This window comes from Bradysia coprophila, unplaced genomic scaffold (assembly GCF_014529535.1).
Source record: "Bradysia coprophila strain Holo2 unplaced genomic scaffold, BU_Bcop_v1 contig_24, whole genome shotgun sequence".
Taxonomy (NCBI): Eukaryota; Metazoa; Arthropoda; class Insecta; order Diptera; family Sciaridae; genus Bradysia; species Bradysia coprophila.
Genome location: NW_023503501.1, coordinates 3,535,741 through 3,607,280, shown reverse-complemented (window position 1 = coordinate 3,607,280; position 71,540 = coordinate 3,535,741). Strand labels below are relative to the sequence as shown.

The window sequence follows — 71,540 nt, the reverse complement described above, 5'->3', positions numbered from 1 at the left end:
TGTGTAGGGTCTTCTAGGTGAAGATAGTGAGCTGGAAAGTTGTATTTGCAAATTAAGTGTGCTATTGAGCAAAAAAAAATCCAATTAGAAAATTATTTACACACAACTCATTTAGTCAATAGCACACTTAATTTGCAAATACAACTGTCCAGCTCACTGTCTTCACCTAGAAGACCATACACATTATCGATTTGAATTAAAATAAATGTGATCAAATGGTTTCTGGATGCGATAATTGCAAAAATACACAAAATTTTAAATTTTCTGTGTCTGAGGTTACGTTAAACCATTTGGTGACTTTGATAATTTTGGTGAAATTTAAAAGAAAACTGAGTTTGTCTGAGGACGAAATAAACGAAATCGCTATTTGATCCGGCTTATATGGATGTACCATACCTGGTTTGTACTTTCATTGGTGCCCAGGGCCTTTTTTAACATACAAGGTCGGAGGAAAAATGCACCCAGTCCCCTATCAGTGCACCCCACTGTTTATAAATCCGCCCAGTGAAAAACTCATTGTAATCTGTCACATAATTTATTTCTTCAAATTTAATCTAATTATTTTAGCGCTGCAATTCAAAACTAATCATCCGCTGTAATTCAAAGCTGCGCCTATATTTTTGTATTTATTTGATAATTGCTGATAATTTCATCGGCAGCGAGACATGAATTAAGAGGGGTTAAGAGGGCCGTCCTAGGACGTTGGAGTTTACATCGCGCGTAAGCGTAAGAGAAATAGAACGTTTTGAAAGCAGAATATCTGAAAATTTTCTCACTCGCTCCGCTCGCGATTTGTACCTTTATCTCGAAATCAGAGAATGTTAACTAGAAGAGACCGATTTTTTGAAGCCATGACATCTTGCAAAACTAGTGACCAGCCTTTCTTCAAAAATTTTTGCCTGCGGCGAAAAAAGCAATATCTTGAACCGACTAATGTATGGTTTATCTGCGTTCACTACTGTTAACAAAAACAGAAAATAAACATGGGCCCCTTGGCGAGAAAAATTGTCCCTTTCGAGAGAAAAAATGGGGCCCTGCGGAAAGTTGTGCACCCCAGTGAAAAATCCTTATAAAAGGCACTGATATGCATCGATGCTTTGCTGAAAAGCATACATTTTCGCATTTTTTAAATACTTTGATTTTACACTCGCCACACCATGAAAACACTGAATATCAGGCGTCAAAAATTAGTTCACTTTTTTTGGTCTCTCTCAGCAGAAGCAGATCTTGTAAACATGTCTAGGGATGGGAAGAATGTTTTGCTTAATAATGGACTTTCCTTGTGTTTGTATGTGATATTCTCAACTAGAGAAGTTTGACAAAGCGAAGATAACTACTCATATCAACGATTAGTGTGTGTGTAACACAACGAAATATCAACTCGTTCGGCTTTGTATTGCGTTTTTTCGCTACTTCCTATCTACGTAACATACATACTTATGCAAAAATTATTCTCTCGGTATACCAATTCACACACATTACTGCAATTTCGTGGTTTCAAACAAAGTGATGCAAATAACTATTAGCTTACTTTTGATGATATCTTTCCACCAGAATTCTTTTTGCAAAAATATAGTACCGCAATAACGACCACGAATGTGTTAGTTTCAACAGAAAATATATTTGGTAGAAGCAGTTTGACCAGTTCTGACTGCTGACTTTTCTCATAGTTGGTCAAACGACTACAACCAAAACTAATTTTTTAAAGCTTATATTACATTCGTGATCGTTATTGCCGAAGTACATTTTTTAAAAAGGATTCTGATGGGAGAACATCATCAAAAATGAAATATGAGACATACAAATGTAGACTACAATTTTAGCAAAGCACCCATTTCTCTTTAAATAGACAAGTTTGTGTTTCATTAATGGCAATATTGTAGCGATATTCAGCAAAAGCAAAAGTAACCCATCTTAATTGCAACATCGTAAAGGCCACTTTCTGTGAGTTGTTGTTGTTGTTGGATACATACAATTTCTGTTTCTTTTGCTAACGATAATTCATTACTCTCCGTAATGAAGTCCATTATCCAACTCATTCAACCCTCAATTATATTGTTTATTTATCTTATCATTCCACAACATCATGCGAGTTGTAATCGCAAGTCACTGACATAAATCAAGTTCATTTGAATAAATCTGAAAATCTTGTCTGAATAACTTATCGAAACGATACGGAACATCATTACTCATTCCTGGTAATCAAACCAATAATTAAAAGTCAAATTGTTCTCTACATTTCGCGTAATTAACCTAGTTCCTTGGAGTCTCCTGTACTTGATAGGGCATGTCAGGACAACTACGTAAATAAACACGATAAAGTCGTTCCTAAAATATGTTGTCTTCCAATCTCCGGAGAAATATAAAGTCAGAGTTCTTTTAAGACCACCACCACCACCACAAACATTTATTATTTTTACTCAAGGGCCAACACATTTTTACCCAAAACGATGGTTCCATATTTTCCAGAAAGGGCGCGGAGACAAAGTTATCATCGAAAATACAGTTTTTTCATTTCATTTTTACACAGTTTCTAAAGATTGTCGATATGTCAGAGTTTTTAATGTACCCAGTCAATTAAGTTCTTCCCAAATTGCGCAATATTTGAATTCGCGATAGAAATTTTAAATTTTGCGCCAAAAATTCATAATTTGGGAAGAACTTAATTGACTGGGTACATTTAAAACTCTGACATATCTAAAACTGTGTAAAAATGAAATGAACAAACTGTATATTATTTTGCGCACAAATTTAGGCTACAATTTAGCGTTGTGTTGGTTCGTCTTAAGAGCAATGAACCCTTTGTAAATTTGTGGTCCAAATTTAGGCGGAAAATATTCACAATCTGCAATGGTTTCTCCAGGAGGTATAAGTTATATCATTCACAAACCATTTTTTTTAAGTAATATACTTTTACATGCTTAATGTTTTACTTTTTCAAAAAAAGATTTCGCCTAAATGAAGGCTACAAATTTGCAAAAGGTCCATTGCTCTTAAATGTTATTTTACGTAATTGTGTTCACAACCTCGTTCAGAGCTGAACTGAGTTATTTATTGATGTTAAAAGCTTGAGTTCTACTTTACAGTGAAACATGCTGGTAAATACTTGTTAAATATGCGACTAATGCATAAACAAAAACCAATTTTAGAGTTAGCATTATTCATTCATTTGAGCCCAATAATTAAAGTACCGAATTACCTAAAACGCTCCAATTGCAGCAAGTATAAACGTGTAATTTAGAATCCTTATGATTTCATATTAAGTGTGTAATTTAGAAGAGACATTCATAAGTACAGTCGTAAATGCTTAAAACCCTAACCGAAAAAGGAAACTGGAGCTTGTGATAGGCTTGACAAAAAAGAAGTCGTAAATAATGTGAACCAGAAATATTGTGGCATTAAGAGCTCAAGTCAATGTAGAAAAGAAAAAAAATAATAATAAAAATGCTGTTTAATGGTCATAATAAATCTTCTTTTAAAAAACAGCAACAGCAAGTTAACAGAAAATTATGCACATCAACCCTATGAAAATTCCTCTTTTTTTAAAAATAATTCTTTGAGAGAAAACGAACGGTGTTAAGAAGTTGCTTTGAATGTTGAGGCATTCTATATTGAAAAACAGACTGACGAAATCGGACGTATTTCATAGTGGAATTTTTTATATGTGCCTAGAAAGGTGTTCGACCCTAGAAGCCAGATCCACTTTCAAAAAAATTTGTTGAGATGTGATAAGTTCTGGGCACAACGAGTAGCAACAGGGAAGAGTAAATAATAGATGCAAGACGAATTTACTACGAACAGTGTTTAATGATGCTGACTGTACAATGATCGATACAGAACTAAAGCTAAAGCATACATCAGTATCATGTACAATGAGTCTACAGTGTTGACATATTCGACTAGATCAATGTTGACAATTAACAATTCAACAAAATTCTTCGAAGCTTATGTAGGAGCTTCGGATCAAAAATCGAAAACATGCAATTTTCTTGTGGGGTCTCATTAAAAAGGTAATTACATGTGCTTTCAGGGCAAATCGAGCCTTATCGGTTGAAAAATCATCCACACTGAGATATGTGTAATTGAAGTTGAATAAGATTGAAAACATGCACCACTGCAGAGTGAAATAAACCAGGCAATAGCAGTTCATTTTTGAAACGTCAAATAACGGACTGTATGAAAATGATATCAAATGAAACCTGATATAACATGAATTAATTTTATTCGTATGGGAGTTTCTCGAGGTACACGAAATTTACTGGGTCGTGTGGGGTATCATTAGAAGAGCAATTTCATTGTTCTGTCAGGGCAGATAGTTTCATATGCGGGGTTGGAAGCTTCTATGATGAAATTTGAGAACTTAAACACTTCAACTTCTCACATGTTATCCTAGATGCGTCCACACCCTGTTCGTTATAATAATTTTTTCTAACGTTAAATCTATTGGTCAGTTATACATTTATGTCTGAGCGAGCCAACCCGTCAATTCTTTTAAATTTTCTCCACTCCACTGAGCCTTTGTTGCGAAAAAACATTGTGTTTCTTCGGGAAAAAGTTGTAAATTGCATTTTATCGGGTGACTTGTGGACAGAGCGTAGCACTTTCGTAATGCAATTTCCAACTTTTTTTCCCTCGTTCAACAAATAACTCGAAATAACTATTGTTTAATCAAAAAAATTTAAAAAAAATGAAAAAGAACTATTGTTTAGCAAAAACATGTTCTGCGATGATCTTTTTTAGCAAGGCAGGTCTCTAGCAACCGCATACCCATTGTTTATAAAATTTGGAGGCATTAAATCGGACAGTTTATGTTAGGAGTGTATGAATACAGTGTAATGAAATTTGCAACCGGATACTCTCCGATGAGCTGCCGTTATTTTGATGAAAATTTCGGTATTTATGTTTTCAGTTCTTAAAACGAATACACTAGTTCATGAAAGGAAGATTCAGTTGTGTACCCTCGAAATTTGTACCCTTAAGTATACTCTCCTGCTATATGGACGCAACTCGAAATAGGAAATAGGGTGAAATTATTGTACAAGCATTCAGACACTGATGGAGGTTTAAGGTTCCGTAATCGATCGTTCGAGTTTATTGCATCCGTTGCATGTTTTCCCTACAGCTACGTTTGTAATGACAGACTTAATTCCCTGCGACCCCAATGAATCTAATTTGTATTTTATTATTCTGATGGCCATCATTTTCTAGGCAGTTTTTTCCCAAAATAAAAATGAAGATTCATTTTCTGCGTTATGAATACAAAACCTTGTATCCATCTGTTAAGTATTTCACTTTTATGAATTTCAGCGATGGATACGGGAATAAAAAACGAGCGAAACAAAATTTACAGAAATGAAACCATTTTCTCGCATATGATATTAAGCTTCTTGCTGGATGGGTTCATGGGTACACGGTACATACATGTAAATGGTTACAATGTTCTTTATTCATGAGGAAATGGTTGAACAATTTTCTCGTTTTTTACGAGTTTCCACTGAACCGCATATGTATGTTGTGTTGTATTGTGTTCGCCAAGATATTCACAACAAAAGTAAGCGAAAAAAAATGAACTTCTATTAAATATTCTGCTTGGTTCTAATGTTTCTCATGAGATACATAAAATAGCCATTGCAATTCGCTACAGATATCGAATTTTGCTTTCGTATATTTATGTCCAATCGCGGTTTGATATATATATATATAATATAGTTTTGATAAAGCGGAATTAATAAATTTCACTTTATTTGAGATTAAAGAATGTCCGTTTAATTTAATTAAAGATCTCTTCAGTATCTCTTGCGAATGTAAGTATTCAATATTAAGTATGACAATATGAATCAAGGGGAATTACGATTATGACCCTTCTTGGTTTTCACTATCCAATTAAATAAAGAAATGCGTTTTAATTCTTTATTGTTTCAAACGAAGTTAACAGTTCAAATGTTAATTTTACACTGGTGTCTTAAATGTTAAAGTCTTACTTATAGTCTGATCAAAACAACTTATGATCAGAGTTTTATCAGATGTTATGATTTAAGTATTTATCTTTGAAAATAGTTTCAATGCTGAATTGCATTTTGGTATTCTTTTAATTAAATGCCAAATTGCATTATGGTGAATTTGATCTTTATTTACTTTAATCTTATCTGCTTTATTTTTGATATTCTCAATCATGAGAATATTTTATGCGTGGGTTCGCCAAATGGATGCGTTGCATTTGGTTCTTTGTTTTCTTCTTGCTTTGGTTCGGTTATCATAACTCTCCCTTTCTTTAATTCAACTACAGGTTGATAAATTTGTAGGGGAACTTTACGTTGTTTACAATAAATGATGCTAGAACCAATAATCACACATAGCAAAAGTGATATAATGATAAATGAACTATTCCTGTATTGAGTTTGTACATACTGTACATCAGTTATTTTGTCCAGGTTATTTATGTTTTGAAAATGTATTTGTTCAAGAGTCATGTTAGAGACATCCACTAACTTTTTCATTTCTTTAAGTACATTTGGTAAAATTACATGATTTACATATTTTTTATTTGAAATTATTGTTTGATTTATCTGAATCTGACAATTTTCGAATTTTAACAGATAAGTTCCGTTTAGTTGAATATTTTGGGTGTTGCAGTTTTGTATTAAGACATCTTTACTATTGACTATCAAGGCCGTATTTTCTGTTATTGTCTTTATAAATGTTTCGCGATTAATCTCGAAGTTACATTCAATCATTGGATTCTCAAAGATAGTCTGGATACATTTGTCATCTATTTTGTTTAATTGATTTGTGTATTTAGTGGGGTAGTATAAAATGTTATTTAGAGAAAGTACTCCTGTAATTTCTGGTTTCAATTGTAGATGACCATTTTTATTAGGGACGGGTTCAATGATGATATTAGCATAGAGTGTTGTTCCATAATTTGGTACACTTAAAATTAGTAGCAGAGTGCTGTTATACATGGCTATTCTTAATTGAATTTCAGAGAATTCGTCTAGGGTGATATTATCATTGATTATCTCATCATAAGTGAGTATGTCTCTACTGAGAATATTTAATCTAGACATTAAAATTATTTCTTTCAGTTTTTCAATTTCACTGATCAAATCATTCATATTTTTTCGTATAAGTATTTCAAAATGAAGTTGATACATTTCTTGCTCGAATTGTGACATAGCGTGAAAGAATTCATCAATTTTGCTCATTATTTTTTTATTAGACTGATTGATGGATGAGGATATGTTTTGTAATTGTTTTGTCATTTTGTCGTTGATAGTAATTTGTTTGTCATTATTTTTTATTAATTTAGTGTTGGTCAATTGTAAATTTACGAAATGATTTTCAATGTTCTGTCTGTCGTTATCGTCCATCGTTCCATAGAGATATTTAAATCCTGTACCAAACGCGTTTACTAGTCCTCTTTTGACACGAGAGTGAGGGATTAGGGTTAGGTACTCTTTTTGTAATCGGTCAAATTCTTGAAGTAACTCGGGGGAATGGTTATTAGTACGATCGAGGCTTGATTTTATCAGTTCAATATTTATTTCGTATTCGGTTAGATTAACCGTGTGGATAATGTATCGATATGAAGACACTAGTTGAGTGTAATTTGTTTGGATCAATGTGAAACCGTTGCCGTGTGTCATGGATTTCCAATGTTTGGGATTGTATTTGTGATAGTGTCAGGAGGATCCCTAGGAGGAAGTTCTTCATTAAATTCTTGTTCAAATTTCTTTTTTCGTTTAAATTGATCCTTATGTGAAATTATTTTTGTTGCAGTGTTTTTAATTTTTGTCTTCGAAATGATTTGTCCTTTAATTTTCTTGTATTTGTTTTTCTTATTTTTAGGTCCAGGAATAATTTTCAATAAAGTTGGATTAACGTCCTTGTCTGCTCTATTTTTATTTAATTTGTCAATAATTTTTCTCTTTCTGTTCAATGTCAATTCGTATGTGTCTTGGAAGGTTTGTGGGTTTGAAGAGAAGTGTAAATCGGAGGGTTTCGATTGCGTGGTCAAATGAAGAGTATTGTTATAATAGAAGAGGGCTTCGTATTCAAAGTCGGTATAATATGTGCGATCGTTAGCTCTTTCAGAGTTTCGAAGAACGATTATTTGCTCGTTCAGAGTTCCGTGTAGGCGTTCTATATCCGAATTTCCGGTGTGCCTATTGCTAGTAGTGGAATGATAAGCAATGTTTTTTTCTGTCAGGAATGTAAAGAATTCCAGGCTATTGAGTCCTCCTTCGTTGTCGAAAGTGACATTTTTTGGAGTACCCAAGTAATGGAAGATACGAATAGTAGCATTTAGAAGTGATTTCCATTCTCTTGTTTCTATAGGTTCGATTGCTGCAAATTTTGAAAATTTGTCAATGCAGCTGAGGAATTTTCTTTCGTTTCCTGAGAACCATATATCCATGTAGAAGCTTTGCCTTGGCTTATTAGGTGTTTGCGTTAATTCAAAAGGAAGTTTCACGGGTTGTCGATCGATTTTGGATATTGCACAAGTGTTGCAATTGTTTATCAATTTTGTAATATAAATTTTTAAATTTGGATAATAGAAATCTTTCTTTAAAGTTTGATACGTTTTTTCGATACCTGCGTGATTGCTTGTTTTAAAATGAAATAAATTTATTTTGTCCAGCAGATCTGTTTCATCGAGATTTATCAGATTTTTAGTACATACTTCTAAATTTGTTTTTATTTGGATGGATGCAGTATACGTTTGGAATTGATTATGTAATAGAGTTGGGGGGTTTCGAAAGAAGTTGTAGATATGAGTATGAAAATAGACTTTGTGTACTTTAAATGCCCCAAATGTGCGTATTTTTTTTTAAATTAAATTAATTAAATTTTAAAAACACAACTGTTGCACAAGAATCAGATATTTTTTTTCAACATAACACTACTCTTTATCGAAGGATTTGGTTGCAGTGCTGCTAGATCGTTGAGTTCGATTTAAACATTTTTTTAGTGTAGTTAAAACTAAGTTTTCCATTCATAAAATTATTTTATAAGATTCCGAAAAGTAAATTATAAATGTACGAACAATGACACTCATTACTGAAACTGATAACAGCGATATTTTCTCATTAAATATTCATTTCTTATTTTGCACGCTCATTCTATGTTTCGTTATTTTCGGTCAAATTTTTATCGCAACACTGAAAGGGAAAATTTGGGAATTGTTGACATTTCATGACATCTCATAATTTTAATATTATTTTTTCTTCAAAACATAACAACAAATTACCAAGTTATCAAATTTCTTTAATTAAATTAAACTAAACCAAAAGAATGAGCCGAAAAGAACTTAAAAAATGTGCAATCCAAGGATGCACGAATGTTGACAGTGGCCCGGATAGAAAATTTTTTTATTGTGCTCCAAAAAGCTTTGCTACCAGAGGTTTGTGGATGATGGCTTCCGGCAAAGTGTATGCTCAATCTACAAATTTTTTTGTTTGTGAGGACCATTTTGATATAAGTCTTATAAGGAATCACAACAAACAAACAAGATCTATGTCTCGAAATTCCTCTAGCAAGCGCTACAGTTTTTCCGCGACCAGTTCCTACTGCAGAGTTTGTCACATTGGATACGTCAGGCACTTCAATTGGTGTCCCTCTTCCACGTCCTCTTCCTCTAGAAAGCGCTACATCTTTTCCGCGACCTGTTCCTACTGCAAAGTTTGTCTCATTGGAGACGTCAGGCACTTTAATTTGTGTCCCTCTTCCACGTCCTCTTCCTAATACAGCGATACCAAGTTCGAAACAACAGGAACTGGTCCTCTATCAGATTTTTTCACTGAATCATTATTTTTGTCCGGTTTCACACGTTTTTTTTTATTTTTTCCGGAACTCATGTCGTTTCTTTATGTTTTTATTTTATATACACAAAACTTTTGACAGCTTAGGTTAGGATTTTTTTTTCACACATACAACACAACGACTGGGAAAAAAACTGAACGAATTTAAAAGCGGCAAAAATTTGAATTTTTTTCGCTACAGTTTTAATGTAATTAAAATTCGAAATTTAACTTTTACAACTTTCTAATATTGAACTGGGTCACTACTAAATATGCGTTATTCGATAAAAATACCATGGCCTCCATAAGCCAACTCTATTCCAGGGTGTCAAATATTATTCCAGTTTTTATATCAGGGTGAGTGGAGATGCATTCAGATAATATTCTGTCAAAGATTTCGTTAGTGTAATTTATTTCTGAGATCGTAATGACTGTGTGGTTATGTACGAATAAATTCGTTTGTTCTGACGGTCCAATAGTCATTTTTATTTGACGAGTGAAATAATTTAAGGGTTTTTCAGAAATAGGAAGGTAATATAGATCGTCTGATTCAGCGCTGTGCTGAGTATCTAGAGATGATTCGTTATCATTAATTTTTAATTGAGACGGTGGGAAAGTCAGCGTTCGTACATTTTGTTTACAAATGTATGAATGGGAATAGAGACTTTTTTTAGTTTGGTAGAAGCGTAAGCAATGGGGACACTGTACGTCTGTCGCGTTTTTTCTTTCTAGAGCATTTATTTCTTCAGTAGGAAGTCGAGATAGAGCGTCAGCTATAACGTTGTCTTTTCCTTTTATGTGTGAGATATCAAAATTGTATTCGTTCAAACGAATTTTCCATCGTTGGAGTTTAGCATTTGGTTCTTTCAAATTAGATAGCCAAATTAATGCTTTATGATCAGTTTGTAATTTAAATTTGACTCCATAGAGATAATGTCTGAATTGTTTACAAGCCCATATTATTGATAAGAGTTCTCTTTCAGTAGTATCGTAATTTTGTTGGGCTTTATCCAAGGCTTTACTTGCATAAGCAATGGGTTTGCCTTTTTGGGATAGGACTGCTCCAAGAGCGAATAAGCTTGCGTCTGTAGTTAATGTAAATATTTCATTAAAATCGGGGTAGACGAGTATAGGGTCAGAAGTTAATAAAAGTTTTAAAGTTTCGAAGGATTTCATACTTTTTTCGTTATGAACTATCTTCTCCGTTTTTCGCGTAAGGTTAGTCAACGGTTTAGCTATTTTTGCATAGTCTTTGATAAATTTGTGATAATAGCCGGTCATTCCTAAAAATGAACGAATATCCTTTAGAGTTTTGGGTAGAGGAAGATTTAGAATGGTTTTAATTTTATCCGGATTCGGCTTGATACCTTCTGGTGTAATTACATGTCCTAAGAGCATAGTTTCTTTTTTCAGGAATTCGGTTTTGTCTAACTGAACTTTAAGGTTAACTTCTCTGAGTCTTTGGAAAACTGTTTTGAGGGCATTTATATGTTCTTGTAGGGATACGCTGAATATGATTATGTCATCCATGTAGACGTAACAAAATTTTCCTATTTCATTTCGTAGAACGTTATTCATCATTCGTTGAAACGTTGCCGGTGCATTTTTTAGGCCAAATGGCATTCGAACAAATTCGTAATGTCCGTCGGAAGTTGAGAAAGCAGTTTTCTCTATGTCTGAGGGGTCGATTTCTATTTGATGAAATCCCTTCGCTAAGTCTAGGACACTGAAGTAATTGCATTTTCCCAGTTTAGATAGAATGTCATCAATGTTTGGAATGGGATATTTATCTTCCTTTGTGGCATCGTTTAATTTACGATAGTCAATTACCATACGCCATTTCTTTTTGGCAGAGGCATCCAGTTTCTTAGGTACTACCCAAATGGGTGCATTATAGGGTGAGTTAGAATGTCTAATTATTCCGTTTTCCAACATTTCTTTTATTTGCCTATCGACTTCTTCTTTCAATGCATAGGGGTATCGATAAATTTTAGTATAGATAGGTTGAGAATTGTTTGTTTGAAGAGAATGTTTTACGTCATTTGTAAATGTAAGGTCGTCGCCGTCTTTATAAAATATGTCTTTAAAATTTTGAGTTAATGTTTTGATTTCTTGGATTTCAAATGGTTTGAGGTGATCAAAACGTAGATCTTCTTCGAAATTAGTAGAACTGTATAGTTCAGGTTGCGGTTCAATTATACATGAATTGATTTCTTCTGATGGTTCTTCATCAGGGTGGAAATATAATGGGGCAATTTGTCCATTGATACGGATGCATTTTTCCGAGAAGCAGATGTCTGCATCATTGGATATCAAGAGTGTCGAGCAGTCCCATAATGGGCAATCTGATAAATTTTGAGTGGAATTGATGTATAATTGTTGTATTTTTGATGTACAAGTGTTGTACAAGAGAGGTGTTAGGTTGTATTGGAGTGGTGTCAGTGTTGTCTTACTGATGTAAAATCGAGGGAAAACTGATGTGTGGGTGGTAAAGTTGTTGCATAAATTTTAAAATATCCGACCATCGTTTTTACATCACTTATACCACTATTCTCCACCTTAATACCACACTTTTCCACTTTGTTACCACACTTGTTGGTGTATTAGTGTGTTTTAGTGTTGGGTTGGTGTAGTCTAACTGTATAAATGTTGTGTCCATGTGGTGTAAGTGATGTAAAAGCGTGGATTATTGTTGAGTTCGTGGTGTATTTGTTGTTAAAGTTAAATCGAAAGAGAAGAAGAAAAGAGAACTGACGACATTGAGGACAAGTAGATTCAGATCAGACAAACACTTTTTTACACCACGAACTCAACAATAATCCACGCTTTTACATCACTTACACCACATGGACACAACATTGATACAACATCTTGTAATGAGATTAATGTGGAAAAGTGTGATATTTTAGTGGAAAAGTGTGGTATTGAGGTGGAAAAATGTGGTATGGGGAATGTATAATGATGGACTAAAACGCAACATTTTATGCAACAACCACACCATTCTTACAACAATAATCCATCTACTTTACATCAGTTAGACAACACCAACCCAACACTAAAACACACTAATACACCAACAAGTGTGGTAACAAAGTGGAAAAGTGTGGTATTAAGGTGGAGAATAGTGGTATAAGTGATGTAAAAACGATGGTCGAATATTTTAAAATTTATGCAACAACCTTACCACCCACACATTAGTTTTCCCTCGATTTTACATCAGTAAGACAACACTAACACCACTCCAATACAACCCAACACCTCTCTTGTACAACACTTTTACATCAAAAATACAACAATTATACATCAATTCCACTCAAAATTTATCAGATTGCCCATTATGGGACTGGTCGACACTCGATATCAAAATATCATTTGCGATTAAGCCATCTAATTTTTCATGAAATGGTGTGACGTAGAAGGTAACTTCTTTTTGAGATATGGGGAAATTAAACAATTCTTTTGGGATAATGGCTTTATGATTGATTTCACGATTTCCAGTCATTGTTTTAATATGGAGAGGTTTGTCTAATTGTTGTAAAAATTTAGTTTGGCAAATGCCAGGGTTAATTACAGAAGCTGTTGCACCTGTATCTATAAGAAATCGCATGTATCCTATGCGGGATTTGATTTTTACATATGGTAATTTGTTTGTTTTTCCGAGGCTTCCAAATGAAAATTTTGGATTTCTTCGGGAAGTGAGCTCTCAATTTGTTCGGTTTGGGTTTCAACACATTCTTGATTTTGGTCTTCATAATAATCATTTTCATAATTGTCGTAATCATCATGTTCATCATTAGTGTGTTCGTTATGGTAAAGTCTTCGTACTTGTGAAGAACGTGGATCTATATCCATAGGTTCTGGTTTGTTTTGTTTAGAAAATTCCAAAGGTTTAGGAGGATAATTGTTATTTGGAGGATTGGGATTAAAAGGTCTTGATTGAAAGTTGCTATTTCGTTGAAAATTATTGTTTTGAAAGGGTGGACGTGGTTGAAAGTTTTGTCTTTGAACAAATGGTTTAGGACTAAAATTTTGTTGAACTTGTTTGGGTGGAGACGTTTGGTTTTGTGGATAATTTGATCTTGGATTAACAGTTCTTTCAGGATTAGAACGGTATTCATTCATGGGATTGAATGTATGTTTGTCTTCCACATAGCGGTATTTCGTCAAAATTTCTAACGCTTGGTCCAATGTCTGAACAGTGTTATTTGAAATAACAGTTCGCATATCATTAGGTAAACCCATAGCGAATGTTTCTAATGCTTTTTCACGATACACTTTCAGTAAATTCAATGAATTTGTTTGTTCACATTTTTGAATTAAAGAGCTAAGAATTGCTCTAACTTCGTTATAAAAATTGTATGCGTTGCCTTTAAATTTCAACTCGATCATTTTTGTGTAAAGTCTAGATTCTGAATCTAAACCACCAAAATGTTTGTATAAAATTTCTTTGATTTGATTCCACGTATCAGTTTCACCAATATAAATCTTAATCACTTCGCGAGCTTTCTTAATTAATTTTGACTTAATTTTATTCATGATGATTTTTTGACTATCATCGTCATATTTCAAAATAAAAGGTAAAATATCTTCGATTTCTTGAATGAACGTGCTTAAATCTTTTGTATCACCATTAAAACTTTCTATTTCTTTAATTGCTTTTACAGCGAATGGGTGAGTAATAACATTATAGTTACCCAGGATTCCTGGTTGGATGATGCTTCCTTGAGTCGGCATGATTGCTGTTTCCAGGTTGATTTTTCTTAAGTTTAACTGGTCTTCAAACGGCCCAAATGGTATTCTGCTAGTGCTAAGCCCCAAATTGTGTCGTACTGAAGTTATGAAGAACAATCGGCGTTTGAATAATTCTCTGGAGTTTTATTCAACTTAGGTGATGTTTCTTCACTTAATTTGTGAATCGGGATTCACGGTTTTCTGCCAGGTGCAGTGAGTCACTTTTGCAATTTGTTACGAGTGGTAAGTCCGTAATACTGGATTTACTTTATGGTAAAATTAATTTAATTTTCACTTGGTAAATCCTTCCTGCTGCGCCAGTTTTGATAAAGCGGAATTAATAAATTTCACTTTATTTGAGATTAAAGAATGTCCGTTTAATTTAATTAAAGATCTCTTCAGTATCTCTTGCGAATGTAAGTATTCAATATTAAGTATGACAATATGAATCAAGGGGAATTACGATTATGACCCTTCTTGGTTTTCACTATCCAATTAAATAAAGAAATGCGTTTTAATTCTTTATTGTTTCAAACGAAGTTAACAGTTCAAATGTTAATTTTACACTGGTGTCTTAAATGTTAAAGTCTTACTTATAGTCTGATCAAAACAACTTATGATCAGAGTTTTATCAGATGTTATGATTTAAGTATTTATCTTTGAAAATAGTTTCAATGCTGAATTGCATTTTGGTATTCTTTTAATTAAATGCCAAATTGCATTATGGTGAATTTGATCTTTATTTACTTTAATCTTATCTGCTTTATTTTTGATATTCTCAATCATGAGAATATTTTATGCGTGGGTTCGCCAAATGGATGCGTTGCATTTGGTTCTTTGTTTTCTTCTTGCTTTGGTTCGGTTATCATAACTATATATATATATATATATGAAAAGCGATGCTGAAATTAAGTGACTTTTTGTCGGAGAGTAAGCTATCTTTGCTACGGGTTGATGGTATAATTTAAGTATGACGTAATAATAGATTACAGCCAGAGGCAATGCAATTTCAGCATGAATTTGCTTTTCAGATCCACGAAAACAATCAAAATTGTTTATAGATCATCTTCAAGTTACGGTATGTCAAAAAAGAGCTACCCCATTTGAGTACTAAATTTAACATCCTATGGAAGAAAAGAACGAGCAATAAGCGGCGGTTCAAAATCTTTCGTTCAAATGACATTATTTTAAACGTGGATGGCAGTTCTTAACATTGATGGCATTTCAAATGACCTTGAAGATGATCTACACGGTTGAAGCTGCTACACAGCTACACATAACCGAAAAATCATTATTTTTTGTTTTTTATTGTGATCCAACAGGAGCAGGAAATTATTCTAAAAAATCCTATTAAAATGTCTGTCCTTGCCCATAGGTTTCTTCAACCGTCATCCACATTAGCCCTACTCACGTTAAAAAAAATTGGTTCAGATCTTTCGGAGGAATGTCGATTTCGTTTCTTTATCGAATCCTAAACAATTCTCTAGAACATCAAAATTGACAAAAAATTGTTTCCGAGTCGCGCAACGCATTTGAAATTTACATGAAAACGCATAGAAACGCATAGAAACGCATGGTAACGCAGAGAAACGCATGCATTTTCGATTGCGTTGCGCGACTCGGAAACAATTTTTTGTCAATTATGATGTTCTAGAGAATTGTTTAGGATTCGATAAAGAAACGAAATCGACATTCCTCCGAAGGATCTGAACCAATTTTTTTTAACGTGAGTAGGGCTAATCCACATAGAAGCCAACACAACCTCACTTTGAAGTTTTAACGAACAAATTTGTTAAAGTTGCGGTTATGTTTCCTTCTGTGGATGACGGTCGGTTGTTTTCGGCCTGTCAAAATTCGTTTTTACCGTATGATGGAAGAAACCTATAATTTTCCAGTTTCTGTTGTTGTAAAAATTGACGTCTCCAAACACTATCATCATATCATATGACGCTTTGTTTTACATTAGTTTTATTTAATAATTTAAGTCAAGGTCCCCACCACATCAATAAGATGTGACCAAATTTGTGTGGATCAGCTGAAAAGCACCTGAAGGAAATTCATGCTGAAATGTCAATGTGTGACGTTTGCAGCTCGCGACGAAACGAGGGATGCAACCACACAAGGTTCCAAACAATTACGTAAGTTTTACTCACCAAGCCCGCTGGAAATGAGTTTTAACTTAACGCTGATGCCATCAATGAAGAAATGACTTATTTACCGGGTGCTTAGTGAGTAAAATAGTTAATTCTGCAACGACGATGCGAAAACTGAAATTTGTGCGTCGATGCTTCATTAAGGTGACACATGAAGGGCCTTCTTTCACTGATGTTCAGGTGTTATTTTTCGTCATCATCACTAGCAAAAATTGTACCGAATTCTGGAAAGGATAGAAGGACTTGCGTCACACCTCCACTGTAAGTGGTTTTGGGTGATATCAGTTCTTTTGTAAGATTTTTTTGAGAATTTGGTATAACGCAACAAAAACAGCGACTTTTTGGAAAAATACTGAAACTCCTGTTGACTAAAATCCAAAACCCTGTAACTTTGTCTTTTAAACGAACTTTCTATCTGCCATATTTTCCTAGTTTTGGCTGACATAGCTCGCACTTAAAACGCTCATAGCTCCCAATTTGGGGATTTTTGTGGAAAAAACTGAAACACGTGTCGACTAGAATGTGAAACTATACAACTTTGTCTTTTAAATGAACTTTCTGTCTGCCATATATTCCGAGTTATAGGTCACATAGCTCAATTGCTTTAAACGTTCATAGCTCCGAAATTAAAAGCTTTTATGAAAATTCATTCAAATTAGTTTCTTAGAATTACGTCCTTGACATACCCTGAAAATTTCAGCCACCAAATAATTCAAAAGTTTCACCGTAACGAAAAGACAAAGTTTCTAATGTGGCGTGTGATAGCTCGTTGAACTCGTATAAACACCCAGATTGCAAATAAAATACTTTGGGGGTAGTAGAAGCAAATGGGTAAAAATCAAAAAGTTCGTGTATTTATGTTCTTTAGTCCTGCGGAAATTTTCTTTTCAAATTGTTCAGTGTGAACGAACTTGCGTCACGGCCCTTCACTACATTATCTACAAATGAAAATACGAAATTTTCGATCATGTCGCGTCTGCTGACTTACTTTTCGCAATTTATTGCAGAAATCACTTTTATCTACGAAAGTAGAATTTAACGACCGATGACATAATAGACCTTCTTAAAACATGCCTATCAAACACATATTTCCAATATCAAGGTGAAATCTATTTACAAGAAGAAGGACGCCCGATGGGTTCACCAATTTCAGGTACAGTGGCCGACATATTTCTCCAAAAACTTGAAAAAGATATCGTTTAAAACCATCCAAAAATACGATTTTGGAAAAGATATGTGGACGATGTTCTTGCTGTAGTAGACAAAAACAGTGTTGATGAAATTTTGTCTACACTTAACGCGTACAACAACAACAACATAGAATTCACAACGGAAACAGAGAAGGATGGCACACTTGCATTCTTAGACATTCTGTTAATTCGTCGACCAGACAACACTATCACAACACGAGTTTATAGAAAATCAACACACACAAATCGCTACTTGAATTTCAAATCGTTCCATCACATATCAAACAAAATGTCAGTTAGTAGATGCTTTAACATATAGAGCCTTTGCTATATGCATCAAAGAATTCATTGAATTCATTCACTGCAATACCTTCAAGACGTACTTCAAAAAAACAGTTATCCATTAAACTTCATAACCAGTCGAATTAACAAAATGAGAAGCAAATTTAATCCAAATCAAAATTTAACAAGTCAAACCACAAATGTAACCCAATTCGGAAATCAAGAATTAGTGAATGTAAACACCGAAGAATTACTCGCAAGAGATGACGTGATATCTAAAAAAAATGAAAGAAACAGAAGAAAGATGGGTAGCCATTCCATATGTAGGAAATCTATCAAACAAAATCGCAGGAGTGTTACGAAGAAAATTAAAATGGAAAATCACATTCACTCCAGGTATAAAGGTTTTACACTTGCTAAATTCAATAAAAGACCAAGAAGAACATCACCAATTCCATGTGAAACTTGTTCATCAATATACATTGGCGAAACGGAACGACCATTCGAAGTACGTAAAGATGAACACGAAGGATATGTACGAAGACGTGAATATAAAAAATCAGCTATTGTGAAACACATCACGAAAAAACGAAATCACAGAATAAACTGGAACAACGCAAGAATCATCGCTCATGAAAGAAACTACAAACTTCGTAAAATAAAAGAAGGCCTATTTATCCAACAAGAAACTAATCCAACCATGAACACTGTTAACGGTTTCAAACTAAGCAACGCATGGCAAGCAATCATTCCAAAATTAAAGAAATTTAAGTCTCATTCTTTAGTAAGCTCTGAAGATGACAATAACTTAGTTGTCGAAAGCTAAGCAAATAAAACTAAAAATCACTAAACCACTTATCCAAGTATCTTAATAATCCATTCTACGAAAGTAGTTATGATAGGTATTTTATCGCATCAGATGTCGACTGTCGATCCTAGGCGAAGCACTGATCGGAAATCGAGTAACACACCCTCCGCATTTACTTGATTTCATATGATTTGGTAGGTGTTTGCCAGGCCAGTTGATTAAAAGGTTAATAAAAATAAAAAAAAAAACTTTATTCGTTAATAAGAAAATATTGCAATGAACCACAAAATTCAACTTATATCCAATATTTTAAATTTAAGTATTTAAAATTTCATTCTAGGCAAGTGTTTGAAACAAAATTGCCATAATATTAGTGTAACAAATCCGTTGGAACTTCCAGCCACACAGTGATGAAATACATTAGGACTTAGAGGGATTCTTTTGAATTTCGACTCACTGAAATCGGCGCTTTTTATTCCGTGACGTTTTTATATATGCCTAGTTAGGCCTTAGTTCATAGGCCCCAAAACCAGTCTTAGATATTTTTGATCTTCCATACCTGGTTGGTTGTAAGTGCATTGCATTAGTGAGGTCACTGCACTCATAACAGTTCACCGAGGTTACATCGTTTTTGAGAAATTTTCCGGAAGTCATATTTTCGGCCGTTTTTCATCAAATTTTATGAAGTTAATATTCGCCCTAGAAGTACTCGACATCAGCTTTCCAACAAACCCATACACGTCCGTGTCCTCGACACCTTACTGAAATGAAATCCGGACTACGAAACCTAATTTTTCGACTTTTAGCCACTTACAACCAACCAGGTATGGAAGATCAAAAATATCTGATACTGGTTTTGGGGCCTAGGCACCAAGGCCTAACTAGGCATACATAAAAAAGTCCCGGAATAAATAGCGCCGATTTCGGTTAGTCGAAATTCAAGAGAATCCCTCTTAGTACTCGGTAAGCAACATTAGAAAAATATTTAAATTTTCTCAAGATAATGTTCAGAAACCGATCCAATCATTTCTATTTCTGCAAATGGAACACGATCATCCTGCGTAATTGAGACGACAACACGGTATCGACCAGATGGTAGAATCCCCGCAGTAAATGGAAATGCCTTCTCCACTGAAACATTGTCCGCCTTAACAAAGACATTGGAATATGGACACGAATGATTTAAATTGGAATATGATATAAGTCGCGGGAGAATCCAATTCAGGAGATAGGTTTTCTCTCTTTTCCCGTCAACAAAATCGCAAAAACTTTCCCACATATCAATCGGAAACTTGCTGTAAACGATTCCATTAAACTTATGGTACAATACAGTATGCATCCACACGGTTAATTGCGATCGAGCTTCAATTTTAAAATGAATTTTTAAATTACTCCTACTGATATATCTGACATCACAATCAAAGGTCGTGATTATTTGTGGATTTTTTATGGTGCATACCCATCGATCCAAGTGTATTCGGTTTTTCTGCAATGTCATAAGAACAAGTTATTCGGTAAATCTCAATTTTTTTCGTGATGCTTACGGTCTCGGGTCTGATCGAAGCGAAAAGATCAAAGTTCCAAGTCAGCAAGAACAGGAACGCTGACACTCGAACTAATACAAGATGACTTTTAGACGCCATTGATCACAGAAAATATTATGGAATGTAGCTCGTTATACCTGACACACTAGAATTTATATGCCAGACTTGTCCGTAATAATTTCCTTTTTGGAAGTCAATTACACTGCGATTAACCTGTTAGACGGCTAGTCATCCGGTCATGGTTAAAATTGCAATGGTTGCACAAACAAAATTTGTTTGTTCCTCGTTATATCCGGTCTGACATGTATAATTATAATAATCGCCTTGTCCAACCGGTTCTGGTTATCGGCGGATCATAATTTTACTAATTTCGCATTACTTTTTTGGTCCTCACTTATCTTAGCGATCCCTCGATACCGGATTGTTTTTACAGTGCTCTGCGCAGTGGTAAGCCCTGTAACAATAGTCATTTGTGTACCTGTTTTGGACGATTGATTTTAGGCAATTTCGCGGATTGTACAAGCGAAAATGCCTTAAATCAACCGTCCCAAACAGGTACACATGTGAATTTTCATGCAAAGGGCAGAAAACCCGAGAAAATTTGAAAAATTGCCCTCATTTTCGGCCCGAAGCATGAAAAAGTTATTTCCATCTATTGTATACTAGGCGCGAAATGAGTAGTAGTAGAATACCAATATCTCTCAACAACGCCTTTATCTCCTGCAAGCTGATATTTCATACATTACGCGTTTCTGCATATAAACACAAACACATGCATAACCACAGCCTATACGATTCGATAATTCACACATAACCCACCTAGGGTAAATTTACTTTCCATCTACATATTTGAAAAAAAAAAATCGCCGAACGGCGGAGGCGAACACGGGACCAGCAGCATATCAACCAAACATGCTGACCACTACGCCAACAAATCACATTACGCGAAGAAATTGGTGTCGGTAGTGGTTCGTTAGTCACTTCTACATCGATCAAATAATCAGAGTAGTCGGAATGATGTGATTTGAACGAAATGTTGAGGTGGATAGTATATGTGTGTGAGTAAGTAAATAAAGGATTCTCTGTATGATGTTTTTTTTTGTTGTGAATGCGTTTTAAAACAACATTCTTAATTAATTAATTTTAAATCCAAATTTTTGTGGTTACTTCGCTAATGTATGAAATATCAGCTTGCAGGAGATAAAACATTGTTCTACCTTGGTGTATATTTCTCGAATCACTTCTTATGTACAATTGTATATACACTCGCTGGCGCTCGTTATATACAATTGTACATACGAAGTTTTTCTCGAAATATACATCAAGGTAGAAAATGTACTATTACCAGGGTAAATATAGTGCGGAGGTATTGACATTCAACTGAAATATTTATGTCTGACATTCAACATAAAAAGTAGTGTCACCTATAGTGCAAATCGCGAATATGCCATACATTTACCTACACCTCGGACTCGCCTGAATTTCTTCAATTTGCCTTGCAACACGATGCCGAGCTACTCCACAAATGCTGCGTCGAAACGTCTTATCCATCAACGCCGTTAAAACATGTTACGTGACCATCGGACGTCATCGTTGACGGAGTTTTAATAAGTCGGTTGCGCAAATACAAATATCTTGGCCTAGTCATCGATGAAGATCTATCATTCCGTGATCACGTTGACCATGTGAAGAAGCAAATTACTCCATTCATTTCACTGATGTTTTGCAAAGAGAGACATGTCCCGGTTGATAAGAGAAAGCAGCTGTACTTCGCATACATCCAAAACCACCTTACCTATACGATGCCAATTTGCGGAGAATGCCCAAAGTATAAGCTTGCTGAACTACAAGTGATTCAAAACCGATGCATTAAAGCAATGTACCACCTGGAGAGATATACGCATACGCCTTACTTGTACAGCCCTGGTCTTCTTCCAGTGACTCTTCTCGCTAAATCGGAAAGAACACTATTTGTACACAAGCTAATCTGCAATCTCACGAAAAACAATTTCAACTTCGTTACGGATGGCGATGTTCACAACCGCACCACTAGACGAAATTCGAGCGTTCATGTCTACAATCATAATTCCACAAGGCCAACGGCTCTTAATTCGACAAACGCAGCAATTTACAACGATATTTAAGGTGAAACTGAAAGTTCTGCAAAGCAGTGACGTTTTCCATGTGATGTGATGTGGTGTGACATTCCTCCACACAACTACCGCAGACACGAACCAATTTGTAGTTTTTGTGCACGTCTGACAAATCGGTTTTTTTCTGCAGCGGACCGGTTGAGTTTCGAAGTCTCACACTGGCAACTCAATCGAGTACTGTAAAGCAAACGAGTTAACCATTACGCCATTGAGTCAGTTTATGTATTTAATTGCTAATTGTTAATAAATTTATTTGTTTCTGGACCCATGCAAGCTAAAGTTTCAAAAGCAATTGGAGTTAGCAAACAATTTTGTTGCAAATCGATATAATGGTTGTAATGGCTAAGGTATCACATGTCGGAGCCATGGTAATCTAGGGCCTAATATTAGAAAACTTTTTTGCAAATTTAGTGAAAATTGATGATAGAGTCCTTGGTGTGAAGCGGGAAAAATGTCGCTTGCAAATAGTTCGAAATTTCAAATATCAAAAATAGGTATTTTCACAAAACACCCTTTAATGGGAAGTCTACTCATCTCTAAAATTCACACCGAACGTGTTGTTGTTTTTTGCATTCTGTTTAAAATCACGATTCAAATAACCCCGGCAATATTATACACATTCTTACGAAGAATTTAACACGTGAATGGAAGGCGTAGTCAAATATGATAATATAAATAGATTTTAAAACAAAAGAACAGTCTATAGATGCTAAATACTCACCTTTGAACGAAAGGTTTTGTTTGCGTTGTATTCCCAGTTTTCATAAGTCCAACCCGTTCGTTCAACCATCTCTTCTGTATAAATTTGATAATTTATGGGAGTTATAGTACTATGCACTTCACAGCCTAAAGAGTCTCTTTGTGTTTCGATGCAATCATTTTTTTGTTCTGTTTTGTTCACAGACTTGCATAACACACTCGATGTATAACAAGTTTGTACATCATAAAATGAAAGTTTCAACGTTAAGGTTGAATTGCCCTCTGTAATTTGATTTTTGGAGTTTTCAAATATTTACCGTTATTTTTCATGATATTGAATTGGTTCTAACATTTTTTCGGAAAGGGTTTATTGCATAATGTTGTTTTTCATATTAAAGTTCAACCATTTCCACAATAGTTATTTACGACATCGAGTGCAAAGTACTTTATTACACATCGTGAGCCTAATCAAGTAATTCGCACCGAGATTCATACAACGTTTTATGCAACAGAGCGATCTAAAGTTCGAACATTATGATCTCGAGTTGCATAAAATTTATTTATATATGCGGCCTCGTGTCATAATTACACATCTAGAGCCTAATAAAGTACTTCGCACTCGATGTAGAGCACTGCGCCGTTCAGCCACGCCGAGGCCGCCGCCGAAAAAGCACATCAGCCGGAACCGCCGCCGATACCCTTCTTAGCCGCCTCAGCCGTGTGAAAAATCGGCGGCGGAAGTTGGCTTGCGAAAGTTTTGGTTTTAACACAGTTTGGGAGAATTTTGCAGCATTTTTTTTCGTTGGCTTACAAAATTGTGTACGCACCTGTCGACTGGTAGAGGGCAGTACAATAAAGTCATGAATATACTACATTTGAAATGGTAAATCGTGCGCGTGTTTTAGTTGTAGTACGAGTGAGATCAGCTTAAACAGCTAAAGCCTTTGTTGAATGTTTGATTCCTTTATTGTATGGAAGCGGTTTCGCCTAATCCATATGAAACAAATATCTCTGTAACTGACTTCTGACTTGCGTACTTCTATGAGATTTGATTCGATTGTAGCAATACAGGAGAACAAAAGTGAATATCGCCAGGTATTTTGATTTGGGACTCATTGTGGATTCCAAATGATTCCACACAAAATGTGTTTAACAAAAGAGGACCTAGATTAATTTCAGCTGGCGATCGCGTGCCTACCAAAAATTCCGAATGTGAAATATTAGTCCTTTATTGGTTAAACAAATTTTGTGTGGAATCATTTGAAATCCAAAACTAGTCCCAAATCAGTAAACCTAACGGTATTCACTTTTCTTCCACTGTATTTTAATTATGTTATTCAGCCGGCTGAGCCGGCTAGCCGCCATAAATATCATACTAGCCGGCCGCCGAAGGGTGTCGGCTACGTTTTAGCCGCCAACTGTCCATCGGCTCTAACTCGATGTCATAAATAACTATTAGATCGAGGGATGATATTACTATTTAGAACAATTCTATAGAACAATATAAAACATGTAAATAATAGTGATTTATCTACCAAGGTAGGTAATACCTGGTAGGTATGAAGTTAATTTTTCGTACTAGGTGTCGATTGTTGACCCAAGTCGAAGACGAGCTCGATAAGGCGTAGTGTGCGACAATATGCCGGCAGATATAACATTTTTCGCAATTTCGGGACATAATCACATTTCCCATGCAAAACATGTCCTACATTTTGTACCAAAAGTAACGTGTATACCTTGCGTTTTTGCAATCTTATTATAGAATCCTCATACCTTCAAAATAAAAATCTTCGAATTTTCAACGTTGTCTATTTTTTATCAATTTAGTGCTCAAATCGTTATTACTTTTTTCACATCTGACAAAAAGTACAAATACCTGCAGTAATCTTTAGAAGGGTTACTTCACTTTATCAAAAAACGGTGCATTTTCGACGCATATCGTAGAATAATTTTTTGCACAGATTTTCCTTTTACGTCAAGTTAAAATATAAAAAAAAAAACGGTTTCTCGGTCCATTCAAGTTGATAAAAAGTGACAAGAAACTTTTTCTTACCCATTCTGTCCTAGGTGATCAGAGACTTCCATTCGAAATTAATAAACTGATCTCATCATAAGAATACAATTTTGGTGGGTTTCGTTTTATAGAGTGTTTAAGTGAGAAAGATGGCGAAACGACAACCTATTGTTCCATCTCGAGGTCTGCTGTCAGATTCTTTTGTATTATCGATGACAGCAGACCTCGAGTTGATTTTCCATCTCCCTCTACTTAAACACCGTATCTCTTACACACGTATTCCACCTTATAGAAGTCGCGTTTGTCTTTGCGTTTCTTCAATTCCACACGCACGTGTGAGTGAAACGACACTCTTTACGCTTCTTTTATTGACAACATGTAGAACCAATGACATAATAGGTCATTATTAAGTCATTGTGTAGAATGATGTGGAAAAAACTGTAGAATGCTAACCAATTGCAAACTTAAATTGAGTTGAGTTTAGGAAGTGTAAAAGATATTTAAATAAATCACACAAGACAATTCCCGCTACTACAAATTTCAGTACATCTCATCCAATAGTGCCTTGTCAATTTCAATAAAATAACGAACGTGTTATGTTCAAGATATAGCAATAAAATACAATTATTTTGTAGCTTCTCTACCCGTTTCGTCGGTAACAAGCCAATAGAAAATTGCATATCGTGTCTATTCATACATTCTAGACTATCGTGTGACATAGTGACAGGGAAGTAATAAGAAAGACTCAGGACACAATTTTCTGAATTTTCTTCCACGTAAAAAAATCGTATTTCGTGGATTCGTAAAATAATTCAAAACAATGTGAACTTTATGGTGTGGATGAACGAAGTTTATATACTGTAATGTCAACATATTCATAATTGGTACCACTGCTGCATATCAGTATCTAATCTAAATCATATGAAGGAATGATATATGCGACAAAGTTGAGTATAGATTATTGTCATGTGCATTCGATATTATGCATTTAACTGTCTTTTTTCACAAAGCTAACCTCTAAAAAAACACAACTTCATATACATTTTTCAAAGTTTGAGGTTAGCTTTGCGAAAATGACAATTAATTTAACATTTCAAATGCACATGACAATGATCTATTCGTAGGACAAAAGAACCTGTTTTGGATGGAAACATTGATTTTGAGCTAGTTAGACATGTCAAAATTATATGTGGCGATGGTGCATTGTGCTGTAGGCATTACACCGTTTCTTACAATTTTGACATTCAACTAACTCAAAATCAGTGTTACCAACACAGTATCTTTTAGCCTACGTTTTTGTCGTACATGCCGTGTCGTATAGAGTGTTTAAGTGAGAGAGATGGCGAAACGACAACCTATTGTTCCATCTTGGGGTCTGTTGTCAGATTCTTTCGTATTATCGATGACAGCCGACCCCGAGTGGATTTTTTATCTCGCTCTACTTAAACACCGTATATGATACAAATGGAATACACATATTGTGGTCAGTGCGAAAATTGGCATTTCCGTACGCAAATCTAATATTAACGCACGGATTCAACTGGTATTGCTTCATGTATGGGCTAGGTGGCTGATGAGTTTTTGTATGAAAATAATGAATCTTTTAGAATTGTATTAATTTTGTGGTGATTTTGACATTACAGTAGACAGTGTGCAAAACAACCCGATTTACTGACTAGTTAGCAAAATAGCTATTATTGAACATGCAAAGTCATATTTTTGGATAGTCTTAACCAGCTCGGAGCTCTCAACATGGTTCCACAAAAAAATTGTATTTTCAACCGTGACTAAAGTTCCTCATTGTGCCCTGTTGAAGTTCCTCATTGAAGTTTTAAAATGACGATTTTCGGATGGCCGTAGAGGCGTGGATGCTCGAGTCACAAAGGTGGTAAAGGGTTTTAAAATTTGTGAGGTACATAAGAAGTACCATTTCGATCATTCGTCCTTCCCCATCCCATTGGAAAAAATGAAAATATTGACCACTGTAAATCCAATTTTAAACGATAATTCTTTCTCAAGTAAGTTATCTAGTGGAGATAAAAAACAACATTTTTCGCCGTGTATTACATGGATTAGTGTCAAGCATCAAAAAGATACAATTTGCCCTCGTAGTCATGCTGGAAGAAATATTACATTATTACGGTTTCGTTAAACAACATTAAGTAATTTATTTTCGCATAGAGTTCTGAAATTCTTTCCAATTCACCGAATAAACAGAAATAAAAACGTTTCAGATTTTTTTCTTCATTTACTTCCCATTCGTAAAAATAGGAAAAGAAAATCTCATTAAATTTATAAATATTTACATTTCTTCTACGGTTTTCTTTGATGTAACACAACGGAAAAGTCGAGGTTGTCTTAAATCTGTGCAATATGGAGTCACTTTGAGAGTGTTGGACGTAAAAGTTTATGAGACAATTTAAGTTATTCCAAATTAAAATAGTCATGTTCTCCTTCCTATCATCTTCTATCATCTCTTTCACCATCATCTTGGATTCTCTTGATTCTCATTTTCCATTGGCCACGTTTATCGGATTTTCACTGAACCCAGACAATTGACTGACATTGATTTCGCTTGTTTCACTTTGGGTGTGATTAGGTGATTGTACGTAAATGTTTATCGGTAAATGATCAACAAGACTTTGTGAATCTTCTTCGGTTCGATGAATTTCCAAATTCGCTCCTATACAACATTTCTTGGACGTGCAATCTTGGACCGATTATTTTTGCCAATTGATCCTTTTGCAATAATTGTACTGTCCTCGCAAATTTAACCACTTGTCATCTTTCAAATAAACCTTGAAACCAAGTTTCGTCCATTTTTGACACTGACCAATACCCTCTCTAGCAATCAAACTACTTCTTTTAAGGTGGTGAAAGTGTCAAGTAGCCTTTGAAATTTACATGTAAATTACAACGTGGTCAGTCAACATGTAGAATAGTGTTTGTTGAGAATACAAAGAAATAAGGTGGTAATTTGACACAGAGAGCTGATCGTTTGCTTGCTAGAGAGAGTATTGCACTGACAGTAAATCCATATCCAATAGACCGTGTGAGGTATAAATAAATTATTTTTAATTGATCTAAATTATTATTTTGTAGAACAAAAGTGTGAACAGAATATCTGAAAAATGTGTGCTTGATTTTATATCTCACTTTGAAAGCTGTAATTTGAATGAGACTAAAAGCATATCCCGATCCATTCTAATTCAATCTAATTAGAATAATTCTTACTAAGATTCTAATAAGTAGGATGGCATCGTGATGGCAAGAATATTTGTCAATAATTTCTATTAAAAAAATTAAATACTTTTTTCAACGGTTTTTATGGCAAATCTTCTTTTTATTGAAATATGAAACTTTTTTCTCAAAATCGCACATGGTCTATTCTGGGACGTATAGCCAAGCAAACGCTCACCGGATCACAAACTTTGCGGAATCCAAGTTTCAGATGAATATTTCGCATTCAGAAACCTCAGTTGACTATGACGATAAACAGATGGCCCAAGTTTCTTTGCCATCTGTGCTTAAAATTGATGTTTTCCTAACAAGTGCTTTAATGTTCTAATGAACAAGACGACAGATTTTTGTGTGTGTTTTCAAACAATGTTTCTTCACAATACAAGTTTTTGCTTTTCCTCTCTGAATTGTGAAAATAATTAATCTGTGTAATTGCAGCCCTTGACTATAAGTAAGGTTGGCAAGATGTAACTTATAACTTTTATTTGTTTATTCAAAGAAAAGTTATTTTACATTCTTCGGAACTGGTGATTATGATTTCGACCATCCTTTTAATCATCATAATTCAAAACTATAAAAATCCACCCACAACAGTCTCCAACAGTCATAACGGTAGGTATTCAAAACCAAAATCTACAATAAAGCCAAAATTTTAAACAAACACCAGCCAACAAATTAACATGAAAAAAGATGACAAGCATAAAACCGGTTGCAAAAGGAAAACAAAATTTATGGCGGCCGGCGTACAAAGGAAAGGGTACTGTACTTTTGTTTAGTTTGTAACGAGGGGTAACTCATCTGGGTCATTGGTGTCATTAGCTGGGATCAAATGCTAAATTGTTACGGCAAATAAATACTATTATATGAAGAAAGTGCAAGGAATTGCGAGGAAACGAAAGGAAGTACTAGAAAATATTACACAAAAACGAAGAAATACAACATGAAGATCAAATTTTGGTTCAAGGCCTTCTTTCAACGAGTATGCTGCAAAATGAGAACTTAACTTTGAACAAGACTTTAAGTTTCACGTAATTTCTTCAATTCTTCATTAGGTTTAACTTAACCAAAAAATGAATTGTCAATTTTTACGTCCTTTTTGTACTAAGAGATATTGCTGATGCTGAAGTTTACGATAAAATGGTTTCGAACTTCATGAATTTTAGTGATGTATTTTTGGCCAATGAAGAAATGACCTTACCCCTATAGCAACTCGGTATTTCGTTTTACACAAGGTCTTAATTGAGAAGATTACGTCAATGTATCGAAGAAAATCTTAGTATGAACAATAGAATTGTACTAGAAGACAATAAAGTACCGTAGTGTCTTGCTATGATTTCTTTTCGACGCGTAGGATCGATTCCTCGCCTTCGGCTCGAAATAAAACCATCACACACGCCTCAACAAAAAATGCCTCAGCCAGAAAGTAATATACCATTACTTGCTTATCGTTCTGCAGTTTTAGTCGTGCCACATCGTTTTGTAAGCTCCCAGTAGGAGAAACGTAAAGAAAGTTGTTGAACTCACTGGTACGTGTGGAAGGGAAGAAATGAAAAGAGAGAGACTACCATTATGTGATGTAATGTGTGTGGATCACCCAATTTTGACCAGTGAGCAACCCCTCGGTTTGTAAAGGTAAACCACTTTGAGATTAACAAAAAAAGGTTAATGTTAATTACTCTCGATGCCGAGGGAATTGTACATACAAAGATAATTAAGTGAAGGGTGGACGATAAATATGTTGACTTAAAACATTTTTTTTTCCATCGTGGAAGGTAACATCCGGCTGGGGCACTGCTAAACTTTTAAAGATGGAGATTGTAGTAGCAAATTGTAAAAAACAAAATTATTACTCGCTCATCCACCTCAAAAGTAATAATGTATTACAATATAGCCATTCCCATTCCCATTCGATATTTCACTGTTGATATAATGTAACTAACTGCTCGAAACAAGGATCACAATATAACACGGCAAATGAATGTCTTTTATAATGCTTATGGCCTTGGCCGTGATTGGGGGTGTGCTCTGGTACGCAAAATATACATAACACATAGTGCGTTCACAGACACAACCACCCTTAAGGCTTTAAGCATATGGTAAAATATTTTATTTATTTTCATTTCTGGCAATCCTCAATGTGATGTTTGTTTATTCGAACACAAAGATCTCTCTGGGTACACACGCCTGATGAATATATACATGTAAACACATGCCTTTAGTATCCTTTTGAGTGTTCAAATGTACACCATCCGGTGTATACAAGGTATAATAAATTACAACACAACTTGAATATTTTCCTAGTAAAAAAAAGGTTTTATAACAAGTTATTTATACCAGCCATTCGGTTGTTGAGGGAGAAAGCACAATAACAAAATTCCCTTTATAAATTTTACCTAACACAGAATAGCCTGGAACCGAACGATATTTTGTATTTCACGTCCTTTGTGTGGTTACTAATTTCAATATTCGGACGTTATTCGAAAGAAAAGCGAAAAAAATAATAATTCAAAAATCGGGAAAATTGTGCATTTATAAAATGAAAAATACGTAAATGCGTATTCAAATGAGGTGAATGTTTGAACAAAATCTGTGCTGGGGATTAGATTTTGATTTAAGGGTTACCTAATCGTTTGTACATTAAAAGGTGCACATGAGTACTGTGTTCGGGCTGTGTAAACCTTTATGTGGTAATGTAATGAATTACATTAAGCTCTGTTAATGTTAAAATTATTTGGACGGATTAACACGAAATCGTGTTGATTGAATTAATAATTCAATTAATTAATTCATAAATACCTGACCCTCATGAATCAGATTTTTGTTTGCGTATTATGTTGCTTCTTGATGTAAAAAAAAATAAATTTTCAACGAAAATATGTTTTATTTACCTCGATAACCTCACAGGTTTATGTTGCGTTGATATGGAGAAATTTTTGAGGTGAACAAACTTGCCCAACGAAATGGGCCCTACCTCATCATTCTGTAGGTTTGAAGCTGTGAAGCTTACACAAATTTTAGTATTCCAGGATTTTTTTTGCAGGAAATGCATTCTTGTGGTTAAACGAGGTAGATCTGCAAAAAAAAGTTTCGTGGACATTTTCTTGTTTTTTTTCCTTTCTAAACTTTTGGGAGTATTGAGGTTGGTTCGTACAATTTCATCAATCTGAATGCTACACCATCTTCCTGGTTCTAATATTCTGGATTATGAGTGATTTTTCAGGTTTATTTTTGGGTTTATTGAGAAGGCAAGAGGCTGGTTCCGTCGCACCACATGGTTCAACATCTTCCCAGAACTTCAGGATTTTGCAGAGTTTTTGGCGTTTTTTTTGGGCTTACTTCTATATCTGTGGAATTGTTGTTCAGTTCATCACCACCATTTTCCACTCTAGAACTTCATGATATTGGGGGATTTTCAGGTTTTTTAAATGTTTCTTTCGGAAATTCTATGATTATTGAGGTTATATTAGATTTATTCTTACAGCTTCATCGCTCCGGATGGTGCTTCACTTCGCCAGCTCTAACACTAGGATTTTGAGTGATTTTTCAGATTTTTTTGGTTCCTATCTGTACTTTTCCCACATGACCCACTCTTGTGAGCAGTTTTAATTTTTATCAGTATTTCCGAACCATTTTTGTAAATACTTCAGAAAATTTAAATTTAAAAAACGCAATACGCCTGCTAACAAATCTATTGTTGATTAGATGCAACGTCTATATTAGATGATAGTAATGACTTAGTGTATATGGTTTGTCACCAATCCCTCTTGAAACATTACGCACGAAAACCAGAACAAGACGAATGTTATTAAGTTGGAACGATTTCTTGATACCATTAAATTTATAGACTTTTTTCGAGTGCTAAGATTGCGACACGCGCAGTACAGTATATAGTTCATTCTTTTAACCTATGCTACCCACAGTACAACCGTTTTTTTGAGCATAACAATTTCTCCATATTCTTGGAACGTGGAGAAAATGAACGAAATTGAATGCATCCTTGTGAACTGCCGTTGAACTGTAATGTTGAGATTTGTTTTTGTTTAATAGCGTATTCGCATAGTCAATGTGATCGGAACACATGAGAAAGTTTTGTTGTTATTGGTCACTGACCTAGAAAAAGGACGAGGAAACTGAAAAGACACGGGTAAAATACATCCAGTGGTTTTGTGAAACGTCCGGAAGCAGCGGGTTTTTGGCTTTTTCGCGTATTGTAGCTCGAACGAAGTGCAAGTGGCCGAAAACCCCCGTTTTCGGCCACACGGTAAAATCGGTAAAATCATCGCTGGCTGTAATAGTTATTATACACCAAAATAGCAGGCATAAAATCGAGAATTGTTAATCATTTTCAATTCTCGAATTGTAATAATAATAATGAAATGCGTTTGTGTGCTGTGCACGTATGCGCCAATTATCATTTTACAAGGCCTTTGATTTTAAATCCAGCACAACACACACACACACCAAATTGCACTATAGATTTTAACCTACCTACAATAAGCCAATAATAGATTACATGATTTCATCCCAGCAATTATCTACAATTTAGGTCCTACATCACACCATATATGGAATGGCAAGGTTATGCATCTAAAATGTTTGAAAACTAGGTCAAACATTTTTATAATCAAAAAGTACACGCAACGCATAGCCTAGACACAAAGGCTGAATCCAATTTATTTTAGACTACTGACGGTATAGCCCATGACAGAGACCGAAAATGTTTTCGAAAAAAAATTTAATTATTTTAGTTTGGTATTTATATTGTAGCATAATGTAAATTGGTGTTGGCGAACTGGCTCATATATGCTTCGTAATTGTAGTTGAAATTTTCGTGCACTCGTTAAGTAAGATGTTTAAAGATGATCTATCCTGTACTTTCGTTGCGAATTTTGACCGGGGAAGGTGCGGAAAACGAGGTCGATTATTTTACTTTTATCACATACGCGCGGTGTTCGGATGTCAAAATTACTTCACTAGAAGTTTAATTCAAACATTACACTTCGGGTCAATGTTGTTGTCTCGTTTTCGCTTATGTGATAAAATAGAGAACACACTTGTCACTATCAGTCTCGGCAAGCCTCGACTTCTTCGTGACAAGTGTGTAATATATATTATAAACAGTGTCGTTGACTTGTCTGAACACATATGCACACAGCACATACTATGTTCACGAAATTTACCTCATTTCCCGCACCTCCGCGACGACATAATAAGCTTTCAAAGTACCAAGTCAATTACATGAACCCACTTCGATTCGACTAAAATTATTGACAATTGATCGCCAACTCTCTGCTACATTCATTGAGGCAATTAGAAATGATTGGTTCACAAAATATCTCATCTAACTTATTCAGCGAGGCATTTATCGACTGTGTGTGCATGTTTAACAAGAATTTCATTACGGGACACGACCGAGATTTAACATGATGCTGAAGATGGTATATTGCACAAAATGTCCGCTGATAAAAAAGAAACAAAATCTGATTTATTGGATTACTATGTCCTAATACCCGTATCCCTGTCATCATTAATTAGCGGACGTAACAGGATTTATACCAACAACATAATTGAAATATAAAACTTGTGTACCCGAGCAGTGATATTAAATTCCATAATAATATCGGATGTGATTTGAAATTCGCAGTGGGGAACAAAAGATTCACCTATCGTGATAGTTGTCGTGATGATACGGTGATTTTTAGAAGGGATCATTCAAAAATTACGTTACGTTTTTTTCAGTGCTGTCATCAAAATTAAGTCTTTTTTAAATAACTAGAAGGATATACGCGCTCCGTTAATTTGATAGAGTGTATATTTCTCGATTTATTTAAGACTTAATTTTGATGTCAGCACTGGAAAACATTACGTAATTTATGAATGATCCCTAAATTGCTGTAAATGATGGAAAAGTATTGCAACACTGCTTGTGACAACTCTATTAACTCAGTCTAAAGTGTAAAAAAAAATCATTGAAAATTATTTTTTCCTCTGAATTCTCTTTTCATTTTCATTTTAAATGAAAATAAAATAAGGAGCGAGCTTATTTCGCGTTGTAACATCCTTTGCGCACAAAACGTTTTGTGATTAAATAAACAGCAGAACAATTTATGCTTGTAATTAATATCAAATCATAGAGCGACCACGTATACGGTCGGAAAATAGCATAATTAACCGGAACTACACACAAGTCGCTGTTAAATGTTTTAACATTACTTGCACTGGCTATGCACACATATAGTTTGAATACCATAAAATGTAATTAAAGAAGACGGGGTATGTGTACCGCTTAATGAGCAAGTTAAAGTTCTCCGCAACTACAATCAAGCGCTTCATGTTTGCCCTTAAAGCTGTATTATAGATGGATGCAACAACGCATTACTGACAGCAATACAGATGGAAATTAAAATGCTGCAAGAGCGAACGAGTCGAGCATACGGTATTAACGTTCTTCAAAAGACGTATATCTATCCATACTACCCTCATCAAAATCGTTTGTATAAATAATTAAATTTAATGACGTTGTTGCATGGCTGGTTAATATTCAGAGAGTGTAAGAGAACGAACGGTAACACATTGGCTGGGATAAATTTTGGTTCAGTGTTCGGGGAGGGGTGGTTGTGAACTACTTAGGAAAGGTCTGGGGGTCGACAAAAACTTCTTTTATCGTTGTGGGAAGAAGTTTAGTCTGTCTTAAAAGGAAGACATTTGTAAATTAGCCAGGGCAGTTTTACCATTTTCAGCGCACACTGAACTCGGCTGTTATGGTGCCCCTCAAAATTACAACTGGACAAAAATATACAAAAAAGGATATTAACAGGAATGCGACATCTAGTGATTTCTCGAGTAAAACTCTCTGATTTAATTCTAAGAAACGCCGTCCAAATTTTTGATCTCGAAACGAGTGTAAAATTGGCCCGAGAAAGTAATTCGTTGCTTCAGCATCAGTTTACAAATGGAAGATAGAAAAGAAAGTGGAAACGTGAGCGGAGCGAAACCTCTTTCAAGGTTTTTCCACTTGTGATCGTTTCGAATTAAGACGAATTTCCGAATTAAGAAATTCTGCCGGCTAATCACGAGCGAAGCGAGCAATTTTAATGCAAACTGTGTGTGGTTACTGTTATCATTAAAATTAAATGATTTTCAATTGACATTGACCATACTACCACTACTGCTGTTTCGTATCACTACTAATGTCATTATCTCGGTTTCACCCATTCCCAAACATCGATAAGTAACAGCTCCGACGAAATTATTGCTTTTACTGTGATATCGACACACTACCGAAACGAATCCGCGTTTGTGTGTGCTTTCATAAAGTTAAGGAGCAACACAACATAAACAAATCCGAACGACAGGAAGCAGACATTCTATGTTGCACAAAGTGGGATTTTAAGTTAAAGAAAATATGTTTTCTTTTCGAAAGAACATGTCTGCAATTTCGTGTCTACGCTACTTCACGGAAGATTTATTTTTTGGATGTAGTGTCTTGTGCTGTTTTAAGCTGTTTTCCAAAAAACATAAAATATTTACTGTTCGTGCAGTTGTCGTTTCTGTTATCACAATTGTGTGGTGGTACTTTGCGCAAAATTTATGTAATTCCAAACAATTTCTTCATAAGCATACTAATGCAAACACAAAAACTTTTCGTATTTGTATTGCGTTTAAAGTGCTCCTAAACTTTTCTATACCATAAAGCACTGCAATGATAATTCCATTTGTTTTATTCAAGGATTAGATTTAGATATAAAGTGAAGGAGTTATGTCAGCTCTTTCGCAAGTACAGTGCAATAAGAAAGTCGTTCAACATGCAATCAATAGAATCCATAGAATCGGTAACAGTAGAAGTTCACTGTTATGTGTTCTATTGTTTATGTGTTCGGTGAACAAAACCCAACTTTGGCAGGTTTCCAGTGATGCTATGATGATGCTGTGCTATGATGATATGTAGAAAATCCTACATTAGGGCGTATTTATGTACTTCAATTTCGGTGTTTTCTTTTAGGAGCAATGAACCATTTGTCAATTCGTAGCCTACATTTAGGCGGAAAAATATTCGTTTTTTGATGATTTCTATGATATAAAATTTGTTTTTGAAAAAGTAAACTAAAGCACTCAAAAAATTGTTACTTTCAAAAGGAAAAGTTGGCTTGTGGGTGATAACTTATCCCACTTGGAGAAACCTTTGGTATCGGGGAATCTGGCTCACGGCCGGCGCCAAAAGAACACACTTTTAAACTACGTAAAAGGTGAACTCGCAAACCTGTGCAGATTGTGTAAATTTTGTGTAATCTACACAGGTTTCTCCAAGTGGGTTAAGTTATGACTCATAAACCAATTTTTCCTTAAAAAGTAACTAGAGGACAAAGTCACATTATTTTTCTTAAATTTAGAAACCTTTTACTTTGTGTAGGAGAGGCTTTGAATTTTTTTGATTTCGCTTGCATACACTTGAATTTTCGAATGAGACCAACGCACCTCAAGGAAAAGAGATCATAGTCGACGGCTGCCAAATGGAGTACTATTTTGTATAAAATGATCTTTTACTGTTACTGTGTTTTACAGTTGTGTGATACACTGTCAAGTTTAAATACTCTATTTAGAGAACCACTTATACTTGTACTGCGTTGATGAGACTCGTGTTTCATATTTACTGTTTATGAGGTATAACTATTGTAATATACCATGTCAAATGTCCAGAAAACGGCGTAGTTTTGAAATTTCGGCTCAGTTTATTTACTGATATTGCCATCGAGGCCACTTTAAATTATGTTGTGTTTCCCAGTTAACACTGAGTAGAATGTTTCGATTAGAGCGACAATACCATAGACCAGTTAATGAAAAGATGTCTTTGAATTGTTGATTTGCAACGAAGGGTGCGGCACATAGCGGAAATAAATCGAACATACTTGTGTCCGATAGTCAAATTTTTCGAACATTGAAAGTAGTGTCACTTACATTACATGCAGGTCGCGAATATTTTCATATAAATTTTGACACATCCCTCAAGGCAAGTGGCTTGTCCAAATTATATTTTATTCTTCATCATAACAGTGTTAAGAGAGAGGACGCAGATGATTCAAATTAATCTGAAAAGTCGAAATCGATCAAATTTCGAATTTTCGAAGTTCGAATTTTGTGTGTATCTTCTCAAGACAATATACTGTTGGGGTGTTTCACCCGCGTATCTCCCACGCGACCTCCCCAACAGTCTACATCCTTTTATCTTTTTGACATTGATCTCTAGGCCATCAGTTAGGTTTGACAGAACCGAAATCTTTCTCCGTCAACACTGTTGCATAATAATAGTCAATAGAATTTGATGTATACATTCAACAGTGGAAAAAATAAAAAAAAGCTCTTTTAAAAATTGAAAAAAAAAATTAGATGAAAAACTTTTAACGTCATTTTTCACACGCACAATAAAATAAAACCCTAAAAACATTCCTCCCGTGAGCTCTACACATTCTTTGTACATTGTTGGGCTATAAAATATTTCCCGAAAAAAAGAAGAAAGTATTTCCGTCTTGACAATTTTCATAAATTTTCACGCGGTTTTTCATTTGAGTATTTTCTTTTATTAATAAACTTCTTATATTCTTTTTGTTCTCGCTTACACAAAAAGGATCAGTGTCGAATCAACTTCTTCTTCTTCTTCTACGACTTCTTCTTCTTCTTTTTTTCTTGTTTAAAGCGTATAGACATCAACTTGTACACGCTGTGTAATTCCGAATAGAATAACTTAAATAAGCAACCTATTTCCGTGGAGAAAACGATAAATATTCCCTCGAGATGTTAAACATACACACATAACAACCACATACATACAACCGCATCATACCATATATGCTGTACATAAGTACAATAAATTTACCAAAATAAAATCATAAAGAATATTGTTTGAAAATAAATATCATGTTGGGTACACATGTGGTGTTTTTTGATAATAAAATGATTAATGATACATTTTGTTTAGCATATAAATTTATTTATTAGATTTGTTATTATTCGTTGAATTATTGTTATTATTGAAGTGAAATGAATGTAAAATAAAAATGAAAAAATTATCCCTGTTGAAATCCATGAAAATGGTTTATATAAGCTCTGGAATGAAAATTTCAATTTACAACAACCTATTATAATAGCACTTTAGGTCGGGTATTCAATTAACTACCAAAAAACTGTGCAATCAAAAGAATGCATAAATTTTTTATATTTACTTACGCACTAGTGACGGACTAGTTTCATATTTTGCCGAATCACGTGCTGTGGCACAATAGTTCGATACAAACGTCATCTCTTTTTTTATTGAAAACATCCACCTGCATAGAAACTCTGGCTATTTCCGTGTGAATTTTGTAGATCCCAGGGAAACAGAGGTCGTTAAAAGCAAGAAACGGAAACTTTTTATGGTTTTTGTTATACGGCTTACGTTTCCATTCTACTCAACAAAAAGTGAGAGAGCCGTGAGAGAGCGAACTGTCAATTAAACAAAGCAAAAATCCACGCCATTAGTCGTATAAATTTATACGTCAGAGAGAGCTTTTTTTTCCTTTATTACGATCTGTCAGTTTTTCTATTTTGCGATTTAGTATGGAAATGAAAACTAAAATTGAGATATCTTTGCTGTTTTAAGTTTCAAATTTTTTTGGACCAAAATGTTTTGAAATGTGTTTGGAATCGATTGGTTTTAACAGATTGTGTGAAAATATTTTTTTCTATTTTATTATTTTATTATTTTATTAATGTTAATCGATTCCAACACGGTGTGACTGAATTCAAAAGAAGTTTTCTTTTAGGTTACCCAAAAAATGAAACCTGTTCTGAATACTACGACCCCTAAGGAGTTCAAAACAGGTATCCTTAGTTCTGGGCTAGATCCTTCCCCATGGTTGATTTTAAAAAAAAAGCGACATTTCCCATACATTCTCAAGATTCTTCTGAAAATGATTAAATAAAATTGTTGCCTACCGGCGTTTTTTTATTTTTTATCGATAAACAACATTTTTCTAAGCAAAAAATGGTTCTACGACGTGTCTCTAAATTTTTTTTTTTTTTTATAAAGCTAATTTGATGTACCAAATCGCACTAAAAATACACCTAAAACAGTGACAGATCGTAACAAAGAGAGAAAAGCTCTCTCTGACGTATAACTTTATACGACGAATGGCGTGGATTGAAAAAAAAATCAATTTTGTCTCTCACACGGAGTACTTTTTTGGAATTTGATACTTCACAAAAAGTAGTTCTATGGCAAGACCTTTCGAATGTATCATAAGCTTAAGTTCCTTTGGGGGAACTTTTTACATGCTAAAACCCTGCCCTTTTGACATATCACCCAACGAGCTTAGTTAAGTTAAATGGTTTTTTCCTGTTCTTACTCAAACCCTGATATACTCAAAAGGCCATGGCCATGAGAAAATAACGGTTAGTGGGAGAAAATGTATCTTGTTTTGATACGGGATAAAATATAAATTTTCTCCATTGAACCTTTATCGTTGTTTAAAAAATTTATGTATCAAATTGATTGAGAAAATAGGAGATTCCAACTTCCCTCTTGTTCCTATTTTCTTCTCTCAGTAAACAAATAACTATTAATTTCGTTATATTCATGTAGCCAGTGACTTTTAGACAATAATTTGCATCAGCTGTTTCTCAATTGATCCACTCTTACAAACAAAACAAATTCATGACTAAATTTCACTGGCTTTTCCTATAACACCTCTATTCAAATCTATTAAAGAAATTCAAGTCATTCCACAAGAAAATCAGAAAATCACTTTCGATCCCCAAATCTCCATGGAAATACATTACCACTGTTATATGCTCATGTTCAGACTTGAATCATGTTCCATACTTTTGTCATTGCGATTGTATAAACCTTTTTCGTGGACCGATACTAGCAGTTACTTTTTGTGCTTTACGTACTTTTCACTGATTGATCACAAAATATTCGACTTCATTCGTATCGAATTTTTTTGATTAGTGCGAGTATACTTGTCTTGAGGTCCTATCATTGAATATTTACATATAATTTTTGACACTTTTAGGCAAGTTAAGATAACTGATCCGCATTATGTTTCCCTTTCAATATGACAGTCTATTAGGCAGATTGCGATTTTTACATATAATTATAGGACGTAAAATTTGGAAATTATAAGTAACTTCTTCACACAAAATGTTTGACGAGTTAACTCATAAATCATATGTTTTCCGTCAACTTACAATTATAAGTAAAAAATCGCAATCTCCCTATTAACATGTTTATTGCCAGTTCTTAGAGTTTTTGTCGATAACAGATGATCTCTAGCAAATCAATTAGATACGCGGGAACGAAGATTTTCCATGCAAAGAAATGCTAATTTGTTTACAGCCTCGTAAAAATCTATCTATCTTTCTTAAGTGTCAACCTACGCAAACCCCAAAGGCACTCTGTTTTGACTGTTTTTTTTATTTCTTTCGGGTCACGCACATAATTGACTTGGACAATTATTTTCACGCATTGTTTCCCATTGTAATGTATTTTCTTGAGTATATAACAGAAGAGATTAATAGAAAAATTATGCAAAATACGCTGTTAAAAGGATCATCAATAGTCGTCGATAGCTATTGTTATTTTGTATCCAAGCGTTTCGACGAAAAGTATCAGAATTTTACCAACGAAAAAAGGAGGAAAAGAAAAATTATCTCCAAAGTCTTCAATAATATTCTCACAGAAGCTTTCAAACTGAATATTATGCTGGAAATTGGTTGCCCGCACATCCATTTATAAAAGCCTTTCGACATTTTTTTTGCTTTTATATTTTTCTGTATTTTTATTTTTCGTTCTTTTTTTCTTTCCTTCATTTTCATTTTGGTGATAATAACGAATGGAGGTCGTTATCCCTTTACTTCGCTGTGTTCGTTTCGTTATTAACATAGAAATTGGCTCCTTTAGTCACTTTGTTGCCTTGTAAATTTGCATATTTTATTTGTCATTTCCAATGTGTATCTCAAAATATGATTACTTTTTCATGATATGTCTGTTCGGCAGCAGATTTTCCCATTTTTTTTCTTCTTTATTTCAGGCACTCAGATGCACGTGTTCATTGTTCACATTTTCATGCTCACTTGGGCTGCGTCGTTTCGTAACGTCAGTAAAGACAAGGGAAAAAAATCCGTCAGCAATTTACAACGGTCGATTCCATCACGGCAGACGTTGAAAGTCATGAATCCAATGTAATGAAAAAAGTTTTCAAATTAATTTCAATTGACTCAAAATCACACGCCATTATACACAACGAAGAAAATATTGACATTTTTAATTTCGCACCTGATGTACTCCGGGCTTCCTTTTCATATTGTTCGATTTTCTGTAAACGATTTTGTGTGTTAAGTATTTTTTATTTGAAAAGTTTTTTAATTGCAATTAGTTGATATTTTGTCTGAATCATGGACAAAAATTGAACGAAGAAAGAAAATATTTTTGAAAACATTGGTTGGTATATACGTTTACATTCAGTCAATTATCAGCCAAGTTTTTATTGGACGTAATTTGTTTATGGGAAAATACTTTAATTAAGCGATAAACGAAAAATGCTTCTTTGAAATTTTGTAAAAAGTTGGGACAAATGTCGTTCTGTAATTTTAGGTGATTTTTGACACCCCCACTCTCAATCGTCTAATTTTCTTTGAACTCGCTAATACCCCAAGTAAATGGCTTCTGTTGACGATGAGATGTAAAGTCTCCATTATTGAACGGTAAAAGCTCAAAATAGTCATTTTCTTCCCTCCACTGAATCTTCGGAAACCTTTGTTGTGAGAAACGTTGTGTTTAACTCGCCAAAAAATTTAGAAATTGAATTTTCTCCAGTGAGTCTTGTGAGACACTCGCTACGCTCTGGTCACAAACAACACCATTGAAATACAATTTCCAACTTTATTTCCCTCGTTGAACAAAAAACTATTTCTGTTGATATGAAGAAAAAAACTCATTTTCTTGGTAATTTTATTAACTGAATCATTCACCGAATTCATTAGGGCTGATATTTATCCATTCAATATTTTCCTAGCGAATGTTTGATGAACATCTTCATATTTAGTTTATAACTCTGTTCATCAAAACAAAACTTTCAGTTCAACCGTAAAAGTGTGTGCACAGTCGACTGGTCTCGGACAACAACATTTTTGGCAACCATTGAATGGTATTGATTGAATCGGAAATGTGAGGATGGGAAATTAAATGATTAATGGAAACAACAAGTTACCGAAATATATTTCATTTAATGAGTTATAATTTATATCAAAGTGTCGTACAGCATTAATCTCCATTTAAAATTAATGGAAAAGGGTAAAGTTTAGGTCATTTAATGACGACTATTCTGTCGATATGCTGGTTGATTTTCTAAAATTTACATGATACAGGAGGAGAAGAATAAGAAGTCACAAGTACAATACAATTCACTGTATTCATTCCACATACATTACTAATGTTAAGACATTTTTGTGTGTACTTGCTACATGGGACGAACGCCGTACAAAGCATGTAAAAATTCATTACATAACGCGAGATAAAAATCGAAAGTCTCGTTTTCGCATGTTTACTGACCTCCACCTCGCCTCATGTCAAGATGTCACCAAACATTACTGTTATACCGTCGATATCTCACGTGGAATTGATAAAACATCAAAACGATTGTAATCGTTAAAAATGTAACTTCTTTATTTTCTCCCATTGTACGATTTCACGTCCTTTCAATTTGAAATGGCCACTTGCGTATATAAACAAGGAAAGTTTGGGCATGCTGGTTTGTTGAGAGGGATGTTTTTATCGTTTAAAGTTTTTGTTTCGAATTGTATTGATCAGTTCAGTATGGTGGTCACATATTATATATGAGCTTCGCTCGGAATTTCTATAGTTTCAAAATATTTTCGTCTCTTTTCATGAATTTTGAAGCCTCTTTTCAGCATTAGCGCCAATTCGTGATACAGTTTTCATTTTCATATAAAAGGTGATTTCTATATGCACTGTATGATTAGTGGATGTTCTTCGCCACTAATCAATGTTCTCCGTGTTTTTGGATATAAAGCCAAATAAAATCCAATCGAAGGGGAGTTCAACGTTTTCGGTGTAGAGGTAACTTTGATGAATTTCTGTGAAGCGACAATTTAAGCTACATGGGCGATATTAGGCTCAAATTAAAACTAGAATCTTAAAGTTTTTCGAGTGGAAAAAAACAAAATTTTCTTAAAAATTAAGGTTGAAGTTGAATTGTTTTAACAAAAAATTGGGGATGTTCCTTTGGACACTTTAAAGGTACATCAATCATCAACACATGTATATTTGGTGTCATTAAAAAGCTAAGACCAGTACTAATCCAGGGAAACAGTTGCATTTTTACCGCTACTTTCAACCGCTCGTGACTCAGTGTGGTTACTTTTAAACCAAGCAAGACCCTGTTTGCCTTGAAAGTACATGCAATTACCTTTCAAATAACACCTCACACGACTTTATATTGCGTTGATGTTTACAATCCAAATGAGCCATGAGCACGACAGAGTAAAGTTAACCAGGCAGGAGCGCTTGTTTGAGCGCTTGTTCATTTGAGTTCATTTTCATACAGTGTATTAGGTCCCTTATTTGACGTTTCGAAAATGAACCGCTACTGCCTGGTTTATTTTACTCTGCCGTGGCCATGATATGAGTAACGCTTTAGATTTAAGTAGCCATTTTATAGTCAAGTTTTCTTCATATTTTCATTCGATTTTAGTCAGTCATTGAAGGAAGACATCCTTTTATTCCCTTGACTGAAAGTCAAGGGTCTTACGCCAGAAAATACCCTTAAATGTTAGTAACCATACAGTGTATGAAAAATTATCAAAACCTTAATTGTTTGTAAGCATTTTTTTTTGTCACGACGATAACTTGAGTAATTCTTAACCGATTTTGATGATTTTTTTTTTAATCGACGAGGAATGAAATTCTTGAGGTTAAGTTCGAAGATGAGCCATGTCGGGATAAGGTTCTGGAAACTATTCCTGAAAAACATGATTTTTTTGATAATTGTAATTGATAATACAGTGCTGATAATTGATATTGTGATAATGATAATTTAATGATAAATTTAATGTGTTGTGGCGATATTATATAAAATGTTATTAAAAACGTAGAAGAATGGGATTTCTGAGGTTAAGTTCGAGGATGGGCAATGTATAAGGTTCTGGAAACTATTCCAGAAAAACCGGATTTTACTCTGTTGATACTTGATACTTGATAATACATGATAATATACCGCTGATAATTGATATTGTGATAATTTATGATAATTTAATGTGTTGTGGCGATATTGTATGAAATGTTATCAAAAACGTAATTGTTGGTAACAATTTTTTTTTGTCATGACGATAACTTGAGTATTAATTCTTAACCGATTTTAATAAAATTTCTTTTAATCGACGAGGAATGGAATTCCCGAGATTAAGGTCGGAAGCTATTCCATTTACTATGTTGATAATTGAAAGTTCGGATTAACAGTTATTTGGAACAAACCTTTAGGACTGTCGTATGACTTTTAAGTAAACAAAATAATTTTCCGCTTTAACTTAAGTATGGTTGCCACTCAACAAAAAATTACTCCTTGAGATAGCAAACTGTCAAGTAAACAAAGCAAAAATTCATTTTTTTTTCTTTCACACGGAATATTTTTGTGGTAAATGGTAAATGGAGAAATAGAAATGGTTCCTACAGTGGTATTATTGATATTTAAGTATTTATCTTCGCTCTGGTTACTTCATTTTCGCATTAATGCCACAGCGAAGAATTCGCCTAATTTAAAATACAATGCAGTATCGGCAATTATTTTTGATTTAATGCCACCACGAAAAAGTCTGTTGGCGCAACCTTCTAATAATACAACCTTGAAAACCACAGCGGATCATACTGATACAGAGTGTGAGCTGTGTGGATTGAGTGGAATTCATGTTGGCCACTGTACCTGAAATTACACGAGTTGCGGTATCATATTGCAATATTAGACAGCTCGAACGAGTGAGAAGTTTGCGGCTAGGCCACACCTAATATTAGACAACTCGTACGAGTGTGAAGTTTGCGGCCCGAGCGAAGCGAGGGTCGTAATTCACACGAGTTGCGGTATCGTATTGCAATATTAGGTAGCTCGGACGAGTGATAAGTTTGCGGCTATAGCGAATCGAAGGCCGTAATTGACACGAGTTGCGGTATCTTACTACATTATTTAACAACTCAGGTCTTATTGGATTATTGCACAATTTGAACGAATACAAAGTGACAACATTTCATTTTTGTAGAAGTAAATATATCAAATTGAGAATTGTGTTAGATTATTACATCCATACCGTGACAAAAAGGTTTGGACTTCAGGAATTGTCCATTCTCACCCAGATGAAAAATCAGTTAAAATAAATTAAGATAATTATAATCAAGGTTCTGAAAGAACAAGGTTAAGACAACCCTGAGTTGATCACGAAGGCGGTGACACACAAAAACTAAATTCTTTCAGAACCTTGATAACCTTGTGTAATATAAGGTAAAAGCAAAATGAAATGATCTAATCTGGTTTTTGACAATTGAAATTCAATTGACAAAAATGAGGCTCGATAATTTTATTTTGCTTTCACTTTAATTGATTAATTATTTTGGAAAAATTATCAGTCAAGGGACCCGACCCGCCCAAAAGGTGGGACCTAGTAACTCGGAGGTGTTAACTCGAGTACCAGATAAACTATGTGTTTGTAATTGGATTTGGCGGTTCCTCATCAATGACATCCCAAACATCTTTTTCTATTAGAAGCATTTGCAATATGTAACGCCAATTGAAGTAGTTGTTCGGTCGACATTTTTTGTTAGTTTGTTTTAATTGTATCACAGTGATAATAATATGGTAGCAGAATCAGTCCTGGGCGCATAACCTGTTAGTTTATCTGGTACTCGAGTTAAAACCTCCTAGTTATAAAAGGATGTCTTTATTCAACGACTACTGTTGGCTGTACTGGTTTAGGTGCTTCGATGAAAAGTTCAGAGTTATCAAAAGACGTATTTATTAACTTAAAGACTGATTCAGAAAACTAACATAATCACATGCTAGATTGATCAAAAACTTATGCCTCACAGCACACTTAAACTGAATGTTAGGTCAAGGTATATTCAGATTTCCTAACCAACTTCGTATAGCCATTAGAAAAACCAACGCACTTCAAGCAAAAATGCTTCGAGTGACAGCTGCCAAATAAAGTACTATTTTCTATGAAAAAATTTTCTAGACTTTTTACAATGCCAAAATGTGTTCGATACACTGTTCCATTTCGGGACTCTATTCAGAGTACCACTCATGCTTTAAGTGCGTTGGAAAAACGTATATTTTCGGTTTTCGAGCACCTACTCAGCTGGAAAAAGTTCGCTGGGAAATGCGTACGATTTCGGTGGGTACTTACGTTGTACGTTTTCAAAAGAATCTGAAAAGAATCTTTCACAATCAAAGATATTCACAACAAGTCGTCCACAATTGTAGGACCATAAGTGGGTTCCGCTAAAAATCTAAATTGTGCCATTGGCATTATCTACTCTCACCGTAAGTAAAACACATAAAACTCGATAATTTATTTTCTGGTTAAACATGTAAGGTATTGAATATCATGAATCGTAAACATTAGCTTTCTAGTGATCCTATCACCATATTTAAACAGATCTTAAAACAAATATTTCCAAACAATGTCATTCTACCGATATGCTAAAATTTTGTGAAACATCAGAAACTATGTTCAATAATGCAGAAATCGCATTACTCGCAGATATTTTCAGTTGACACCACACCATAACTTACAAACTTTTATAGTACATTTTAACAGCGCTTTTGCTTCTAAAACAAAACATGGTGTATAGTATGCATGACATGCCATTGCTGTTTCCATTCCATAGAACACAATGCATACTATTATAGTATACGTGGAGCCGTGTATATTATACAAACGCGGGCTATTGAACATATTCTCAATTATATGTACATTGAACACAGTGCACGATGGCCCGTAGCTCTACGGATGGACTAGGTTGGTCCGACAACACCCTGAGGAATAGAAAAAACCGGTTTTTCTTTAATTTTCTCATACAAAATACTATTTCGCTATTCAGTCCACCCTGGAAGGTTCTGAAATCCCCGTCTGGCTGCAGGCCTTGATTGTACGAGGCCAACCACACTTTTTTAAACAAAATTTTCCAGATTTTCATTCAAGATATTTAGTTATATGCATATTATGAGTATGGTTGGTTAGGGTATACCAACTTCCATTTGGATGGAGCCCGCGTTGCTTTTATAAATATATTTCAGAATTTTAGTGCAACATAAATTTTGGTTATAGGGAGCTGAATAAGTAAGAAAGTTTTGGTCGAATTTGGATGGCCATTCGGCTTGTATAATATATACATATATGGAACGACATCATATCGATGTATACCACACGATCAAATTGATAAATTTATTGGAATCGTTTTATGGTGCGATATTATTTGTGCGGTGTGCAGTGCATACGATATATATTACGAGCGAAAGTGTACTCTCCGCAGGGGTGAAACTTTAAACAAATTTTATTGTTGCTGCAGCACATTTTTGATTTTTGTACCAGCCCTGTTCGAAATGTCGTTTAAACGACTAGGGATAAAAGGATATGAAATGTAGAGATTTCCTGTCAATTTTGTTGATCCGAGGCGAAGCCGAGGTCAATAAATACACGAAAACGAGACTGTTCATAATTTTATCCCGACTTATGTAATGAATTTTACATGCTTAAAGACGTGCTTGAAACATGAAAATTTCGATTTCTACGTTAGACTGTATTATCCACTACTGGATGTAAGCCTCCCGGTATTTGGACATGAAACACCACGCGGGCCAGTGCGGGTTGGTGAGTGTGGACCACATGCTTTACATGAATTACAAACCGCAGACGATAGTTACGGGCTGGTGTGGCTTTGCATGAAAATTCTAAATATTTTCTCTAACAGTGGATAAAATCTTGTTGCTAACACGTTAGTAAATGGTGGCTTTGAGCACATGATGTGTTGCCGAACTAACTTCTTGGAAAGGTCACATCTAGTGCGCAAAACAACCCCATTTACGAACTAGTTAGCGACATAGCTATTCTAGACAATTTGTATGTTGAAGTGTTATACCTGTAGTGGTAATGCCAAATAAAATAAATATAATCAAGTCATGGATAACAATGCAGCACAAGATTCTACATATATTATGTGGCAGAATCGACGTAATGATTCAATTGTTTTTTGTGTTCGGATAACGAAATTGGGTTTCAATTTGAAAACGATAAAAAGCTCAAGGAGCATGTCGATTATCATCATGGTTGAAATGAATCAGCAAACGAAAATGTGACCCGAATTGGTGCTCTCATCAGACAATGACTTTACCTAATTATACAAGATGAAACTATTAGATTAGCTTTTTAATTGAGTCGATTGGATATCGGGCAACGTCAGTTTGAATTGTGTTGACTTCATCGTTAAAATTCAGTGTTATCTCAAATTTAATTACGTGCAAGCGAGCAACTATTTCCAGCTACCTAAAATGCAAAATGGATTTCCGTCTACCACAATTTTCTGTATATGAAATGCAAAACAAACTGAAAACATCGTATAGTGAGTCATTTCCGTTGATTTTGTGCGCTCTATTGTCGGTTGAGTTCTCTTTTTTATTGCAGAAAAATTCTCCAAAAGCACGTCCATGTCCATTGCCCTAATTTGTTTCATTAAACGAACAATATATTTTGCTCTAATTATCTGCCTTTCGTATGCCAGCAATGTCGTTTAAATGCAAATTTTCCATTGTTTTTCCATTTTACCGGTTTTTTACTTACTTTCCGTTTGTAAACTTTGTTTTCTATTCATTACGATCTCATGTACCCGTAAGCAAGGCTTTAAATTTTACCGTTTTATTTAATATTTTTCATATTGGGAATAGACCTCTCTGAATCTGTGAAGCTAAGACTATGTTCTATTCTTCCATTTGGGGTTTAAACATAGGTTTAATTTCGCAGGCCGCGTATTTTCCGAGTTATTTTAGATTTAATTTCGACGGCAACACTGTAAATGCGTTAAGTAATCTATGAATGATTTTCATGTAACCAGGGATTAGTCTACACGTTAAAAGTGCTTCATCTTTGTATATAATAAACAATCGTGGTAGTGTATTCGAGGGTGTATTGCTCCGTAAATAATTTTTATGCGATTCAGTGAGAGAACTCAAAACTTACGCTGCCTGCGTTCAATGTGGTGTGAACCAGTTTTATTTCGTAAATGAGTTTATCACACCCAAAATACATGAACCAGTCATGTATCCATACATTCACATACAAGTGAGCGACGCGTACATGAAACCCTTTTTTGCGGAAAAGTGTGTAGTAGAGGACTTGCGTCATGCCCACTTACTAACGTGCGGGCATGATTGTGGAAACTTGATCACAATAGTTGTTTATGTTACAAGAATCGTGTGGAGGTATATTACCGCACTCGGCTTCGCCTCGGATTAGAAATCTAACATTTAGTGCGATAATATATCAGCATCCGATTCGATTTTCTTCATTGTATAAAACGATGTATGCAACACGAATCGTATGCTGGAATATTATCGCACACGATGTCTTGCCAACCTCGGCTTCGCGTCGGGTTGACAGTCAAATTTAATGTTACGAATACTACGATAATCTACGCCCAGATCGTAACATGATGCTTTATTGCGTAAGCGAAAACGAGATGACATGAAGCGGAACGACACATTTCAGTCAATTATTAAAAGTGTACGTTTTCAACTCCTAGGACAATAATATTGAGGAGAATTCATGGTTCGTATCATGCAATAAAGTATCATCAAAACCGAAAACGAATGTTATTATTTTTTCACCCGAGTCACATATACCAAAACTTTTCAGCAAAACATAGGGAAAAAAGTCAGTAAAAAAAAGTTCTTTAAAAACTTTTTAACAGTTTTTCACTTTTAAATATTCCCTGTGTTTTGCAGTGAAACATGAGATTCTAAAGGAACCGTTTGTTAAACACTCACATGATAACTGTGCACACGGGACTTTCTCTATGAAAAAGTTTTTTTTTACGTTCCACTTCCACATTCAACGTTTTTCCGAAAAATATTTTTGTGTTTAGTTGTTGTGGTTTCAAGAGCGCTTGACAAAGTTTCGTATTAAATAAATTTCTTTGTTGAATATGTTTCCGATTGTTTTTCAGTTTAATTAATGAGGATTAGGGAGTATAGCTGGGTAAATTAATTCGTTCAATGAAAATTGCATGAACTAAAGTAGATCGCCCGACAGGGCTCATTTCATTTTGTACGCAAAAAATGACTTCTGTACACATAAAAAGTTGTTGTAGACACAAAAGAGTTGTTTTAGACAGGAGATATGTTGTGGACGGTAAACACAAAGTATATAAACACTTACCTTCAGACCCTCGTATGTTGTCGAACTTAGACTTGTGCAACATGACGGGTCTAAATACTTCCAATTCACCACTAAATACAACTTAAATCGTTCCAGATTCACCACTAGATGCAACTTGACGCAAACGAATTCAATACGTGTGTAACATGACGGAGCTCAAATTCACCTGAAAGTTTGGATCCGTGTGTAACTGCGGATTTGCATTACCTTCAGTGTTTATATACTTTGGGTAAAGACTCGATATATATCACGACAGAGTAAAGTTAACCAGACAGGAGCGGTACTTTGACTAAGGACCTGAATAATCGAGTAGCCCTACATTTTTTGCGAATAAAAATTTTCAATTTATGTCAGTGTTCATTTGAGCTCATTTTCATACAGTGTATAGATCATTTTCATTATACGGTACTTGTCAACGTAACCCCACTAAATGTTTCGTCCAGTAGTATTTAACCTCAATTAACTGACATTGACTGCATTCAATTTACTGGTTTTTACATGAAAATCGTTCGTTCTATTCATTCGATATTTTTCGACATGTGTGACAGCTGGGATCGTGTCTGACGTTTACAAGGTCATGAAAATGATCTATTAGGTCCCTTATTTGACGTTTCGAAAATGAACCGCTCCTGCCTGATTTATTTTACTTTGCCGTACATATATTCTTGTAGTAAGACCACTGACTGTCACAATACAATTTTGTACAGAAAATTCATCTTCGGTGTACAAAACGATTTGTGTGTACACTGTCATGGATTCTGTGTAAAAAATCAACACCTATGTAAACAAAAAATGGTTTTGTACAAGCCGTTTTTAGTACAAAAGTTACATTTTGTGTACAAAAACAAAACTTTGGTGTACAAAAAATTAAACCCCCTTGGCCCTGGAGAAGGCACAATTTACGAAAGTATTGAAATTGAAATTATTCATATTTTTAGATGATACCAAGTGAGAAATATTTCACTAAATTTCACCAAATATCAATATAAAATGTACTTTTCAAAATTAGGGCATGGGACAACTACCGAAGCTATTCTTGCGATCCTTGTTTTCATAGCTGAATTCGATTGTTTCGTGAAAATTTGTCCTGTTCAGATTTAAAAAAAATTTGCTGGCTTTGTCAGAGCTGTCGTTTATTCACGCCGTAAGTGCGGTCGAAATTCAAAACGGAAAGTGCGAAATTCTTTCTAACGCACCTACATTTTCATACAAGGAAGCGTTGGATAATAATTCGGTTCACTTTTTCATCGATTCGTTCACTTGAAATTCAAATTTTGCGCACACTTACGGCATTAATTCATGAAGTCCTTTTCGGTAACAGATGGTAGCCAGTCAGATTAATAGGAATTTTAGCACTATGTGAAGGACTTGTATTATAGAGTGTTTTTTACATTTGAATTTTGGTCAGACTAGCCATTATATGGAAACTAGGCAAGTCATAAGTGCCCTTTTTTGATTTTTATATAATTCACATTTTGTTGGTCTTTTTACTTAAAACGCGCCTTTTGTCCCTTTCATTCATTCAAAACGCTTTTTTATATAGTTCGCGTTCGCAGGGTCACATTTTAGTAGCTAGTGCTGTCTTGCATCAGATGATATATCCTCAACACCTAGATGTGCATATTTTCTGCATACATTTTCTCTTCTTGACCTGAGTTGACTGGAAGATTTTCCATCACATTTGCCGGAATTAAAACCTAATTCAGATTTATACGCAAAAACCACACCCCGAGTCGCCAAGGTTTGTTTCCGAAACGCGAATGGTATTCCTTCAATGTATAAAAACGTCATTGCAACTTTACGAACTTATTCTGAATGTGACATAGTAAATCGTCTAGACAAATTATAGAAACGAAAATCCATTCGGGTTTGAGTGAAAAACGATTATTACTGCGAAGAAAAGCTGTGTATACATAAAAATATCAGCCAATATTTGCCACATATAATTCTACACACAGCTACGTTTGGTGTTCGCTGAACTATGATAAGCCATAATCCAGCATGCATAAAACATTATAATGTTAGATTATGTTCGTAGACCGAGAGCCCATCTGCATATCAGTCTCTGAAAAACCAAGGTTTTTATTTTTCATTTTCCATGTGTGACAATATGGAATAAGTTCCGACTGCGACCTCATGAGGAACTGACATGCTTGTCGGCTCTCCGCCTATTACACAAATATATGTATGGTATATGAATATGTCGCATATTATATGGATGTATACCTTGCTACATATCATACGCTACATACTTCATATCAGCACAGCAAAACCATAAAGCTTATGAAGTGTGTCTTTAATGGTTCGTTGTGTCATTTATATCTGTCATTTTATATCAAATGAGTTCACTTATTACAACTCGACCTGATTAATGGTAAACCTCTAGTAAACGAACGAACGGAAGAGAAATTACATCAATTAATGAAAAACATTACCACCTCTTGTCGATATGCTGTTCGATGAAATTGTAAAAAAAAGTACGAAAGAAAATGAAAGCGAAAACAATTAAGCAAACGCTTCCGGCTATGCATTAGTAATTAATATTCTGCTATTACCTCTCAACAGCCTCTTTTCGTTCTTCTGACGAGCATTTATGTTGATATCAAATTAAGATTTTAAAATTGCTGTGAAAGCGTTTGGAAAATGAAAATGAACTAATTAAATCACGTAGTTGTCACATGTATATTTTAAGGTGAAATTGGCCTTCTTAAGTTTGTTTGAAACGAGATTAAATAAGCACAGTCGACCACCAGTCATTTTTTTTTCATATCATTATGGACAAGAACTTGACACAGGAAAAAAATCAGCTCGATCCCCTCTTAGCCCGTTTCTGAGAACTAGTGATTCCGCCCACACAAGATCGGTTGATGCTCCTAGTTTACATTGGAATCGAAAGAGAGACAAATTCGTAGAATTTCAGTTAAACAATTATCATTCTGGAACATCTGGTTTGGGCTACAGTGACGGGAGCCCGAAGCAAATGTTATACGTAATACGTCTAGAAATCACAGTTTTCAATAGGTGATATCCCCGAAATGATGTGACCGTAGAAGTTTCAGAATGGTGATAATTGGTATTGGGTTTAAGTACAGCGATTTATGATTATTTTATTAACTGGTCTCGGGGTCACATGTCAAAGTGAGGGAAATCACATTCAAATTTGAACTGCGCCTGCTCTCAATGCTATTTTTTAATTCATGAACTTTTGTCTTTGGTACCTGGCTGTACGTTACATTTTTAACGTTGCGGTTCTTGTCAAAGTACCAAATGAGTCCAAATGGGAAATTTCCATCCCGTATGGCAAATTCTATCATCTGATTGGCACAAACTCTCTCCTGTATTCACTTTTACGCTCTACTAACATTTTTATTAAATTTGTTTTGGATCATCAATAGGTGGTCGATCACAGATATACATTTTTTTAGTAAAGAAAACGTTGGGGCACTGACGTTTGTCCTATTAAAACAGTCTATAATTCAGTAAACAAAGGTTGAATTATATAAATGTTAGGAGTTAATTTCCCTCACCTATTTTGCTTCCCTTCACAAATAGAAACAAAGGGCATAAATTATTCCTATCAATATTCTGCTACAAACTTTGAGGTATATCCGTCGCCCATGTCTTATACATAAATACACTTACTGGAAAACAAGACCCTGTTCATTCGTAATTATTATATACAAGCTCGTCCAGATGTTAAAGCGTCATATATTGGGTAATTTATAGTCACAACTAACCCTATTGTCTTTTTAATTAAACATTTAATAGCCGAAACACACATCTGCAGAGTGGAAAGGAGATTTGTAAACAAAATAAATAAATAAATTTGTGTTGTTGTCGAAGCTAAACGGAAGTCGTCAGCAACCAATTGGTCATCAAAGACTAATTAAGAAACCTTTTAATTGAATTATATAAATGTTACATTGAAAGTAGATACGCAATAAGGGGTCATTCATAAAGTATGTTACGCTAACTCAGTTGGTCTTCCAATTACTTTGAATTGTCAGACTGCGAAAGCTACGCAATTTGGTGGATTGATTCATTTCAATCAACAAAATTCCGTAGCTTTCGCAAGTTTGACATTTCAAAACAATAGATTAAGAGTAATATCGCCAAATCTTCAGGTGATTGGGAAACAAGCGGTCTCCGATTTTAATGAGTGATAGCTCGTTGGATTCGTCTTTCAATTCTAGGAAACACGTGTCTTTCACTTTTTCTAAAAAAAATTTGTTTTCTGTGAAAAGCGCTCAAAAGTGAAGACATGCCAGAGGGTACCGAAAACAGTTTTTCGGCAATAACTCAAGAAAAAATTATTTTAAATGGTTGTAATGTTGTACGATTGTCGGCCTTGAAAAGACCTACAGGTAGAGTATACGCACCGCTTGGTGCTAGTTGATCCACTAGAGTTATGACTAGAAATATAGTGAATGTTCGGAGAGTCCGCCTTCTCTGCAGCTTCGATGTACCACGGAACTGAGTATGGGGTGTTGTAGCTGGCCTCACCCACTATCGTTGCACATATAAATGAACCCAGTACTTTTGGGCTGCAAGCCTACAGAAGTCTTGAAAAAAAAGTTGGTGCCAAAATGTAGATTTTTTCCTTCTTTCTGAGGGCCCAACTGCCAGAAGAGCATCTGGAACGGTACTACGGCAATCATTTTTTATTGTCTACTATTCTTTCACCTTATCAATAGAAAAACGCTTCGCTATGTCGCGAATATATCAGATCCACTATTAGTAATATCAAGAGAAAAATCATTAAAGTTTTCTCCGAGGATTTTAGTCAAATAAAGTGTTAGCGTATAGCAAATGACCTCAGGACTACGGAACAGTAATTAGTTTTTCAATTGGACCAATATTTGCTACGTGACAGGAGTTTGGAAAACCGTTTGCTCCCACTTGATCGTATCGTTTTTCCAAACTCCTGTCGCGTAGCAAATATTGGTCCAATTGAAAAACTAATTACTGTTCCGGACTCCTGAGGTCATTTGCTATACGCTAACACTTTATTTGACTAAAATCCTCCGAGAAAAATTTAATAATTTTTCACAAGAATTACTAACACTGGATATGTTGTAACGACCTATATTCGAGTCAAAGTTAAGCTTATACGGTAAGAGAATAGTAGACGATACAAAATTACTCACGTAGAACCGTTCCAGACGCTGTTCTGGCAGTTGGGCCCTCAGACAGAAAGAAAAAAATCTACATTTTGGCACCAACTTTTTTTTCAAGACTTCTGTAGGCTTGCAGCCCAAAAGTACTGGGTTCATTTATATGTGCAACGATAGTGGGTGAGGCCAGCTACAACACCCCATACTCAGTTCCGTGGTACATCGAAGCTGCAGAGAAGGCGGACTCTCCGAACATTCACTATATTTCTAGTCATAACTCTAGTGGATCAACTAGCACCAAGCGGTGCGTATACTCTACCTGTAGGTCTTTTCAAGGCCGACAATCGTACAACATTACAACAATTTAAAATAATATTTTCTTGAGTTATTGCCGAAAAACTGTTTTAGGTACCCTCTGACATGTCTTCACTTTTGAGCGCTTTTCAAAGAAAACAAATTTTTTTTAGAAAAAGTGAAAGACACGTGTTTCCTAGAATTGAAAGACGAATCCAACGAGCTATCACTCATTAAAATCGGAGACCGCTTGTTTCCAAAGTTAAAAAAATCACCTGAAGATTTGGCGATATCACTCTTAAGGTTAGCTCGCTTAGTATGAGTTTATTACGTAGGTGGAAACACGGGTTTTCAGGAGTAAAATGCAAGGAAGATATTATAGTGTGGAGGTAATTCCATTCAGACGCGAGGCGTATAGTAGCACATAAATTGGATGCCAATGACGTCTTTTTTTTTAAATGGGTGACTGTTACTTTTGCTTCACAAAATATTTTCGCTATCTCATAACAGATGGCTCGACTATCCATTCAATTTTTAGTTTTTAACGAAGTGATTCGGTTATATCCTCCTTACTATATTTACCTTGGTATAATGTATCAATGTATGTGTACCAACTTCTAAAAACAGAAAATCCAAATCCACTACTGATCAAGGCTGTATACTTTCACCACGCCATACAAATTTAATTTTGGTGAATTTGTTTGTATGGAAAAGGTGTGTTCCCGCGTATCTAATAAAATGGCGATCTGCGTGACCTCCCCAAAGTATACAGCCTTGCTACTGATGGGTGGCGACTCGTTTGACGAACAAATAATAGTGAGAGAACGAATTCCTAACTGTGAGGGATTCTTTTGAAAAGCAGCCTACCGAAATCGGACGCATTTTCCAGTCGACTTTTTTATATGTGCATTGAAAGGACTTCGACCAAATAAGCCAAAACCTCTTTCAAAAAAATTCTTCGAGTTTGTCTGGCTGGTGAAATGTGATCAAAAACCGAAAACTTGCATTTTTCTTACAACAATTTCTCCAGGTACACTAGCCGTACAGGGTCGTGTGGAGTTTCATTAGAAAGGTAATCACAAGTACTATTGAGCCGAATAGGGACTTACTGGTTTTAAAATTCATCCACACTGAAATATGTGTAGTTAAAGTTTTCAACCGAAGACTTACACTCTTCTTACAGAAAATTCTCGAGATACACAAAACGTGCATGGTCGTGTTGGGTATAATTTGAAAGGTAATTTTATGTGCTTTTGGGCCAAATAGGGTCGATCTAGGCATCAAAAGAAAAATTTACACACTCAGGAAGACGCCATCGATGCAAGTCAGACGAAAAAGATAAAGAAAATCCTCTACATGACAAAGTAAACTACAAACTTATATCACAGACTTCACAGACCCCAAATCTGGGGTACTTGTCAATGCTTATTTGTATAAATTTTTGACATATCCTCCAAGGCAAGTTAAAATAACTGATCCGAATTATATTTTTGCGCTTGACGACTGAAGTTCGACCGATTTCCACTCACAAACTATGATCCAAAAGTTCAATTTCTCTGTACTTCTCAGAGAGAGCTATTTGCGGCCAAGAATTAGTTATTTACGTTCACTTTCGCGTGACGTATCAAGTTTTTCATGCAAGTTATGGGTACCGAAAGTAAAAAAATGACAATTTTGAGGGGCAAAAGTTTACTATTCCTTCTATATCATCATAACAGTCTACGAAAAAAGGCCGGAAAACAAAAAGACAAAATTTTATGTCGCGTTGCTATGTAAACGTACAGTTACTTGAATAGAAATGTCTAATGTATGCCTGCATCTATTCTCCAGCAATTTTTCACGATATATCTCAAATTATTTTAATATAAAAGTGCAGACCGGTCGGAAGCATAAAGTTTTTTTTATTAAACAAACGGTTCTTGAATAACAGGAACCGTATTATATTATATGATTTACTACTTTTTAAATTTTCAACTCAAAAGGAAGGTATATTTGTACTTTCCTAGCAAATGCGAATCGATAAGGTATTGACTTAGGTTTAATCATCACTATAGTCAAGCACAAAAAAATCTCATTCAAAAGTATATTCGTTTGCCTCCCAATTTACGGCCGGATCGTTTCCTCATTTTTTTTTTGGTAAATTTTATGTCGTTTCATTGGATATCCTACTGTCAAATTGTCGAAGAAATATGATTCTAGTTTTGGAACATTTTTATGAAATTTTGTTTGATTTATGGATTTTTAAACATGAATCGCCCGATCCATACATGAATTTGAGATTAATTGGAGATGAGTTGTAAAAAATAAGATATTGCGATTCTAATTTTTCGGTAATAAATCGGAAATGCCAACATAAATTCTTGTGAGTTCATTTTATTTATTCCTTCAAATCACACAAGATTTCAAGATGCGGAATAGTTATTTATGACATCGAGCGCAAAGTACTTTATGAGGCTTTATGATGTGTAATTATGACACGAGGCATACAACATTTTATGCAACAGAGGCATATAAAGTTAGCAGTTTTCGGACATTATGATACTGAGTTGCATAAATAGTGGTTTATCTACTGTAATGCGAAAATATTCAAAAGTAGTACTTCTGTTTCAGTAATACATATATATGAATGGAGTAAATTTACACACTGACAGATCCGTTGTTGTAGATGTTAATATAGCTATTTTCATAATAAGGTAGTAAATGGGAGTGTTTCGCGCACTAGATGTGAGTGTTATCTACTTTAATGTCATAATCACAATTAAAACCTAATTTTAAAAATCGAACTGAAACATCAACACGCCATGCCACCGTCAAATATTCATATTCCCCACAAACAAATCTCAGATCTAGTCCACTGTCAAGAATCTGGCAATAATATGTCTGGAATATATATTTAATCTGGAATAAATGTAAAATTATCGAAGTTCGCCGTGAATAAATGAGAAATTATCGAAGTTAACCGTGTGCAAATAAAATATTATCGAAATTTTCAGGTCATAAATTGACGTTCTGAGAATGACTTGTTTAAATCTAGCTCATTTTGATTCTAAAAGTGTCACCAAATGGTGAATATTATGACATTACAGTAGATAAATAAACATATCAGTGCGTAAAATGGCAGGCCCGTGCGCAAATCTAATATTTACGCACAGATGCTATTGGTATATAGTGTTATGATGAAAGAGAAAGAAATGATTTGACAAGTACCGCAAGGAAAGATTAAATAAACTGGTCTTCGGTACTCTCGTTCGTAACTACACGTGTTGAAAGAGAAGCAAATACATTGACAAATCCCCCAAGGCAAGTTATAATTAAATCTTCTTCGGTCTTCTCGCTCCGATCATAACACTCTATTGTAGTATAGTTGCTTCATGTATGTGTGGTATGACATTGCGCTAGTTATGGATGACGATGTGTTTTTGCCTCGGTTTTTGCATCGATCGTTTGACTAAAATTGTGGTAATTTCGGGTGTTCAAAACACCGTGTTTTTGACATTACAGTAGATAAGATCTTGCTCGCTTTGCTCGGCAATATCACATCTAGTAAGCAAAACAACCCGATTTGCTAACCAGTTAGGAAAATAGCTATTGCAAATGAAAGGTTTCCAGCACAGTACCTATTTCTGGGAGTTTTAATTCTAAAAATGATAAAAAGGAATTTATTTCGCAATTTTTTGGAACTTTTCCATTGTTTTTCAGAATTAAAATTTCCAAAAATGAGCCCTGTGTCGAATCGAATTCGCTAAACTAAATTAAGAACAACCTTTCGTGAAATGGGCGGCCTTGAACCAATAGTAATTTACATGTCTGGTGCGGCGCTTTTTAGGTCTTTTTCGCGTGTTGTAGCCGGAACGAAAATGTCTAAAAAAAACCACCGACAAACACACACAAGCACATTATTTTTCATGTAATCGCCCTCTGAATGAAACCGGAGAAAAATTTCAGGCATATACCCCCGTTTTTGGCTCCGACACGTGAAAATATGTAAATCAAGCAATCTGAATATTAAACCAAAGTGGACAAGCGGTAAGAAAGTAATTTACCGAATTAATTTACCTAACGTTAAGCTAAGGACGCAATTAGTCATTTAATATTTGAAATTCATGTATAACATGGATTACTGTTAGTTAAACTCCAACTTTCTCCATATGTTCGCTCATTGACCCACATATTTATCCTAAGGGTTTTATAAACGTACAACAGGTTTCCAGATAATGCTCACAAAATGTGAATGTTATAACTTACAAATGTATCTGAACGTTGTTACCAATGGTGGCAGCAAGTAGGTATTTCAAATTTATTTACCTTGACGTTAGAAATAAAATTCTCAATTGAAGTGCCGATTACGTACAACGGTACAACGAATAAACATGGAAAATAATACCAGTCTCACGGCATAACCTTTATTTATTTAGAATTATTTTAGCTCTGCTTGGTTCTTCGAAAGGTTAAAGTATGTGTAGCAAGAAATGTTTTCATTTGACTACTGTAGTATATTTAACTTTCATTGAAAATATAAGCATTGTTTAGAGCATAAGATGTACAGTACTGCATTGGTTGAATGATTTCTTAGTATTACAGTTTTGATAATTGGTCAGTTTTGGAAGTAAGTGTTCACGTTAGTTGTAGATAAAGAGTTCTCCTCAGGAGAGTGATGCCGGCATCAATTCTTTTTCATTTATTCTATGTCAACTCTACCGATAGAGGCCACTATTTCACTGAAAGATGTCGCTGCAACAAAGCCAAAAAATATAACTTTTTACTCGACGGTTTTTGGTCAAATTAAATTGCCAGCGCATAGCACATGACCTCAATACTCCGGAACAGTAATCAGTTTTTCAATCCGCCATATATTTTCTTGGATATAAGGGTTTGCAAAGACCCGTCGAGTAAAAAATTAATTAATGTTCTGCTGACATTGGCTTTGTTTCAGCGACATCTTTCAGTGAAATAATGACTCGCACTCTATCGGTAGAGTTGACATAGAATAGAAGAAAGAGAATTGATGCCCTCTCCAGATTACTTGAAGCGTGTTATTGGGTTCAATCTAGGAAGTGGTCAACAGCAAATATTAAGGCGAAGAAGCTTAACAAGACCACAAAGTGTTGTTAGTGGGATCAAACAAGTTGGTTTTGATTCGTACGTAACGATTCGAATTGAATAAATAAATTAGTAGTGATATTTCAAAATACAAAAGCAGATGCAACGGTGCAGATGCCAATTATAGAACTTACAGGAAATAACGTAATTAAGCTATATCTCTCCCTCCCTCCCTTTTTGCTATAAAAGGCATTACGGAGCCTTTTTTCAAGGCTAAAGTCTATAGCCTAGCCTTTTTTAAGTCTCTTACTCATCAACGGTGGACATGGCGACATACATAGAGAATCAGTTTCTCTGTATTAATTTCCTTTTTCCATGCTACAGGAGAACATGGTCGTAAAACTCATAGTACAACATTAAAAAGCGTAAAGTTCCACTTTTAGGAGTTTTTGGTGTAAAGTGGAATAAATGGGATTTAAAGGAAGTGCGTCACTCCTCGCTTTTTGTATATCGGAATAGATCTACTCATAAAACATAAATATTGTTTGATTTTCATGGATTCAATTTTCAATTAAAGTTAAATTCATGAAAATCGAGCAATTCCGTTGGTCCACTTTAGATGTGGAATTATGACATGAGGCCGCAGGCCGTGTGTCATAATGCACATCGTGAGTCTGATAAAATACTTCGCACCGAGATTCATACAACGTTTTACGCAACAGAGGCGTCTAAAGTTCGACAATTTTGAACTTTATGACATCGAGTTGCATAATTGTTTTATAAATCGGTTAAAATGGCACAATAAATGTAAGCATCTCTCAATAAACATTTAATTGCCGCGCTCGGTCAACTGCAATAATTGAACAATTATAAATTATCACTTAAAGTCTGCTACAAATAAAATAATTAGTGGAATAAAAATTGTTCGCCTTGAAAATCTTTTCCGGAAAGTTTGTATATGATTCATCTCATCTGATTAACTTTTTGCATCTCATCATAAATTTGAAAAACTTATTCAAGCACATAATAAAAACTCGGAAAGTTTCGTTGGAATTTTATTGTACGTTTCTCGAATTATTATCAGTTGTACATTGTAATTGAATTTAAAGATTTTTTTTTTGTAAAATAAATTTTTTTTTATTCAATTATTACTTGATTTACGTTGGAAAGTTTTGCGGAAAGAGTGGTGGTAGTATACATTTTACGTCTAACTTCTACTATAGAATTTATAAACATTAAAATTCGGTGAGTGTATAGGTATTTTCATTAATAAAAAAGAGGAAAAAAGTAAAAAAAGCGCCCAAAAGTTTTATTCATCTACACCATACAGCGTGCAAAGTGAAAAATTAAGTTCTTTCATTGAATTTCGGAATATATTTTCGTTTGGGGCTTTTACAAATACTTTGCGTAAGAAATTTATGTTTTGTAAATTATTTACGTATCTTTGCAAGACTTCAGGAATGGGTAAATAATTTTGGCATTTCCTAGATAAGAATTGAATAGGAAATATTTAAAAAGTCTTGGAGCTCGATAATTGATTTAAATTCTGGACAGTAACAATTCTGTCTTGTCTCTACTTTTCTAAAACGACTTTGATTGAATTTGCTTCTATTCAGAACCTTCAATATAAATTGTTTGTAGCTCCTTTGAATTGTTAACGTATACTGGAGCTAAGCGGTCGATTGTATTAGGTTACTTTTTATCAGAAATATGAGAAATAAATGAAATGAAGTTAAATTTTGAATTAAGTTTACATCTCTGGACGAAGTAGTTATTTTCACAATGCAGTTGAGAAATTGGTCATTTTCTCACCTCAACTAAAACTTTCAGGAGCCTTTTTTATGTTAACCATTGGTAAAAAGTAGGAATTTTCATTAACAAACACCACGCACTAAATGCAATTTTCAACTTTTCTTCCCTCGTTGAACAAATAACTATTGTTGACCGAGTGTGACGTTTTACGCTTTGACAGATGGAATACACCTGCTTTTGTTCCCAACAGACTCAATTATTTGCTTATCTGGGTCGAAAAATAGAAAATAGAGTTGGAATTTCATATTCTACCAGAGGTACACACGCAACGTTTTTCATATGTACGATGAGTGTGTTACCGTTTTTCTTCACGAAACAAAAAACACCGATCCACCATACCATTTTTGAAAACGTTTTCGAATCAAAATGACAGTTCATGTGAGAAAAGTTCTATTTTCACCCCCAGTCTGCCGTAATTTGCATAAAAAATTTAGTGAAAATTTGAAATGGTGCACGTTTCTCACTAGAAATGTCATTTGACCAATCTTCAACTGAACGCAATTTTCTCATGGCCCCTTGAGGGAAGAAAACTCGAGAAAATGTTCTCCAGAATATTTATTCGACAACAAATCATTTAACAATAACATTTCCCGCTAAAGTCCCTAACGGTTTATCATCAAGAATTGTTTGAATTCCGTTGATCCACAAACTTTGCAAACCCTTTGGTGATAATGTTGGCTCCTCGAAAGTAGCATTATCTACGAAATCCGGACTAAACAACACAATATCGGCAATCATTTGCGGTCGTAATATTCCCCGATCCAGAATACCAAACCTTTGTGCTGGCAAAGAAGTAGCCTTTCGTACGGCCTCTTCTAGCGCCATAAGTCCATCCTGATTAGCCAGTCGTCCAATTACCTTCGGAAAACTGCCATACATTCTCGGATGTGGTTTACCCCCGTCTCTTGGAATGCTGTCGCTGCCAATCATATGCAAACGGCTTCTTAATACTTTGTGCAAATCAACTTCAGATTGTTGGAACATTATTATATTCGTTGTTCCTTCGTCGATCACGACAACGTATAAAAGAAAATCAAATTCAGACATATCTAAAACTTGTGCCGCTGCGGTCATATTCATGCCTTCAAATTGTCTCAGACTTTCATCAATTACTGAACTGATGACTACATTTTCCCAACCAATTAGGGCAATTTTTGATTCCCAGCCGGGTTCTCTTCCACTCTCGGTGAGTTCTCGAAGTTCCTCTCGATAGATGGGATCTTCGATTTTTCTCAACAGCTCCTGAAATCCACCGGCCATCGCAGACGGTGGTAAAAGTTGAAGAATAGTTGAAGAGCCAGCCAAATATGGATACATATCAACCGCGATGTCGATTCCTTGTTCTTGTCGTGCCGATTCTATCATATCAATTGCCTGTGGTATTAAAATTTCCCAATATGGTCTACCCGCAGCTTGTAAGTGCGACAATAAACCTCTTGCCTTACTTTCTTTCAAAATATTCAAGAACTCGTCAATACTTTTAAGCAAACTGCCTTCATAGCTACGAACGTGGGCAGAGAGTAGTCGGTCGTATTTTGCTACAACTTTCGCTAACGTTACCAGTTCTTCGATTCCCGCATAAGCACTGGGAGGATAGACTAGTCCTAAAGACATTCCAATAGCGCCCTGTTGTAATTGCTCCTCTAAAAGCTCGGACATCGCACTGATTTCTTCAGTTGTTGCTTCCCTTTGCTCGTATCCCATCACAGAAATTCTTAACGGTCCATGCCCCACCAGGGAAGCAATGTTTAATCCAATGTTCGCTGTCAGGCTATCTTTGAGTGATGTGAAGTTGCTGAAAAAGTGCTCTTCAGGCACATTACCGAGAAGTGTTCTTAAATGTGAGCGTATCTCTTCAATATCTCCGTTTGGGTAGGTCGAAAAGCCACAGTTGCCAGTAACGACTGTCGTAACACCTTGTCGAGTTTTAGATTCGTGTTCTGGAGCTGAGATAATTGCTGAATCGTCGTGTGTATGGCTATCGATGAACCCAGGCGCCAGGTAACTATCAGAAGCATTGAATACATTGGAAGCCAACGATAACTCGTCTTCGGAAAACGTACCAATTTTAGCGATCTTATCACCTTTGATAGCAAGTGAAGAACGATACCATGGTGCTCCTGTGCCGTCGATAATACGGGCATTCACAATAATTGTATCGTATTGTTGTTGAGCCATTGACGAGCTTATCAGGCTAATAGTGCCGAATACCAACAGCATAAGTTTATAGGGCATGTTGTTAGTTAACTTGCAACTCACTATGAAATGAAGGTGTTCAGGTGTTTCAACTCTATCGATGTTCCCTTTCAATAACACAAAAACAGATAATAACACAAATTAGCAAACTACTGTTTGATAAAGTATTAATCTAAAGTTATCTCACTTTCTTACGTCGTACTTTTGATAAGATAATCAAATTATGTGATGGATAAGAACCGGCTAACTTTCATATTAAATCGACGTTGATTTATTGTGAATTTACCATCTTTACTAGCGAAGGCTCACAATATTTCAGTATTGGCAGAATTATATTGGAACATCGCAGATCCGTGAAAAATTAGTGGTAAGCAAACCTGAGGTTCGGTTCCCTGCCATTTATTTTTCCAAATAATTATTGTTCACTTTTCTCACCTACAATTGATAAGGAGATAACACAATAATACATGACAAACTGTTTATTTTCTGCAAAATATAAATTCTGAGGCCCGTTCGCGATCAGAATTCAGGTGACTCTACGCGCAAAAAATAGTGTTTTCGTTACGAGTTATGTAAAGTGTATTTTTTTCAGGCTAATTGTCAGCTTGTCCTAACGAGGCGAGCCGAGTACTACAAGCTTTCATCACTAGTTGCAACCGGTTGCAACTGGCCGACGTTTTTTTTTGTTCCGTAACGATGTCTTGCCAACCTCGGCTTCGCCTCGAATTGCCATCTAGTGCGATAATATACCTCCATACGATTCATGTTACATAAATAACTATTTCAGGTTGCATGACACATTGTCAAGTTTCAATACCCTATTTGGAGATGTACAAGTTGCAAGAGATACAAGAGATATAGAAGATATAGTGAGCATATTTCTGTATATTTCAGCTTTTTGAATTGCCGTAATATCAATCAATATCTTATAAACTAAAAATGTATATTCTCATCGGCGAGCTATCCAGCAGACCAGCCAATTTATTTGTTGAATTGTTCAATCAAATGAACGGGAAAATTGCTAAATTGTCAAATATAGAATCGGCAAGAAAGATACAAACAAGAATTCGGTTTGAACTAACGACGCTCAAGTCTTTGTTGTTAAATCACGTATTACCCACCCAGAAAATACACACAAAAACATTCACTTTCATCTAATTTTTTTTTTGAGTGTCTACTCATGTTATCCACATTTCTTCGGTGTTATACGAATACTTAGAATAAATGTTATTTTTCTTTCAAGAAAAACAGAACATAAGGTAAATAATTCAATCCACCACACTCATTCCTCGATAGGTTCTGTTATACGAAAAAATATTCTTCATAAATAAAATGCCTTTATTCGGTTTAGATTTTAAGCGCACAAAATGCTGACCGCATGGAATTCTTTGTATCATTATTTTTTATTTACTTCTATAAATTCAATATTATCTTTCAGTTTATTTTGATGAAATTAATCTGTTATTGTAGAATTATGAATAACATTTTCAACATTTCAACATATTAGTCGCTGGTCAAGCTGGGAGACCCATCCTGCAGTAATTTTGAAGAAAAATCTCTGTCAAAATAACAAAAATATTCCTTTGTTCAGACCGGTTTTTGTTTGTTTTTTGATCTAAATTGACGAAATAGTTGTAATTTTGAGTTGTTAATTGCTGAATAAAAACTCTATAATTACGGCAGCATCTTATTTGTTTTCATTTTAACTTTCTTCAAGCATGAGCGGTACTTTAAATATATGCTGGACAGTGTATCATACAAATTTTGACACTGTAAATAATTTGGAAAAATTTATGAAATTCAATGATTTTACGAAAATAGAAAATTTGACAAAAATCAAAAAGTTGATGAAAATCGAAAATTTAACGAAAATCGAAAATTTAGCGAATTTCGAAAATTTAACTAGAATCTGAAACTATAACTTTTGCACGAGGTTTCCATCTGCCGTATTTTCCGAGTTATGGCTGACATAGCTCGCACTTAAAACGCTCATAGCTCCCAAATAGACGAATTTTTAGGAAAACCATGAAACACGTCGAAATTATAAGCTTTAAAGAAAAATTCCTTCAAATTAGTTTCTTAGAATTGCGTCCTTAACATACCCTGAAAATTTCAGCCAAATCCACCAGTAAATTCAAAAGTTTCGATGTAACAAAGTGACAAAGGTTGGTAAAATTCATCTTGTTTGTATGGAAAAGGTTAGTTCCCGCGTATCTAATAAAATGGCGACCAGCGTGACCTTCCCAAAGTATACAGCCTTGCAAATTTTAACCTTATGTGGCGTGTGATAGCTCGTTGAACTCGCATGGACGCCCAGATTACGAATATAATAAGTGGGGAGTAGTAGGGGTGAAGGGGTAAAAGTCAAAAATGTCGTGTAAATATAAGTTCCTCAGTCCTGCGAAAAAAAAAAATCATTTTTTTTAGTGTGAACGGACTTGCGTCATTTTGTCTCAAGTATGAAACAGTTATCTGTTTACTGAGCTGACGAGAAAGGAAATTCAAGCAAGAGCGATGTTTGTGGAATTTCCAATTTCTATTATGTGAAAGGCGTGATCTACTGTTTTTCTTCACGAATAAAAATCATCAATTCTCCATACCATTTTTGACAGTTCATGTGAGAAAAGTTCTACACGGGAGGGAAAGTGCTCCACTTTTCTCACTACAAATGTCATTCGACCAATCGACCATGGCCCATTGAGGGGAGAAAATAAGGTAAATCACATCGCATATATGTATGTGAAATAGTTATTCAATATCCCGTCGATTCAGGGAGGACTCAATAACTTATTGATAGAAAATCGAATTTTTAATTTTACCAATAATCAAACCGCCTAGATCTTTTATTTTGATGGTCGATCGGACACATACGATGCGGAGATAATATTTGCGTTCAAAGTTCTAGGCGGTTTATCTAGATCTAGGCGGTCGATCTGATAAATCTGATGGGAATCGAGGTTGTTCTTCCACGAGTCACCCGAGAATAAAGAATTTTCTTCTTCATTCCCGATGTTAACATATCGTTTTCTACAACACAAGCATCCGAAGTTCCAGCCAAGGAAAGAAAATGACTGTTTTGATCAACTTTTTTTTTATTATATACTTGACACACGTACGATATTTTTGTGAAGGCACCGATTGGTCACTTTGGCATCTGCAAACTAATTCCTCAGTGAAGTGTCACCGAAACAAGATACATAGATACCTCTGTCAAATCAACTAAAGTAAATAATAAAATCATTCAGCAATTCGAGAGAACAAAAAAGAGAAGTCTGATTGAGTACAATCATACAATAATTTCGAGAAGTCTTTCTTCCAGTAATTCATTTCCGTCTAAGTACCACCAAGTGGGCCATAAATATAGATTTCCTGATTATTTATATCGATCGAATATTGTGTTTTCCTTGTTTGCTCTCGTTGTATTTACTTCGTTCATCGAAATAAAACCAAAATATCCTCTCTATACAGCTTTGAACACACCACCAGCCAATCAATATAAACACATCAATTTTATGTGGAACAATGAATAAATATTGCCAAAGAGAAACAAAAAAAAAACAATAATATCGAATATGGAAAAAGGATATACATTTTATATTTGGATTAGGAAAACAGGGCATGCATGCATGGCCAAAAATGTGAACATAACGAAATATTTTCCGACTTTTAGTTGAGTTGAAATGAGAGATTAAATATTATGTGGAATATAACCCCCGGCGATGAGGTGCGGATAAAACGGAATTTTGTTTTTATTATAAAAAGGATCATAATACACAACACATATACGTGCCTGGATATAAATAATTCTAATCTCAATACTATATCCAAATACAAATTCCAGTCTAGTTGTGGTATTTACATAGAAAATTAATAATTTTTCCGCACAGAAGAACAAAAGTATCCTCTGAGTATTTTATTTGAATAAATAAATCACTCTGACCCCCATTGCTGGGGCTTTTTTCCATTCTTTCTCTCTCTCGCTCTCTGTATTTGGGTTTTTATTTTTTATTTTTTAATCTCTCGGGAAAACTACTTTATAATAAAAATTTATCATATTTTATCCATGATCTTTGCCAACACATCCAACTACAACTAGGGATTTTATCCTTTTGCATCCGATTCTATTTTTAAGTTTTGTGTTCAAGCAAGTGGGCTTTGTTTATGGTGGAAAAGAGTACGTACGACAAAAAAAAGAAAATTTTTTTTTAAACGAATTAAAGAAGAAATGATGAAATAGTTATTTGTTTACCAAGAGGAGAAAAACGGAAATTCCAACAATATCTGCGTTTTGCGGCCAGTGTGAAATGAACTGTCATCAGACAAAGCGTCAACCTAACGACATTTTCTCATTGCTTTTTGAGTGGAGAATATAAGGTTAATCATCCCGCACATATGAAACGATCGTTTGTTTCTATCACGGCAGAGTAAAGTAAACCAGGTAGGAGCGCTTGATTCGACTAGGGACCTGAATTATATAGTCAGTGTTCATTTGAGTTCATTTTTATTCAGTGTTTTTGGTCCCTTATTGACTTTGCGAAAATGAACCGCTCATTTTTTTCTACTTTTTCTGTTTTCTCGCACCTCCCAGCTGAAACGAAATGAATGACTTATTTCACAGTCGCCGACTGTGTATACATATCTGGTGTATCAACGTCTTTGAACTGCATATTTTGCTACTTTTCCTGTTTTCCCGCGTATCCATATCCATATCTGATATGGGAATGGGATGCAAATATTGTATTTAATTGACAAAACGTGCATGTCTAATTTTTGTGCCCGAACCTGACTTTCTGTCAAGGGAATTAGTTCTGTAGTATACTGCAATATAAATTCCTACTGCGCCACTTAGGGGACGTACATAAAGTACGTACGCGGTGTACGGTCGATTTTTAACCCCCTCCCCCCGTTTCGTACGCGTTTTTCCATATAAAACGGCCAAATTTTAGACACCCCCCTCCCCCCTAAGTGAGTACGTACTTTATGTATTGCCCCTTACATTATATCATCACACCACGATATAAATTGCAGCAAATAGTAACGAAATTTCTGTCTCCTTTGAACAGCTCACACTCAAATGCCGAAAAAAGTTTAAAGCCGAAATACGGAGCGAGCAAAATATCTGACATCATTATGTCACATACTTAATAGTTCGATGCTTCATTTCGTTCAACGAACCGAGCGTATAACATAAAAGAAATATTGGCTTAATGCAATAGACTTTATAAATCATGTGTGTGATGTATAGACGATGGAAAGAAAGCGATAAAGGAAATAATATTTTCATTTTGGTATTAAGTTAAACGAGTCAGGATTCAGGATATGGAACAAGAAGCGCATTAATCGGTAAATGGTGTTTACACGCTGATAACAAAGTGGTGGATGTTTCAATCAATTTGTTCGGGAACGGTGGGGCGGATGATTGAATAAGGATGGCAACTTACCTTTCTCAGGAACATTTATCTGGATGAACTTCTTTTGATAATCCTCAAAGCTGCACTTTACTATCGACTGCGAGCTAGATACACAAAATATAGTAAAACATAATAAAAACATAGCTAACGCCGACCCGTACGAAACACCTATTCGTATCAAAAGCCTTTAATGTGAAACTCTTCATTTCTCTTACTTCATTTTCTTCTCTGCTGAAAAACTATTCTTCCTTTTAAATCACTTACATTATCCACTCTTTGCCTTGTTATCATATACAACTAAATTGCCGGAGGCAATATAGACAGCCCCGTACGAAGTCAAATTTCATAAATTCCTATTTAAACAGCTATATACCGCTATATTTACCTATATTTCACTGTAAATAAACATTTCACAGAGGAATATGCTATTATATAGCTCTATATGCCTGTATATAGCTCAATATAGCTGCATATAGGTATATATAGATGTCCATATATGGAATCCCTGAAACCCCTCACACTTAACACATTATTTCCATGTTAACAGAAACTCTCTAAGCATCATTTTTCCCACTTTATATCACTTTTA

General features: G+C 34.9%; 1 protein-coding gene and 1 long non-coding RNA gene across 2 annotated transcripts; one reads left to right on the top strand and one right to left on the bottom strand.

Annotated features, from left to right (window-relative positions):
* The first annotated feature begins 25,070 nt into the window (after positions 1-25,070).
* Positions 25,071-46,984, top strand: LOC119077947. The gene is made up of 3 exons (XR_005087908.1): positions 25,071-25,083; positions 36,015-36,021; positions 46,806-46,984. It is a non-coding gene; the product is annotated as an uncharacterized LOC119077947 (long non-coding RNA).
* Positions 46,985-63,884: 16,900 nt separating this feature from the next.
* Positions 63,885-65,742, bottom strand: LOC119077877 (N-acyl-D-aspartate deacylase-like). The gene is made up of 2 exons (XM_037185231.1): positions 65,604-65,742; positions 63,885-65,538 (listed from the first exon to the last, which is right to left on the bottom strand). Exon 2 carries the CDS (start codon positions 65,520-65,522, stop codon positions 63,915-63,917), a length of 1,608 nt encoding a protein of 535 aa, XP_037041126.1. The 5' UTR covers positions 65,523-65,538; positions 65,604-65,742; the 3' UTR covers positions 63,885-63,914.
* Between the last annotated feature and the right edge of the window lie 5,798 nt (positions 65,743-71,540).

Bases quoted from the DNA above. Each gene is read 5' to 3' on its own strand.
- LOC119077877 (XM_037185231.1), bottom strand. From the start codon at position 65,522: ATGGCTCAACAACAATACGATACAATTATTGTGAATGCCCGTATTATC.